This window comes from Echiichthys vipera (assembly GCF_963691815.1).
Source record: "Echiichthys vipera genome assembly, chromosome: 21".
Lineage (NCBI taxonomy): Eukaryota > Metazoa > Chordata > Actinopteri > Perciformes > Trachinidae > Echiichthys > Echiichthys vipera.
This window is the reverse complement of record NC_139846.1, coordinates 7,166,897-7,225,700: the sequence shown is the minus strand read 5'-3', so window position 1 is coordinate 7,225,700 and position 58,804 is coordinate 7,166,897. Positions and strand designations below refer to the sequence as shown.

The window sequence follows — 58,804 nt, the reverse complement described above, 5'->3', positions numbered from 1 at the left end:
GGGTAGTGTTTCCTCAAATTGCAGTATTTGAGTAGGAGTGAGCATGGTGTGGCTGGGAGGGGTTCATATGTGTGTGTCTGGGGTGGGGTACCGTAAGTATTGTTTTTTTTTGTTATTGAGGGAAGCCAACATTCTTGTGGGGGCATTGAAGTGTAATTATGTTATGTGCCTCTGTATGCAGCACCACACGCCCACTCTAATGGAAAACCTCCTCTGGTCTGCAGCCATGCGAATGACCAAACACGGGAATGCCAAGTGGCTGTTTGATTTTTGATTTTTAGTGAGTTTAGAGAGTGTGCTTCTTATATGCATGTTTGTGTACATGCGTGTTTGTGTTATGGGGTCTGTTTGGTGTCTCAGAAATGAGGTTGGTATTATCAGTGACACCAGAGTCACAGACTGCGTGTGTGTATGTGTGTGTGTGTTTAAACCTCTGCGTAAATGCTTCTGACGGAGCAGTCAGGAGAGGGTCGCTGAGGTTGTTCCAGGCCGAGTGGGTCGTGCAGGGTTGAGGTTGTGTGTTTCTACTAAAAGTGGGCACAACTTTAAGCAAGACTCACAAGCAGCTCTAACTAGACAGCAAGACCAGTCAACCTCTGAGGTCACACTCCACGCTCCGCTCATCCGTTCACAATGGGGATTTGGTTTCTAAATCTGTCTTCATGGGCTTGGGCTGCCTCTGTTTGCCCTCATAGCCACATCACATAACAGTGGTTCCTGCCAAGAGGTCAGAGAAGCAGACTTTCCTTAACCTTCTGTGAAGGGAAGTGAACCTGTGGTCACACTGCGAGTAGTGCAAACAGGGTAGCTCTATTCTGTCCTATTGTGGCATTCTGCTTGTTTTTATTGGAGTTGTGTGAGGTAAACTGGCGGTCGAGTTTAAATTAAAACCTGATGTGTATTTTGGAAAATACTCAAGATATACTTGCGATTTACGGTACGACTATATCAGACAGCCAAAAACTTGTGAGGCAATCGTAGGTGGTGACTTTCTTGTTGCAGGGAGGCACAAGGTTAAAAATGTATTCCACTAACTGTTTACTCTGTCCGACTGCTCTCCAGCTGTATCACCTGCACTTCGGTCTGTGTTTGTCCCATTTTTGATAAAGAGCGGATTGTGGGAGTGTCCCTTACTGACGTCCCTCTGATAACCAGTATCATTTTGTGGCACATGAAAGCATGATTAGCAGCTGACACTTTCAGTCTCCACACTTCATTCACTGATAGTTTGTATTATAATAATAGATAGAAAATGACTCATGTTGCAGCCTTTTCAAGGACTAGTGCAGAGCCCGAACATGCCCAACAACCTCACACTCAACAGTGCGCTTACTTGGGTCCTGAGCAATACATCTGCCTTGACAAAGTTGCGTCCCCGAGCAATGCTAGGGTATACACCTCATTTGCCAACAGCTAGCTATTTGGGGCCTGGCTATTTCCAGGCAACAAATTTCAAAGGTTACGCAGCTGATTTTTGAATGTTTGAGTTTGCAACAATGTGATAATGACAGATTTCTTCATCTTTTCTTGAATGTAATGTAGCAGGCGACGGAGAGCAAGCTGTACATAGCATGCCATTTGACAGTTTAACACTTAACAGGGTTTCCCACTCGATACACTTCACAGTACATAACGCACAACTAATATATATTTCCTGTAGAGCTCGCACTCAACACTGCACTTCCTTGGGTCTTCAGCAATACGCCTGGCAAGTGTGAAGCCTACCAGTTGTCAAGGAAATCAAAGGACAAACTAATCCATTTTATTTTGATACAATACAAAAATACACATTTTGTTCAGGCAGCATTGTTTGTTTGTTTAATTTAAGATATTACTCAGCACTGTACTATAAGCTAGAAGCATGCTCGCTGGACACTAAATGTGAGGAGTAAAAAATAGATAGAAGATACGGAAGTTTGTTTCCATTTTGCTCTTTCCATGCAAAAGTCACAAACACAAGGCCCACTGACTCACTTCTTCCTGAGCTTTTGACTGCATCTCATGGTCTTTAGCAGCAGCCTGCTCATTTGTCATGAAGATCACTTTGGCAGAGAAAGAAGGAAACATTAGTCAAGCTTTCCTTGGTGGCATGTTGTTTCTTGACCCCCGGTTTCTCACCTCTTTGATGCCATCCCCTGATGTGAAGTTTGATTGTTGATTCAGATGACAAAAATAGTATTAGTCATAGTGTGATTTATACATTTCACTTGTCAGGGTTCCTCCTCAGCTCTTCTTCTTCTTCTTCTTCTTCTCCTCCCTCAGTCTCTCAGAAATCAAGTCAGGAGGAGTTCTGTCTGACCCCAGAATGCATTGAAGCAGGTGAGGTGTCACACAGTCACTTAATGTACAGTTGCCCTCAGCAGCCACTATTGTCTGTAACTGGTTGAGCATGATTAGTTGTGATTCAACTAGTAATATTTTACAATGATGTATGAGGGCTTTTGTAGGTTTAAAAAAAGGGGAAAAAAGGAAAGATACAGAGCTGTGGGAGGGGGGTAATAGTCAGAGAAAAAACTCTCTAACTTGAATATTCTCTGAGATTATGAAGTCATACATTCATGTTAAAAGCTATCAGAAATTATTTGAGATCAAAGTCACAAATTTCTCAAAAATGTATGACTTTAGGATCTCAGGGAATATCATGATACAACTTTAATCTTGGAAATTTTGACCCCCGCCCCCCCCCCCCCCCCCCCCCCCCCCTTCTTCAAGCTGTCATTTTTTATTTCGGCCTAATGGCCCTAATTTACCTTTGTAAGGATTTGGACGCACTGGGTTGTTTTTTCATTTTTTCTGTCTCCTTCCTTCTTGTAGCGGGGTCGGTTCTGAGTAAAATGGACCGGTCCGTTAACCCCTGTGAGGACTTCTATAGTTACTCCTGTGGTGGTTGGTTAAAGGAAAACCCGATCCCTGAAGATTCCTCCTCGAATGGCATCTACCCCTGGCTGCGGCAGCATGTAGACATCCGACTCAAAGGTGTGTTTGCCCACAAATGTCCCAGAACTGAGTTCATCTACCTTAATGAAAGTATATTTGACTTGAAGAGATGTGTTTCATCCCCTCTCTCACCCCCATTTCCCATCTATCTTCAGCTGCACTAAGAAATAGATGCATAAAAAGCCACAAAGAAAATTAGAGCTCTTTTGGTATACATATGAGAAGAACTTGCAAAGAAGTAACTGTGATGCTCTAATATTTGTTATTATCACTAATACACAAGTAAAGACTGGACTTCACATCTACAGTGTCTTAACAGTTGAATTCAGGTGCAGTCGATTGTTGGAGGTGTGCGTTATGATATAGATTGTTTTCCTCTGTCAGAGTTACTTGAAACTCCTTCAGACCCTGATGAACTGGAGGCCGTGACCAAGGCTAAGATCCTCTACCACTCCTGTATGAATGAAAGTGAGTCTTACACACACATTTTTGTCGTTTTAGAGGACATTGCATTGACATACAGAACAGTCATTCCCTAAAGAACCTTGACATGTCCAACTCCAACTCTGAGCCTCAGTTATGCTTCTCACAACCCTTGTGGCTGCGTCAAGCATACATCAAGCATTATGCTTACCATGACCTTCTCCTAACTCCAAATGGGAACTGAGTCCCCATAATGTAACTTTTTTGGGGTGTGAGTGGTACAACTAAACATACACATAAACGTCTGTACAGCCCTTGTGGGGACTGTTTGTCTTCCCCAACCCAGCCTCAAGCAGCCCAACTAACTACATGCCTGACCCTTACACCCACCTCACTTCAAATCTAAACCTAGTTCTAACCTTAATCCTAAAACCAAGTCTTAATCCTCAAACAGCTCATTGAACAAGTGAGGGCTAGCCAAAATGTCTTCACAATTCAGAATGTCCCCACTCTCCATGTCTCCAAACAGGTCCTGACAAAGATACTGTAAGTCAACAGCACATAAATGGACAGTCATCATATGAATCAGACAAAAGATGAGCTTTTATTGATCCCCATGGCAGATTTAGCTCATTGCAGAAGCAAAAGCAATAAGGAGAAAAAGGGGACATAGCATCTGACACAAAAAAAAACGTGAAAACAATCAAATAAATTGGTCAGTTCTCAATGTATCTGTGTGTGCTTACATAGCCATACTGGAGCAGGTAGACACCAAACCCATGCTGAAAACGCTCAGACAGCCTGAGTTCCGGTGGCCTGTGGTGGGGGACGGGCTCGGCGGGGAGTACCAGTGGTCTGCGAGCGAGTGGAACCTCCTGAAGACCCTGGCCAAGATGAGGAACCATCACAGTAAAAGCGTCCTGATTCGCCTTTATGTCTCCCCTGATGACAAAAACTCTTTACACTACATCATCAAGGTCAGACATCTATGTTGTGACATACACATGACTCTCTCTGCATGCATTTGGAAAACTTGCGTATTTGTCCAACAAATTACCCTCCAGTTAACTACAAAGTTTTACACTTTGATTTCTGAACAAATAGACGGGTTAGAGGTGTTCTCGTTGGCACGTTTGCACACGTCTTTTCTATTTAGAGCCTGTTTTCAGTGCAATGACAACATTGGTCTGTGTTGCATGTTTTGCAAATACAGTACAGTATTAAGTTTATTAAAGTGCCTATTGTTACAGGTGACCCCTCTTCCCCTCTTCCCCCCGTGTCCTGTGTTCTTATTGGTTCTTATACTCTCCAAGTGAGCCTTTCAGCTGTCTGTGTTCAGGTCACAACTTACTCTTTCCACTTAAAAAGCGAAGCGAACACATTTCCCCAAATTTAGAACAAAAGGACTGGTGGTTTTGTGGATTTTCACCAATTAAGTGCATATTGTGAATACTTTGTTGACCACTTTAATTTCCTAAGGGCTAAATTCGGACATTGAAAACAGAAATAAAGGAGCTTATTGTTTCGGGTGTGCACACCGTTTTTTGACTTTGGTTACATGCACCACAGCTCTTGTTTGTTTTTGTTTTTTCTTCTTCTACTACTACTCAGATGTAATCCAGCTGTGTGTATTCTTATATATGAGTTGATGAGTGTTTTTTTTTAACACACAAGGGAAAACAGTAAGTGACAAGCATGGTATAAAATAAAAAATAATAATCTACAAAATACACGTAGGTAAAAGATGCTAAACAACTAGTGTGTATACACAGCAAGACCTGTGCGTTGCTTTTTCAGTGTTAATAACTGTGAGTTGATAGGTGTTGATTTTGGTGTTGTTTTAACACTTATAGTGATAAAGAAGCTCTGTGAGCGTCAATTAAGCAACTTATTTGTTTACACCCGTGACTGAGTTGATGGTGAATGGTAGCGGAACAGTGTAACCTCGCCCTGTGTTTTAATGCGGGGGGGGGGGGGGGGGCTAGTCAAAGGGCCCCTGGGGATGCCAAGGGCCCCGGTGGGTTGCACCTGAAGCACTGTCCTTCTCTATATTAAAATTAACACTGATAGTGAAAAGAAATAATACAATATTAGGTTTAAACATACACTTTAATGTGTCATAAAATAACACTGTGTATGTTAAAAATTAACACAATTTCGAGTTAAAAGTGCACTTATTTGGTGTCATAAAACAACCTCAAGGGTGTCAAATTTTAACACTATTAAAGGGTTAAAATATTAACACTTTTCAAAGTGTAATTGAACACTCCGCGTCCCATCTCTCAGATTTGTATTGCTGTGGCAAAAGTTCCAAGATAAAAAAGAACAAGCCGTGATAGCAGCAGAAGCTAACCTGTGCTCTTTGTCTTTATGCAGCTTGACCAGGCGTCCCTGTCTCTGTCCTCCAGGGAAGACTACATCACCAACACCTCCTCTGCTCAGGCGGTGAGTCTCTGCTTCATTTCTCACCTAAAACCTCCTCTTCCTGCAGGGGCTATTTCCTCCCTGCTTGAAGGATAAATTGTAGCAGAAAATAATTTCAGCTGCTTGAAGTGTCAAGTTAATGATGTTTAAAAAAAAAAATCAAATTAAAAAATCGGAACAAGAGCTTCTTTCCAGACTCAACCTTTTACAAGAAATGAATTGCGGAGGCAGCTGATACTGATTACCCCACCAATAGCTGCCTGCACATGCAGCCACTCATTTTTCTCAACTGAAGAAACTCTCCCAGTCGAGCTATTAGTACACTGTCACTATCAGTGGTTGGTATTCTGTATATTATTATTATTATATGCCCAATGTGTTGTTTTCATTGTTGATAAAAATGCTAATCAGCCCTACCAAGTTTAGCATACTTCCTCTAGCACTATATATATATATATTATAATTTTTCTTTTCTTTTTTCTAATTCTTTGTTTGTATATTTTAAAAAATGTATTTTCATATTAGATTAACCTTTATGTGTATTTGCTTATATAAATAAGTAAATTTGGACACAAGCATTTGAGCTCAAGCGATACATTGTAATGATATTATTCACCGGATCTTTTTTGCTGCCGCCTGTTTGTCCCTTAAAACGGGTAGTAAAAATAAAAACATAACTCATATATAGTAGCAGCTTCATTAATGACAGTAGCTTACAGCAATGAAAGGATACACATATTGTTTTATATGTATGATTTGTCTTGTGTTTTTTAAAACAAATTACTTTGTAACATTCAAGAGATGTTTAAACATAAATGGTCAGTTTACATACGGGACAAGCCAAAATTAAGAAGAAATTGTTTAATAAAAGAGTGTTTACTCAGTTTAGAAGCCTATGTTAACTATAGTCTAAGTAAAGGTCAAAGATCGCTGTGTGCACAGTAACGCTCTGTAGACAGGCAGCTTCAAGGGTCCCCCAGAGGAGGGCAGGCTCTGTTTGATGTATGACCTGGGTGAGATCGAGAATGAGATCCATTTGATGTTTTATTGTCCAGTTTATGATGATTTGAGGAATGCATTTTATACTAAAATGTCTTCCAGTAATGCTCATTTCTTTAGGTTAGATGAATATGAAAAACTGGAGTTGTGCTTTAAAAAGGGAACCCTTTTTGTAGCAAAGTTTCTTGGTAAAGCCTGGGGAAGAAGAAGGAATATTTTGTTTAAAGATCGAGCTGTATAACAATCTGTATTTTGAATGTAATGTATTTAATGTAATGGTGTCTTATAAACCCATGAGGGCTGGGCACTTTAGTGTGCAGGATACACAATAAAAACTAAATGAAATTAAATGAAAACTACATTACATTTGTCTTTTTGTCTTTTTCTGCCCCTCTCTCTCTCTCTCTCTCTCTCTCTCTCTCTCTCTCTCTCTCTCTCTCTCTCTCTCTCTCTCTCTCTCTCTCTCTCTCTCTCTCTCTCTCTCTCTCTCTCTCTCTCTCTCTCTCTCTCTCTCCCTTTCTCTTTCTCTCCCCCTCCAGTATCGTGCAGCCTTGCTGAGTTTGATGGTAGATACAGCCGTCATGCTGGGCGCTCCAGAGAAGGCAGCGCTGACCCAGATGGAAGAGGCTCTTGCCTTTGAGACCAAACTGGCTCATGTAAAGACATCATGTCACATAAATATAATCCCACTTAAATCTACTGAGATGATTTGATGGGCCTCAATGGCTCTGGGGCTAATTAAAATACCAGCATTATAATATATTATATACTGAGATATATGAAATTGAATCATCATCTTAAAGGGAAATTATTTCATGTTTGAACTGAGTACCAGTCATGTGGATAAACCATTGCTCATTGTGTCTGCAGATCCTGATTCCCTATGAAAACCGCACCAGTGAGAACATGTACAACAAATTCTCACTCTCTCGCCTGCAGCGCACCATCCCAGAGGTACTTAAACATACATCTTCATCTATTTAAATAACACTAATATCTCCCCATGCGTCTCATAACCATACCATAAGACAAGCAGCCAGAAGTCTTTATACTGAATGACTACACAAAGTCTATATAGACATCGTAACATCTGTACGGAGGATGAAAGCTGCTAAAATAAAAAATAAATAAATGTCTCCATAAATAAATTGATCAACCATTGAATGTATTAACTTTTATGGAATATTATTTAAAAATGTAACTTTATTTTTTTTCCTTGAAAGGTAATTATTTATTTTAAATACATTTTATAATGTATTTATTAATTAAAAATTAGCATTTATTCATTCATTTTATGTGTACTTATCTTCTTTATTATGCAAATTAAGTAGAAAGGCATAAAAATGGAAAATACTACAGAAATTAACAGGTTTGTAGAAATAAATGGGGGGCAATGGAAAAAAAAATCAATCAAAATCAATTACTCTATCAATAAATAAATAAATAAATAAAAGCAAAAATGATTAATAGGGAAGTAATTAAATGGGATTAATACAAATGTTAATACAGTAAATAAAGAAGCATATTGTCACAGCAATATCAATTTATGTCACATTTCATCAGTTAATTTATGCCAACATTTTTCTTTTGTGCACATTTAATAGCTTATAAATGTATTCATTCATTATTTTGACATCTTCTGTCCTCCATACATTCAAGTGTGGATCAGTAATATACCACATATGTATTTATGTATGTATGTATTTGTATCATCAGTTCTGAAATAAAATACACGCAATTTGAGGAATTTACAACATTCTTCAACATTGTTTCTGTAAGAAAAAATGGTGACACAATTGCTTTTATATAGACGTTTTGAACCTATATGTTGTATAAGTGATCTCTACATGTCCCCCCTGTCTGCAGTTTGATTGGCTGGGTTTTGTAAAAGCTGTGGTGGAGTCTAACGTCGACCCGGTTCGCTCCATCTCCTCCTCTGAGCCCGTCATCGTCCGAGCGCCGCAGTACTTCAAGGACCTTTTCAAGCTCATAAACACCACAGATCCCAGGTACATGCGCACCAACACACACAAACAGCCGGACACACACAGTGGGGCTTGAGGGCTCCTGCTTCTCATTATAAGTATAGTATAGTGTATAATGAGATTACATGCAGGCATTAACTGTAATTAATGTCCCTCTTCTCTCTTTCCAGGACTGTAGCCAACTATGTACAATGGAGGACAGTTTTTTCCAGGATCACCACTCTGAGCCGTCGTTTTCTTTACAGATACTTGGACTTTGCTCGGGTTGGTACAGAAAGAGTCTTCCAAAATCTTAGTCCATTTTGGCGATACACTTAAAAAAATAGTTTGGGCCTATTTTGCCTCCAAAACTAGGCAAATCAAACATCACAAAATTCACATTGAAGTATTTATTTTACTACACTTTGTCTGTAGATTTTACCAAAAGTTAGCATTAATGAATGCCTAATTTGCATATTCAAACCAACAATTTCAGTAATTAATTTAAATACTTGTCTGGGGAAGTATCATGGTGATATCTATTAGTACAGTCGTTCTCAAACTTTGTACATGACGTACCACCTCAGTAAATATCAGGCTTTCTCAAGTACTACCACTAAGACCAATGTTCAAACACAGCCAAAACTATTCAGCTACAGAGAGGAAGGTTTATTCCTCATCTGAAGAGGATTTATTGTTGACTGTCTTCAGCCACAGTCATGTTGTATGAAAGGATAGCATCAGAACTGACACGTCAGTGTTTTCAAACCAATCATTTTAACTCTGCTTACTCTCTTGCCATCACAGTTTAGCTCCTAACTCATTAACGTGGCTACGTAACAGGCTGATACTGACACAAAAATATGACAGGAAGTGCTAAACTCATTTGAAATTTACATTTACACTTGTACTTTCAAGGATCTTAAAAGTTTTAATAAGTAGTTAATGTTTCCTTTTTTTATTTTGGAGAATCCTTCAAGTACCACCAGAGAGAGTATAAGTACCACCAGCGGTACAAGTACCACAGTTTGAGAACCAGTGTATTAGTATATACTGTATGTTTTACCCTATTCACCTGCAGTGTCTTCCCTTTACTGAACACGGGTTGCTGGGCAAAAAAGTTCCCTCTAGATCCCATTAAATTATGTGAAAAACCGCTTTTCTCTCATTCCATTAAAAGCTGACATTTTGTAAAAATATGGTTAGTAGATATTCACCTTTATACAGCATGTATGTAAAAGTGTTTGGCTGTGAAACACTTAATTTGGTTTAAATGATACTGCATTGCCCTGCTGTATACAGAAGGCTTTTTTATTTCACAAACTTTAGATCTGTTCTTATATGAAGGAAGCCAATAAGTACCATCTCATTTAAAATAGTAAATGGTTGATTATTTTTAAATGTTTTGTGGCTGTGACAAGCTCCTTCATTTCCTTTTTGTACTGACGTAAGTTAGTCAGTGCTTCACAATTACAAAATAGACAATACATAGCGTTTGAAAAAACATATTCAGAATAAGTCAGAGCATCCAAAATCCTTTTTTGTAAATACGCCTTGAGATTACATTTTAAACACTCTAACTCTCATTGCAAGGTCATTTACTGTGCAATTAGTGTGCATATTTTTATAATTTTTCAAGTTAGAAACTAATGCTCACCCAAAACCTGCTTGAAATTAGTACTTGGTATGGAATAAGGACACAGCTTCAGCCTCATGCATATAAAAAACGAGGAAAGCCTAAAATCTTTAAAAAATCAATCAGTCAAACTCACCCTTAACTTTCTCACACTGTTTTTTACGTCCCCAAATGTTCATGACAGTAATTAGAGAGCTGGGAAATTTACGTGATTTTAAATGCTACAGTTTTCTATTTCTAAGACTTTAGAGGGAACTCCAGATGAATGTTATAGCATGCCATAAACACGGATTATGACAGAGGTGAAATAATCTCCCACCCCAAGTAATGCTTTAGAGGCTGTGTAAATTAGGGTTGTGTGGAGGAAGACACAATGTCACCTTACGTATCTCTCACCCCCAACCAGGTAACCACGGGAACCACCTCTCTGACTCCGCGCTGGGATAAGTGTGTGAACTACGTGGAGAACTCACTTGTTTATGCCACCGGGCGCCTCTTTGTCAACACACACTTCCAGGAGGACAAGAAACACATGGTGCGTGTGCTCTGTATATGACATCATGTCCCAAATTGTGTTTAAATTTTGTGTATGTGTAACAGATGTGTGTGTTGAGTGTATTTTGTCTGAGTGTCACCTGGAGATGATCTCGGACATGTAATGTCATGTCATCTGCGTCAGTGAGGGTGTGTGTGTTTATGTGGCAATTGAGAATGAGGGCTGTGTTTTTTGTAAACCTTCTCTGAATAATTTGAGTGTGTTTTTGTGTGTGTGTGTGTGTGTGTGTGTGTGTATGTGTGTGTGTGTGTGTGTGTGTGTGTGTGTGTGTGTGTGTGTTTCTCAGATGGAGGAGCTGATCGAGGGCGTTCGCTGGGCATTTATTGACATGCTGGAGAAGGAGAACGACTGGATGGATCAACCAACGAAGAAGAGAGCCGTAGAGAAGGCAAGAACAGCTGACACCATTCTTCTCCCTAGTTCCTCTGTCTTATCTTAGTCTGGACAGTAACTCCACAGCCACTTAAATATCTCTTTGTTTTTTGGCTTTAAAGTTTCTTGTCCACTTGGGGGCAGCACCGTTTTGGATTCCACCAAATCCAATACAAATATACTGTGTCCGTCTCTTTGACTGCTAGATGTTTGAATCTCTTCACAAGTTAGTCCCTAATTTTATTTATTGACTATTTGGTTCTGAGCAATTAGCCTTCAATGGATTTATCAGAGTTTTTTTTTTTTTTTTTTTGCTGGAAACAACCACTTGTTGCAGCTGAAATTGGCTTGATGAGAGCAGTAAGCGTGACCAAAAACACTAAAGTTGTTGTTTGTAAAAACAAAGCATTGAGCTGAAAGCAAGCAGCCAACTCCAGCGGTGAAAAATGAAGCCAACGCTTAAGTCGCAGTTCCTCAAATGTCCACTTGAGGCTGGATCCGAAAGTGTGTCAATCCCCAAGGGTTAAACAATTGCTATAATGCCACATTATAGCAGAAATTAACATGTTTACAGTCTGGTACAAAAAAACCCAGCTCATGACACATCTACGAGGGGATTTTTTTTTACAATGCTGTATAAATTATATGAAGACCTTGAATTATGCATAATTCACAGAGACTAGGTCCATATTTTATATAATCTCTGACTCAATGGAGCTGAAATACATCGTAGAGGTTAAGGGTAATCATTTTCTCTGGGTTCATCACTATGAGCAACGCTTTTCACATACAAAACATTGTGTGATCCATTGTTTATAAAGATGTTGGTTTTAGCCACTTTTAAAGAAACCAGCTGATTTCCTCTCGATTGCAAATTCGGGTCTAAAGTATCTGCTCTTAAAGCTGCACTTTTGACCACTTGCGGTTTAAATCTGTTTGAGTGCCCACCAACATCTGAGAAAAATATGTAATAATTAGAAGGGCACTCAGAGTCCACATACCTCTGCAGTCTCTCACAATTTGAATGCATTGTGAATTTCTTAAAATGGTTTCTTTTATGGAGAACTTTTCTGCTTTGAACCAAACTCCTCATTCACCAACTTTGTTGACTGAAAAAATACTGAAATACTCCATCACATTCACTCTGTTGTCTCACTCTCTCAAGGCTCACGCAGTCCTCGCTAAAGTTGGCTACCCGGAGTTTATTCTGAACGACACCTACCTCAATGAAGATTTAAAGCAGGTTTGTATAGCTCAGCATAGCAGGGGTGCAACATAGGAACAAATATATTTTTTTATTTTATTTTATTCAGGTTTTTCTTTGATTTCATTGACTCTCCTATAAATGGGACTTCAAGTGATTCATGGCTTGAAAGATTCTCAGAAGTTTATCAAAATATTTAATCACCAGGATATATATTTCAAAGCTAAACAGTTAAGAAGAACAAAGATGGCAGTAACTGTACTTGGCCCCAAAGGCCTCCGAAACTCAATAGCTAAAGACATTGTTACTCTGGATGATGTTGTGTTGTCCTCCAGCACCACAGTAAGGAATCTGGGTGTTATTTTTGATCAGGATATGTCCTTCGATTCTCACATAAAACTAACGACAAGGACTGCATATTTTCACCTGCGTAATATTGCAAAAATTAGGAACATTGTGTCTCAGAAAGATGCAGAGAAACTTGTTCATGCATTTGTTACTTCTAGGCTGGACTATTGCAATTCCTTATTATCAGGCTGCTCCAATAAGTCTGTTAAGAGTCTCCAGTTAGTCCAAAATGCTGCAGCTCGTGTACTAACTAAAACAAATAGAAGAGAACATATTTCTCCTGTATTAGCTTCTCTGCACTGGCTACCTGTAAAATCTAGAATAGAATTTAAAATCCTTCTCCTTACGTACAAAGCTCTTATTGGTCAGGCTCCGTCGTATCTTAAAGAGCTCATAGTACCGTATCACCCAACTAGATCTCTGCGCTCTGAGAATGCAGGGCTACTTGTCGTTCCTAAAGTCTCCAAAAGTAGAATGGGAGGCAGAGCCTTCAGCTACCAAGCTCCTCTCCTGTGGAACCAACTCCCAAATGTTATTCGGGAGGCAGACACTGTCCCCTTATTTAAGAGTAAACTTAAAACTTTCCTTTTTGATAAAGCTTACAGCTAGGGCTTACGATGAGACTTTATTCTGCTTAATGATGCTGCTATAGGCCTAGTCTGCCGGGGGATAATACTTTTCCTGATACTCTGAGCTTCTCTCCTCTCTGTCTGAATCATTCATGTCCCATCAATGCATGTTACTGATTCAGCTTCTTCCCCGGAGCTGTTTGTGCTTTGTCGTCTCGCAGGTCTCTGCTGATCGTGGTGGTGCTTGCTGCCGTGGTCCTACATGACGCTTCCTGCTGCTATTGTCACTATACTATCACTAGTTTAATAAACTATAAAATTTGTAGCTGTATTGTAGCTGCTATTGCCACTACTCATCATTGATCATGTTTGCCACCATAATTATTATCATTTTCATATTCTGTCACCTTAGCTGTGCTTGTTTCTACTATTCTGTTGTATTAACTGTCTTAACATATACGTCATATTCACATTACTATAAATATTATAGTTACTGTTAGGCTTTGCTTGCATCTCTGGAAGTGTGTCTGTCTGTCTCTCCCTGTCCATCTGTGTGTCTTTTCTCTCTTTCTCTCTCCTTTTCTTCCTCCCCAACCGGTCAAGACAGATGGCCGTCCTCCACAGAGCTGGGTCTGTCTGACGTTCCTGCCTGTTATAGGGAAGGTTTTCGTTGCCACTGTACTCTACAGAGGAATTGTTGGGTCTATGTAAATCATAAATAAGTCATTGAGTGTGGTCTTTACCTACTCTGTAAAGTGTCCTGAGATAACTTTTGTTATGATTTGACACTATAAATAAAATTGAATTGAATTGAATTGAATTAACTCAGAGATGCAACTGAAACCATGAGCGCGTTCACACCAGTTAAACCCTGGAGCGTGTAGCCCTTTGGTGCGGTCTGTTGAGGTAGCTTTAAACGGCATACTCAAACTCTCTGGTCCGCCCAAAGGGTGATCTGGGACTGCTGTAAACATTGGAGCGTTTCATTTTTTTTTAAATCATCCTTTTCTTGTTTTGGTGACTGGAGAGCTAGTAGTCTATTTGTGCCTTTCCTACCAAAATCAAAAGACCAGAGACTCCGAGCAAAGTGAAGATTTGGGCTGAAGAAAATATTTATCACTTATTCAGGAAGTGAATAATACCCAGTGAATGAGACGTTCATATACGCGGTCCTCTAAAGTCGCCATCAGCACCAACATGAACACAATCTGACGGTGCTTTTTTACCTGCCAACTGTATGACCAATAATTGAACAACCACATGACTTTTGTTTACAAGTTCTTGACTGGGCCGGTTGGAAAATTGAAACAATGTATCACCCCTGCATTGGTTTGATTAAGAAACTGGACCAATACATGTGTACCTGCCCTAAATTTCTGAGACTTCTTGAAAAAGTGCAGCACTTAACGATGTTTACTGTATTTTAATTTGTTTATGTTTCAGCTAGAGTTCAGTAAGAAGGACTACTACGGGAATGTGATGCAGACGTTGAAATTCATCGCCCACTCGGACATCTCCTGGCTCCGAAAGACTGTCCCGCGTACAGAGTGAGTGGCAGCACTAATCTGCAGTCAACTTGCTGTGTGACTTTTTGTGTTTTATTTCCTCGCCATAATGTGTGTTTGTATTGCAGGTGGTTTACAAACCCTACGACTGTGAACGCCTTCTATAGTTCCTCCACAAATCAAATCAGTAAGATTTATATGGTTGATTACTGAGATGCCGATATTCAATTGAATTATTCATAGCTTCTTGACTTATGAAGCTCTTTCCAGACAGGATGAATGCTACACTACACCTCAGTGATTTCAGTCTGCCTGGGATACATTTTTGTGGATTATTGTTCCATTTAAAATGTCTGAGTAGGCATTTCATTGTCAGAAATAATTGGTAATTTGCATAAATAAAAAAACAAAACTGTCAGAAAGGACGTGCTTTCTGGAACAGGTCAAATGTGATAAGTTTCACAATAGTTACTCCTTTGAGAAATCACACATAAATGTGCCTCACAGGCTGAAATTGAAAAAGAATTACCCTACCCTCTGCAGTAAATGAATCCTGTCTGGACGGGGATAAAGACACACAAACAAAAATACTTTTAACTTCTCATTTAGGATTTCCAGCTGGAGAGCTTCAAAAACCTTTCTTTTGGGGAAGAGAGTATCCAAGGTGAGAGCAAAGCAATGTGACACGCAGACTAACGGGAAAATGCCACCTTACACTTTAGATTGGACACTGACATGAACCTCATTATAGAAAGCCATGGAGAATAACTGTAGTGGTGAGGCCACAATTAAATACCTCATCCTCGGCAGATCATGGAATTACAACTCATAAATCATATATTTCATAATATGTTACATTTTTAAATCAGTTCATTCAGTCCTATTCATGTGTGTTTATTCCTAAATTTATTTCACAACAATAAATTATATAATTCTCAATACAATGAAAGCTATATTTGGAGAATTAATTATTTAGTCATCAGTCATGCAGTCTTTCTTTCATGCCTTCAACAACCTTCTTGAAAAAGGTTGGCATTGTTATGTTTGCACATATCCAAATCATTGTCACACACTGCAGTAAAAAAAACCAATTGGTATGCATATTCTGAATGTGCTGTCCAAAGAATGCTCCTTATGTCAGAATATAAAGGCATATCCCACGTCTTAATGGGAAAAATGGAATTTCGGTGAGAAATGGCTGCTAGTAGCAACCGTTAATGTTACACAAAAATTAGCACTGAAGCGTCCCCTCACATTAGTAACGTTAGCGTAAAAACCAGCCAAACCGTAACTGATAGCAAACTGCTTCAATACAGGATTTATTTCAGCCCTTAGCCGCTCATTAGCTGGCAAGCTAGTGGCTAACACCTTAGCCAGCCAGGCAAGATGCTCATCATACTAGCGTCTCTTTTTTTTTTTCTGTGTACTTTGCTGTTTACTCTCCCCTGGTGTTTTGTTCTTAGTATTGTAGATTGTTCCATTCAATAAAGAGTTATTGAATGGTAAAAAAAAACAAAAAAAGGTTCTCCAAGCCAGCAAGCTCGCTAACTGTCAGAATGTTAATTTACCAAGCTAACAGAAGTTCACAGTTATTTCAAAAGATGTATTTCGACCATCGAGTCCTCCATCTTTGCAAACCTTTCAATTCATCGTGCAGACTCATTTTACTTAGAAAACTTCAGCCCTTTGTTGTGTTTGCAGATCTTTGAGTTACGGTGCCATCGGGGTGATAGTAGGGCATGAGTTAACGCACGGCTTCGACAATAACGGTAAAAACTGATCACCAGCATGACTTCAAAAAACAACCACAATAGCAACAGGGATTTCTAACACGATGGTGATGCTTTTCTTGGAACAGGTCGCAAGTATGACAAAAATGGCAACCTCGATCAGTGGTGGAGCAATTCGTCTGTAACAGCCTTCAATGAGAAGACCCAGTGTATGATCGAGCAGTATAATGGCTACCATTGGGACGAAGCAGGCCTGAACGTAAGAGCTTCAATCTACAGAATTAACGACTACAGTACAATGAACTTAACATAATTCCCTGAAAACATTTAAACACATTCAAATAACAATCAAATCAAGATTATTCTCCCATAATGCCAATTTACACTTTACAGGCTTCTTCAAAGATGCATTCTGTTTTTAACTAGGGTGCACATTTTATGTGTTTCAGTAGTAAGGAGTGCATAATTCACAGCTAAGATGCCCTTATCCAGAATGCACTTTTTTGTCTGTAAAGTCTGTAAATACTTGGTGAAGGAATAACGTGATAATCTGTGCTTTGTGGATGTTTTGTTCTGTAGGTGCGGGGCAAGAGGACTCTGGCAGAAAACATAGCTGACAACGGAGGATTACGAGAGTCTTTTAGGGTATGATCTGTTTTCTTAAATTACACTTTCACTGTAGAAAAGCTCCTCTTGATCTTGCAGAAATTACATAATAGTCTTAGGGCAAACGTTTTGACCTTTCTTGTGAACAATTACAGGTGTAACTAATAGCGTAAATGATGATTTTATCGCATCCAGGTTTGCCAGTAAGCCATGCCAATAAACCAGCATGAATACCAGTACCTGCAGCGGTAAGCTGTGGCCTCAAGGTCTTAGGTGACTCAAGGAGCGGTAACCCTTGGTTCGGGCATCTAGTAAGGATTCCACCTGGGCGCCTCTCTAGGGAGGTGTTCCAGGCACGTCCAGCTGGGAGGAGGCCTCGGGGAAGACCCAGGAACAGGTGGAGAGATTATATCTCCACACTGGCCTGGGAACGCCTCGGGATCCCCCTAGTTAGAGCTGGTTAATGTGGCCTGGGAAAGGGAAGTTTGGGGTCCCCTGCTAGATCTGCTGCCCCCGCGACCCGACCCCGGATAAGAGGCTGAAGATGAGATGAGATGAAAATGAGTACCATTACCTTGATGCTGACATTTGTATCAGCTCAAAAAGAAAACGTTGTGGCAGCATTTTATATTATTTGAGAAAAAAAATATTTACGTCGAACCCTGCCCGTATTTGTAACTTGTTTCACATTTATTTATTTATTTATTTATTTATTAGTTACATGTATTTCACAACTCAAAATTTTCTTTTGGGTTTATAAAACTTGTCAAGTTGAGAAGCCAAGGTGACAAAACGTTCTCTTTATATTTGTGTGCAGGCGTACAGGCGGTGGGTGGATGAGAGCAGAGGTGGTGTGGAGGAGCTTCAGCTGCCTGGAGTCGGACTCAACAACAACCAACTGTTCTTCTTGAGCTATGCACATGTAAGGGCATATAGACACAAACGATTTTTGCCACTCTGCCAATGTGTTGCTTTTCTGTGCTCTTCTGTTGTCATGTCTGAATATACTGGCATTTCCCCACCCCCTGAGTAGCTACTCAGTAAAAATACACATACTTGGTACACAGAGACAATGAAATCATCAATACAATGTACTCTGTAGGTGAGATGTAACTCATACAGACCAGAAGCAGCCAGGGACCAGATCCAGAGTGGAGCTCACAGTCCACCGAAATACAGGTGAGGACGCACACACACACACACACACACACACACACACACACACACACACACACACAAACGCACACGCACACGCACACATACAAACTCTCTCTTTAAAACTTGACCTTTACAATTACTGTTACCCTGCAGAGTTATCGGCGCGATGAGCAACTATGAAGAATTTCGTAAAACATTCAGCTGCTCCGAGTCGTCGGTTATGAACCGAGCTGCAAGGTCCTGCCGGGTGTGGTGACCTTTGACCTCAGCTTGACCCAGAAACCGAACAGCGCTGTCAGCAAAGGACATCTGGTGAAAAGGCTGATAAAATGCTACACTTAGCCAACATAGTTTACATGATGTGAGAACAATGCAGAAGTGAGTTCTTCTCACAGAAAATTAAACTTGGAAAATGTTACAGACTGAAGCCATTTTACTGCAACAAATCTGTAACTTTTTCCACAGGTGCATGTACTGCATATGTTGCAGTTACTGAAGGAATTTGTTAAGAACCATACTTTAAAGGATGTCCCTTTTTACTACAACAGCCCTATATGTAAGTGTTACTTGATGAAGCTAGAACCTTTGTTATGGGAACAAATAATGTATATTTTAAAGTAAAAGTACATTTTTTTTCAGGAACCTATATTTCAAATGTTACGGTAACTGTGGTATGCAGAAATCTATCAGGTCAATATCTGCATAACCATTAGCATCCATGAGTTCCCCAAGATTAGCTTTTGTTTGAGCATAAATATGAGCAAAAAATTCAAAATAGAAAATCCCATCAAGTCCTAAATCCTTTACGTTTTTCTGTATTTTCTTTCTAAATAATTGTGTAAGTGTGTATTGTATCAACTGGCTGGCAAATTCTTAGGACTTAATCTACCTGAGATTTGGCATGTTTTGTATTTGTGTGTGTGTGTGTGTGTGTGTGTGTGTGTGTGTGTGTGTGTGTGTGTGTGTGTGTGTGTGTGTGTGTGTGGGCTCTCCTTTGATGTGTTTCAATCTCCGTCTTGTGTCAGACATTTTTATTCATTCTGCTGCAGTTCAGCCCGAGGCAAATGAACTTACGGACTTATGAGCACTCAAACTACAAGACAACTCCATTTGTCTTGAACTGCACTCCTGAGGTGCACTCACACATCAGCTTGTTTGTAGTATTTGATGTTGTTCTGGAATAAAGGGGAGTATTTTTCACAGATTTCACATGTCAGAAAATTAAAAGGATATATCTACCGAAATGTTGTTTATGAATTTAAAGACATTACTTTTGTTTAAAACCAAATATCCAGGTTTTCTTTTATAGATAATATATTTGATTCCAGGAAATGTAATGAAATCTTTCTCACCCTGCTTTTGGAAGCTTACTCCTAATTCCCACAGACAGGGCACTTGGAGGGCCCGGACTTCCGCCAAGTCTTGCCCATCCTTCCCATCATGCCCTGTGATTCGGATCTCCTCTGAAATTGAATGTGTTCTCCCTTGGTCCATGCTGCACCCTTCCACCAAGTTTCATGAAAATCTGTCCGATAGTGATTCTGTAATCCTGCTGACAGATTTTCTAAGTGGAGGTACAATTAGCAGGGATGCAACTAATGGTTATTTTAATCATCAGTTAATGTGCCAATTTTTTTCCTACAATCAATCTTTTAGCCTAAAAAATGTCATAAAATACTGAAAATCTCATCTCATCTCATCTCATCTTCATCCGCTTATCCGGGGTCGGATCGCGGGGGCAGCAGCTTTAGCTAGGGGACCCCAAACTTCCCTTTCCCGGGCCACATTAACCAGCTCCAACTGGGAGATCCCAAGGCGTTCCCAGGCCAGAGTGGAGATATAATCTCTCCACCTGGTCCTGGGTCTTCCCCGAGGCCTCCTCCCAGCTGGACGTGCCTGGAACACCTCCCTAGGGAGGCGCCTAGGGAGCATCCTTACTAGATGCCCGAACCACCTCAACTGGCTCCTTTCAACGCAAAGGAGCAGCGACTCTACTCCGAGTTCCTCACGGATGGCTGATTTCCCAGAGCCCAATGTTATGTTCTCAATTGTCATCTTTTATGAAACCAACGTCCAAATATATTCAGTTTGGATGATAAAAAACAGTGAAACACTTCAAAGTCTCACATTTTGAGAAGCTGAAAATGGCTCATTTTAATTCATGATTAATTGAGATTGTTGGCAATTTCTTCTTATGAACTGACGAATCAACTTATCGTTTCATCACTGTAATCACCCAGTACTGTTTATTTTGAAATGCTGAATATTAAATATCCAAACTTTCACAGTGGAAATAACTAAATTGATACCACTGTGGATTTTTGGGTTCTTAATATATGTTTTTCTTCTTTTAAAATATTATTGTAACTTGTGAATCTTTGCTTTTCCAACGTTATAGTAAATGTGATGATGGTTCACTGGTAATGCTGTTTTTGGTTGTTGTTTGGTTGTTACTTTCTGTTCAGGTTCTAATAAAACTGAGACATTACGCTGTTCCTTCACCTCGTAACTTGGCTGTGATTGATGAGGTGAGTTTGGAAATGTGTGAGTTCAGAGAGAATCGGAGCAAAGCGGCAGACAGTGGATGGATGGAGGGAGCTGATAAATGGAGGTCAAAAAGACATGAGAAAATTGGGATTACATCTGAAGGCTTGTACATGTATTGATTCTTTTGGACCTGATATTACACACAAACCATATCTCATCTATTTATTTCAATAGTTTTCCATGGCAACCTGAACCTGTCGCTGTGTTTGTGTTTGCATGTGTGTCTTGTCTTGTATTGCCAGGCAGGGTGTGACATTAATGACTTGTATCCGTGGCAACACCAGCGGCAGTCTCATCAATCCACACCAATTAGAAAAACAGTCCAGTGCCTCAGTCTATTATGACGTCATGTGTGCTGAATGTGTGTGTGTAGTGTGGGCGTTGGGGTGATTAAGAGACAAAGAAGAATGGATGCCATTGAGCAAAGATTTTTTTTTTTATTTACAAGACCGTGCATCAGGCCCTTGCCCCCGCAGGCTTGCTTCCACACTCTGACATTCATTATCAATGGCAGATTCGACCGCTGATGTACACAACAAATAGATAAAACAGCTGTTGTTCACTTTTTTTCATCACCATTTAAATTAAACATTTTAGTCTGAATTGTTTTTTGACAATGTACTATTAGGCCAATGCAATTTTATATTCTATATTGTTGTACTATATAGATATATATTATGTTATTACTATATTTTATTTTATATTTTATATCCCATATATACTGTACTATATTATGTAACTATGTGAAACTGTATATAGACAAAAAAGTATTATCATTTCACAGCCATATTCCTACATCAATGTGATGTATGCTACTTTACCTTACTGATGTTGGTGCTATTAATCACACGCTGTCAGCCTTGCCTTGTAATTTTGAGTTTGATTGCTCTTTCCTAGTTTCTTTTTTTTTCTTATTTACAGTACTACAATAATTATACCTACTTGTACTTTTAATAGCCTGGCTGCATGTTTAAGGCCTGGTCCCGACAGCCTTTATAATAGCGACATTTTGTGTTTAGTTCCAATGGAATCCCTGCAAAATTCAAGCTTATTATTAATTTCTTTTTATTAATCAACTTCAGCATTCCAATATCCACATATAGGCACTTAATCTGTATAAAGTGTCCAAGAATAATCCAAGCAGCAGTATCTAATAGATACTTTTAATTATTTAAGGGGGCTATAAATACTTTGCCATCATAATTTCAGTACATTGGGTAACACTGCATAATACGACCCGTGACTTAAAGCGTACCTAGCCTACCGCTCACTTTCCACGTAGGTTGACCCTATTGCACACAAGTACTGAGTAACTCCTGTCGCTCATTTCCCCCGTTTCCCCCCTGCATTTACAGTGTAACTAGGCTGCGTCTTATCACGTAACGCCAGTTAACTTCCTGCTTTAGCTTTACACTAACTTCCACAGAAGTAACTCTCGCTCACTTCCCCCACTAATTTGCCACGTTTTACAGTATAACTAGGCTGTATCTTAGAGCGTAACTCCTGTACAATTACGTGCTACCCAGCCTGGAGTTGGTGCTAAGCCTACGGGGAAAGTGAGTGGTAGGTACGCTCTAAGTCGCGGGCGCATTATGTAGTGTAACCATACATTGTACTCGACATGAAAACATTAGACAAACCGTAAATATCTGTATATATATTTTGGCGTCAAGTTCAACTTGGCAACCAATATCAAGACGTCTTGAGCTGACCTGCTGACCTTTCCAGCTATAAACCTGCTGTCATACTAATCAGAGACCAACATGAGAATCAGTGCCAGCAACTACCTCTATGACCTGTGTTGGTAGAGCTGTTAATAATGAGCTACAGCCTTTGTGCATTTACTTCATCGAATTGTGATAAATCTACTTTAGTGGCCAGTGTAAAAATGACACAGCTACAGTGATTAAACTGCTGATTTGTCCACTGGATCCAGTCCCCATTAGTCAAAACCACACCAATCTGCAAACCTCAGTAAAGCAAGTCACAGAGGGGTAAGGATCACTAAACAAAAAGTGGTTTGTGGTAAAACAGGACAATTAATTCAGAAGATGTTCTTCTTTGAGCATTAGATTTGTATCTGCCCTCCTTCTAAAGTCAGAAATTGTAAGTTAAAAATGTATATGTTATCAAAGACAGTTCAGAGAGGAGAAACTTAATCCTTTTTGTCAGACATTTGTCTTCTGCCTGGAAGCTTGGCTTTATTATTATACACTTGCATTGGACCTACGTATGTAGGGCCATCTTTTTTAGACCATGTTTGAACCTTTTTTAAATTAGAATTTGCCGAACACAATTTAACCCTGCAGGAGACAATTATTACAATAATTTCTTTATAATAATATTAAGTACATTTATATATGTGTTTATTTATTACCTTTTTTAAACAAGGCTAAATGTTTATGTAGACCTGCTGCTATCAATCGTTTTTCACATTATGCCACCATCTGCACTTATTATTATTATTATTATTATTATTATTATTACTATTGTATCATTTTGTTGGTACTATAGCAGTTAGATCATTTATTTTGTGTCACTTACCATTGTGTCTTGCACTTTACTAATTGTGTCTTGTCTTTGTCTTGTCTCGTCTACGCATGGGAGAGGGAGAAACGGAATTTTGATTCCTTGTTTGTCTTGTTCATGTTCAAAAGCTGACTTTTGGTTAGGAAAAAACTGGATCAGTGCATCGCTACAACTTAGCTTCACTATATTGCTTACTTTAAGCATCTTTTGTTTTATTTGGCCATTGTGAACAATATTGCAAATCAATGAGCAGCACTGGTAATAATTCATTTCAAGGACTATTATCAGTGTTGTTAACTAACTTGATTTATTGAATATTATTCACTGAATTTACCAAAACAGATTTTCAAATCTGTTTTTCTTATCTATAAACTGTTTGTCAATTGAGGTTGAAGAAAATGTATATCACTATCACTACCTTGATATATAAATACATACCTTTCCTTAACTCCCAGCCCCATTATTTAAACCATGCAGCTAATGGCTAGCGAGTGGATGTCAGTTTTCAACAACATCAACTCCAAAGGCTTGTATACTCAAACGTGTTCTCATGGCCTGATGAAAAAATCCAACACCGTGTCTTATCTCTGTAAATGGAGGTCATGGCAAAGGTGAATGAACTATGACACCAACTACTGTCAGTGTCCAGAAACACATCCGATCACTGTCTCATTAAGACTCACTGTCAAAGAAACTCACCCAAAACACACAGGATTACAGTCCAGTCATGCAGTTATCTTTTTGTCCAATAGAGGGCAGGGAAAACATGCCTTCGGGCCTTTTTGAGGTGGTGCACAGACTACAGATGGGTCCAGTAATCACACAGATTAAATTAAGCTTTCTGAGAGGTGAAAATGGCTTTTCTCAGATATCACACCCTGACCTTTTAGCAAATCAGCTTTTCCTCAGGCTGAAGTCATAGGGCCTCTCCTAGTTTTCTTTTTCAATTCTGTGGCGCTCAGCTGCCTCAAACTCCTTCACTATCTCTTTCTGGCGCATTCTCCTGTGACTGTGTATGTGGAAGAAGCAGAGTGAGCCATGTGATCCGCTTTTTATCTGCATCCATCTGCATCTATCTCCTCTGTCTCTGGTCTGTAACCGTAATCAAATCTTTGAGTCTCCGAGAGGCCATGAAGATGACTTTACTGTATTTCTCATCTCTCGCCCCTCCCTATGACCTGACTCTTCCATCACACCCCACTTACAGCATACTTCCTGGGCCTCGTGAGCTAATGTCTAAATGACGATTAGAAATTATGAATGCTGCTGACCACCAAGAGGATGAAAGAGAATACACAGACAGATATAGCAGAGGAAAATAGGATAAATGTATAGATAGAAGTTGATGCAGAGGCTGGAAAACAATGCAATTGAGGACATTAGTTTCTTGATAGTTTTATTAATCCTGAAAAACACAATCCAAAATTTCTAATTGCTTAACTTTAAAGCTGCTGTAATAAATATATATTTTGTAAATATTATAACAATTGAAAGAAGTGGTCACAGGGAAGGTATACGACAAAATTACTGCAGCAACTAGCTGATGAACATCTGGAGCATTTATAAACTAATTAGCCAGATATTATCCTCAGGAATTGATGATCAAAACCAGCTCCCGTCTTCTCATTTCTCAGTTTGTACATACTTGATTCCTTTCCTCGCCTTGCATCTTAGTCCCATCCCTTAGTCAGGCATTTTACAAAATGAGACACAAAAGAGCTTCAGAGCTGTCATTTCAACACAGCACAGCTGCCATGTTCCTATATTCCAGCTGTGTGTCATGCCTTTTTTATTCATCACAGACGCCGAAAAGACTTCCCCAAAGGATACACCTACATGTATGCATCCTCTCTCCTAGCTCCTCCTCCTCTATTTGAGGAATGGAGACATCCTTCAAGATGGTATGCAGAGATCGATTCCCGGGTCACGTGCAAGAGAATGGCAGAGACGAGGAGGCACAAAATAGCGAAATTAGAAAAGCGGTCTGTCGAAGTCAGGCTAACTAACTCCAGCCATCACAACATGACTAGAGTGGGCAGGTTTTCAGCTTTTGGAGTGACTCAGCCGCTGTGACACCATACGCTTGCAAATTCACTAATTTAATTTAGAGGAGCTGTCAATCAGGGCCTGTGCTGCTTACTGATATTTTGGCAGATTAAGTGGTTGTCAGAAAGTTTACAGTATTCTGATTGAACTATTTAATAATTAGAAACTTCAGTGAATTACATGTTTCCATATCTGAAAGAGGATTTGTGGGTAAGGTTGGGGTCAAATCAAGTTTTTATCCAAGAAGAAGGTTGGATCTGCTGCATCCCAATCTGGCAAACCATATCTACGAACCATAACTGTAGAGGACTAAATAAATAATACAGAAGGAGGGGAAATAGAAATGAAAGGACATACTCTTTATTAATGGATGGCCTCCACCAAAACAGATGGACTGGGGGATGGGAGGGGGTGGGAGACGAGGATGGTGGGTGGGTGGGTTCGGAGGAGTGTAGGAACCGAGAGAGGAGCCATATTCATGACCATCAAATCTGTGTCCATATAGCTGTCTTTAATAATGGAAGGGAGATGACACAGATGGACAAACATGGGAGCAAATGAAATGTGGAGGCCAAATATGGACAGATGCAAAATGACAGCCTGAGGAAAGTAAAGTCATAAGTCCTCTCCTCTTTGCTCGTGCCTATACTATTTCCTTCATCTGTCAGTCTGTGTGTGTGTGTGTGTGTGTGTGTGTATAACCCCTGGAGGATTTTCCCCCTGCACTTTGGGGTCAGTGCAGAACATAGCCTGGTAAAAATTGGCACACTTTCAAAAGGACTCCATCCATTCTCTCCACCTTCCTCTTTCCATCCCACATACATACACACACACACATACACAATTCAGATTTCTGTAAATCATTTAGCGACACTAATTAGTACTTTTGTTGTCAGAAACCGCCCCGAGCCCCATATATCTCTGCAGTCTTTCATTTTCTATTCTGCTCTTCCTTCCTCCCCGGGGAGACACTTACTCATTCATTCCTTCGCCGCTCATCTCTCTCTGGACTGGTAATGGGGATTAAAGGCTAATTGAGGCTTAATTGAATAACGGATTAGAACATGAACGCAGATGGTTTTTTTTTATCTGTTTTTTTTTTTTAGCAAACTTTTTTTGGGGGGCAATATTCATCATGGGCATATTGTTTTTTCGCTGATTATTAACCTGCAGTTTAGAGTATTCCATTGTCAAGAGTCTCCCTGTCCCTTCCCAGAAGATTGTTCCTGTCAGACACATCCCCACTGACTGGTTTGGTTTAGCCGTTGTATATATATATATATATATATATATATATATATATATATATATATATATATATAAGACATTGTCTCTCTTGTTAGACATGTTCGTTGCTATCTTTGTTTAAATCACCCTTCTTCTTCACCCTTGGACATTTGTTTTGTGCTGGTTTCGTGGAGCTGCATGATAGATGAAATATCATCAAAACGCCCACTGAATTCTGTGAAGTCTCACACTTTGGGCTCCATAGGACGTTACACAGACTTTTTACTTGGGAGCTGGATGGGCCAAATCCATTTGATGTCCGCTCCAACTGATTCAGACATTTGCGTTCTCAAATACAGCCTCTTCAGGTCATGTCAAAATAATTTTAAGTAGTAATAGACTGATGAGTCAATTGATTAATTAGGCTGATTAATGCCATTTTAAAATAACCAGCATCAATATACCAGCATGGGCCTGAAAATGAGTACAATATGGGACCTTTAAGCTTCTCATAACAAACTTTTAAAACAGAGCAAAACCAAATTCTAACAAAAACAAAACTAGAATACATATTTGTATCTGATTCACCCTGTAGCATGTGGATGTGTTATTATTATTAGTTCTCACGGGCAAAACAGATGGACAAAGATCGCAATAACCTGAAAAGTGTTACATTTACTGGAACAACATTGTATTTTAAAAACTAATCCTTTATCGTGTAATCTATAGCCCAGTCATTTTAAAATGTTTTTTATTATGAATCTGAGCATCATGCCGAGGGAATAAAGGAAGATTTTCTTCTGTTTTTAATCCAACAGCCTTTAATTTACTGCTTGATATCTGGGGAGAGGAGGGAGCCATTAGTCGGTCCCATGCAGACCGACCAAAAGGCTGTTTGGCTTTTTGATTTCATGGGTCTGGATATGACAGAGAGACCGACAGACAGACAGACAGACATAGTGTGCTCTCAAGCTGTCTGTACTCATTATTATCTTCACATCGCTGCTACTACCTGCTCTTTGTCTCTCTCTGTCTCTGTGTCTCTTTTGCTTTTAATGTCACTGTATCAGACACCTCCACATAAGCAGATTGAGAGTCAGCAGGTGTGTGTGTTTGTGTGAAGGAGAGAGTAAGAGAGAGAGAGAGAGAGAGACAGAGAGAAGAGAGAGAGAGAGAGAGAGAGAGAGAGAGAGAGAGAGAGAGAGAGAGAGAGAGGAGTGTGTGTGTGTGTGAGTGAGTGAGTGTGCACTACTGTGTAGTAGGCCTATGTGTGTAGGGGGATGGGGTGGCATCACCATTGCCATGGGAACCATGGCTTGCAAAAAAGAAAGTAATTTGTCTGGTTTCTATGGAAACGTGCTACACAATAGCAAACCTAAGAGATGCATCTGTAAAAGGACTAAGACACGTAATAGCAGACATTACTGTGTATGATGGTGTGAGCAAAATCACAGATGTCACAGAATATATAATGTGCATTTCTATCCTGTAGGAAAAATTATAAATATGTTGTCATGCTCCTGCCAACTTTATATAGGCTATTTTGAAACATAGCCTGCAACAATCCTAACAGTAAGGGGACACAAATAGTAGTCACAGAGAAAGCGATCATGTGGTATAGAGAATAATCTATGAAGCAGCCAGCAGCTGCAATTTAAATGTGATAAATTCCTAGAAATCTGTCACGCACGGTGCCACTCTGGATTGACTGTGTTTGTTTCTCTGCATCGTAGCGGCGCGGAACGGCAAGAGGCGGGGCCGAAAACGGGTCGTGAGGGCGGTGCAAAAGAGACAAAAAGGCAGGGAGGGAGCGAGAGAAACGGTCCCCGGTTTGAAAGCCGGTAATTAGTGACGTGCCTTTCCATCGAGGAGAGCAGTCGCTGCCGGGAGAGCAGCTGCAGCCTGGTGGCGGATGAACAGGGACTCCGGGGCGATGAGGAGAGGAGAGGACGGACGACAGAAAGCCTTCTGCCGCAGAGGAAACCCAGATTAGTCTTTTTTTTTCTTTTGGACAGCTCTCTTTGTGCTCCACCGGCATCCCCGGAGCGTGCACACCGCGTCACCTATCCTGCGACTCCCACCCACCTCGACCACCCGTCAGGTTGTGTGGTGTGGGGTGGAGCAGGACGCACGGACAGCCGGCAGGATAACATCTTGGTCTGATTAGATGATCTCCGTCATCACCGGTCGGCCCCCCGTCCCCCTGTTTAGGTATGTACAGCCTAGCTTCAGTTTAGTGCAACTACCGTGGCTCTTCTCTGCAACCTGTCTGAGTGCACACACAGAACTAAACCACTGGGCAGGAAGTAAGAAATTGTGGGACCACTTTGGTTCTGCGATTCATTTTTCTGTTGCGCACAGAGCCATGCAGCTTGCAGAAGCCACTGAACGCATCAGGACAGTGGCTATTAATTGTAAAGTACGCTATCAATATGCTTTCTATCCGCAGAGCAGAGAAATGCTGCTCATTTAGCAGATTTCTGTTCTTTGCGCTATTCAGCGGATGAGCGCACCCCCGGGAGAGGGGCGCTCCTGTGATCGGAGGAGGGTTGGATTCTCCCCGGCTGCTGGTGACCTCCTGCTCCGTGGGACGGATCCTCCCACCACCTGGCGTCACCTCTCCTCCAGCAGACTGAGAGCGGCGGAGAGCACCGATGCGTCCGGCAGCCCCTGATGCTCGGCAGTGCTCCGGGGCTTTCCGGTCGGTGGGAGAGGCTCGAGCCGCGGCCGCGCGCTAGAATGCTGCGCCAGGTGTTGCACGCGGGCCTGAGGACCTCCTTCCACGCGCTTGGCCGGTTCGTGGCAAGCCACCCGGTGTTCTTCGCCTCGGCGCCCGTGCTCATCTCCATCCTGCTGGGGGCCAGCTTCAGCCGGTACCGCGTGGAGGAGGACGTAGAGAGCCTGCTCGCGCCCAAGCACAGCCTGGCCAAGATAGAGGGGAACCTGGTGGACAGCCTGTTCCCCGTGAACCGCTCCAAGCACGCGCTCTACTCCGACCTGCAAACGCCGGGCCGCTACGGGCGCGTGATCGTCACCATCCGAAAGGGGAGTGTGCTGGACCCGGTTCATCTGGACACCATACTAAAGGTATGCACTCTGTGAGTCTAAGCACATGTCCACACTATTTCTAAAATGACAATGTACTTCAATGGGCCCTGGTCCTGACAAACACACCAAGAGATGAAGTAGAATAAATACACTGTGCTTTAAAGAAACATCCTGAATATAAAATACTGCATGTATATATATATATATATATATATATATATATATATATATATATATATATATATATATATATATATAATATTTGAAAGGTAAATGTTAGGCACACATATTAACTCACATCAATGATTTAAAGACTCAAAGGTTGAGAAGCCGCAGGCTAATGCCAACCAAAAGAACATTTATATGCTGGAAAATTCCAATATTTGACAATTTCGTCCCTGTGCCTTTTATATCACAGTAGACTATACATCATAAAAATGAGACTGCAATGCCTCATCTGCAGAATCCAACTTTTAAATCAAATCAATCCCTAGTCCCATTCAAAAGTACACACAGAGGTAAAGGTCAGAGTCTGTATCTGCAGGCCAGAGCACATATGTAGGCTGTCTTCCTTCTCATTCTCAGTGATTGAATGTCATTAAACGGAACAACACAGTCCCATTTCAAATAACCCCCAACAACCTTTATAGTTATGAAGCAGGGCATTCAATTACAAAGTGAGGTGAGCTGGAGTCTGAAGGCCTCTGTGTCTGCGTTGGTAGTCCTTAATGGATTCATGAATATTAGTTTGACACCCCAGGAGCATTTAGTCAAATTGTTTCATGAAGTTGTGCGGTTGTAATCAGAGCTTGAAGACTATTAGCCCTGAGACAACTAGCTCTATTGTGTAGACTATGCGTACGCACCCTCTGTCCATGCATGCTTGTGTGAGTGTCCGTCAGATGTGGTTATTGTGACCCACTTAACACATACCCAAGAGCCAGTGTCAGTCTACAGAGGACTGCCACAGTTAAGAGACTAGTTTAGCACTGTGCTTCATTTACTGCCGACAGGCTGCGAGAGAGAAAAAACAGTTTGGTGTATAAAAGAGAGAGAGAAAAAAAATCACTGTTACATAATCTGATCATCTGAGGTCCAAGACTGTACTTTTCCTTCTCAGCCTGCCTTTTCTACCAGTGCATCAGTTTGTGAGTTCCTACATTTCCCAAAATGCTGTTGGATCTGAACTTTTTGAATGAGACAGCAATAGCAGTGATAGCCAGTACTATACAGGGTCAAAACTGTAGTGAATTCTGAAGGTATCAGAAACACTTTATCTTCTATGATGCATATAATTCCAAATATGATTAAATAGTGACTGTGCGGCATTGTGAGTCAAAACACACTCTTGCTCTTAGATCTTGGCAAAGTCAAATACAACCCTAGCTTTGACGCTGTTGTTCAGAGAGCTGTTTTTCTTGTTCCAATAAAACCATTATGTCCTTTTCTGTGATGGGGAGACCTCGGTGTGATGTCACATAGTATCCAGTCATCCACAAGTGTCAGAATCTGTCAGTTCACTACTTTGGTCCAGACTGAACCCGACAACAGCCTCAGACGCTCGCAGCTGCCCAGGGTACTGTCATCAGTTGTAGCCATGTTTACTCCTACTGTGGTTTCCCCCTGGGACCCCCCTTGATAATTACGTAATGTAGTGCGCACTTATACAGTCATTTCCGCCACAGTGGATATAAGATGTGGCTTGAAAATCATGATAAGATGTTTGTGAATCTGACGCCAGAGGCCGAGCACAGCTGCTGCTGTCAGAGAAACACAACACAACCTTCTCACAGCTCTCCTTGTTCGACCACACACACCTGATCTAGCATTTAGACTCGATTGCTCTCTTTTGGCTCCCTCGATGTGAATTTTATACATTGAATTTTGCAGCTGAATTTGGCCTGTTGAATTTTTTAACCTTGAATGTTCTAACTTTGAATTCTTTAACGTTGAATTTACGAACATTGAAAAACAAATTCAAGTTTAAATTCAGGGTCAAAACATTCAGATACAGAGCTTCAATGCATAAATATTCAGTGCTAGGAATTCAATGGCTTTTAATTTCAAAATCTGATACACAGATTTACTTCCATACATGTAGCTCAAAGTATGTATGTATGGCTGTAGGCTTAAATCTTGATGAAAGATTTTTTACTTGTAGGAGCTGATTTATTTATTTTTTAACCCTGTAGACACTGGAGACTTTCAAGTCAGGAAAATCACAAATCTGAAATTGAATATTTAAAAAGAAATTGAAGTTAAAGGTGCAATCCTTGATTCATATACTGATAATAGAGCTGCTTCACCCAGTTAAAACCACAGCATTAAATCCTGACTCAAGTCTTATAAAACAGAAATTGACACTCCAGACAGTTTTGTGATGAGAATATCGGGGCTAAAATTTCAATTATCATGCGTTAACAATCACAAAATGCTTATTTCAATTATGTATATGTATACCTGGAAATAATATCCTTAAAAAAATGACTTATTGGGCCTTTGGAGTTAATTTAATCATCTCATTTACATTTTAAGGTCCTGCCAGGAAATTGCAAACAATAATAATGATGGATTGGTATTATTTAGCAGTAAAAAGCAGCAAAAAATGCAGAAATGAAAAACTGGTAAATTTTACAACAGGACGTTGTGATTGAAGGAACTTTCGAAACAAATCATCTATCAAGAGACATTCCTACACACACACACACACACACACACACACACCCTCCCTCCCTCTCTCAAGTCAATGCAGCACTCTGAGGTGGGAGACAGCTCTGCCCATGTTCGCTGTGGCACAGACTGGCATCAGGCCTGTTGCTTAGTAACAAATTCTGTGGATACTGGTACTGTTGTCCTCTCGCCATAGAAATGGAGGAGGATTCTGAAACCACTATTGTTGCTCTGTCGAGTAAGACACACACACACACACACACACACACACACACACACACACTCCCCCACATATCTCTTTCTCACAGCTGGAAAGTTAAAACACAAAGTAAGTGAACAAACTTTTTACTTACATTTATTACTTTGAAGCTAACTTCTTCCTCGTTCGTGTGTCTACATGTGTGTGTTTTTTCTGCACCACAGCTCCACAAGCAGATCTACCAGCTGCACGTGAGGGTCCCGGCCACAGGTGTCAACAGCTTCAACTACTCCTTCTCCTACCTCTGTCTTCCGGACGACAAGAACATCTGCATTATTGATGACATCATCCGTGCCATGGAGGGGATCCAGTCAGCTCGCACCTCCAACCGCTCCGTTCCAGTCCTGCGGTACCCAATCACAGAGCTGGCAGACGGGCGGCAGGCGTACATTGGCCACCAACTGGGTGGCGTGCAGGGCTGGGGTCCCAGCGGAGTGGTGCGAGGTCAGGGAACAGGAGCCAGAGGAGAAGGTGTACGTTCTGCCAGGGCGTTGCAGCTCACCTACTACCTCCAAGCCCGTGGCGGTCTCATGGATCAGGTGGCCAACCAATGGGAAAAGGCCTTCTGTGCTGAGTTGCAGCACTTTGCTGCGTTGCACCCAAAGCTGGGGCTGTACCATTCTACTTCTTCTTCTCTGAGGACAGACTTCCAGTTCTCCTCAGTGCTGGCACGTCGCCCCCTGTTGGCCAGCTTGGGGGCGTGCGGTGTGCTGGCCATCCTCTGCTGCTCTATGAGGGACTGTGTGAGGTCTAAACCCTGGTTGGGACTGCTGGCTCTGCTGTCAATCACACTGTCAGGCCTCACTTCTGCTGGGATACTCAACTTGACCGGAGCCACCTACAACTCTACGTACCTGGGCATCCCTTTCGTCATGCTCGGTAGGTTTAAATCTATTACTTTTGATGGTAAAATAACAAATACACAAGGTATATTTGACACCCTTCATCTGTGTGGAAATGGTCTTTCAGTCCAGGACATTCTTGGATGTGCACTTTTTCAAAACTTATGGTTGTTGAACACAGGGAAGTCTTAAGAAAAAAAACAAAAAACATGGTTGGATTGCTTTTAAACACCAAATTAAAGTTCAGAAAATAAAAGCAGGAGGGAGCCACAGTAAACATTGTCATTGCTGTTCTATCTCAGATTGCCCTTGTTCAATGTCTGCTTCTTCCAATACCTGTGAGGGGTGTTGCAGGTGCCAGCCTCAGGCTGAATGCCATTTCAAAGTAGACAGATCATCAAAATGACTGACAAGTGGCGGGGCAGGAACTTGACTTGGCACTAACAATTCATTTTCTGACTGGGGCCAGAAAGTTAAAGGTCCTTTATTGTAAAAAGGGAGATTTCCATTTCTTCCTTTGATGTTCAATACACAGAGAAATGCACACAGCCCGTATTCAGAAACTTTGCCTTTAAATGAGCCGTCAGGACTTCTGTACAGTTGTGATCGAAAGTGCTGCTACAGTGCAAATGTTATGAACCATTATGGCACACTTGATGTGATGACGCTGAGCACATAAGACATGTCACATATGACAAAAGTAGGGATGCACAAATCCAACCAATTAAAATAACTCAACTCAGAGTCTCTCTGCCAATATCAAGCACCAGTACTGATCAGATACCAGTGCTTTCTTTTTTCGATTTATTTTTATGTCAGGCTACATGAGGCTAGGGATTACTGTGGTTCTAAAAACAACAGCCAAGTGTGACTCAGTGAATGTAAATCAAATCAGAAACACCACATTTTTATGAAGCAATGAAGAAGCTTTATTTAATATTGATCGATCACATCATCCCCACTTAAGAGAGTCAGTGTGGTCCATGTGCGATGCAGACTTTGTTCTGAAGATGAACCATAATTGTGACCACATCACAGTACTCAATCCTGACCAAAGGCCAAGTCAGCGTAAATCTTGTGGGCGGACATTTTGAATTTATTACAGGAAATAAAATACTTTCAAAATAAGTCTTATACAGACTGCAGCAGTGTTATTAAATAGCTGATACGCTCGCATCTGTAAACAAGATAAATAATTAAGACAGCAGGTTAATAACAAACCATTTCTGCTCTTGAAGCTACAGTGATTATTTCAGCAAAAAAACTAAATGATGATGAAAATAGCCCAGTATTGTAGACTGTTATGTGATTGCATTACCACCAGCCACAGATGCAACATTGTAGCAGTGAAAACTGCAAAATTCTGACGCGTCCACACACTGACAAGTGATAACTTCAGAATCAAACTTAAAGCAGACTGACTTGATAACTTCAGAATCAAACTTAAAGCAGACTGACTTGATAACTTCAGAATCAAACTTAAAGCAGACTGACTTGATAATTTCAGAATCAAACTTAAAGCAGACTGACTTGATAACTTCAAAATCAAACTAAAGCAGACTGACTTGATAACTTCAGAATCAAACTTAAAGCAGACTGACTTGATAACTTCAGAATCAAACTTAAAGCAGACTGAGTGACAGTGTTTTGGTTTAACAGTGAGTTAAAAGGTGACTTGAGACTTTCAGCTGAGTGCCTCTGCGGTTGCAGATGATGAAAACAGGATTATGTTTTTAAGAGAGACACTCATAGACTGTACACAAAGGGGATCTGTTTTACTCCACCAGGGTGACGTGGCTGGTGGAGCACCGGGTTAATCTCTTAACTTTCATTTATTTTCCTACAACGGCAGGACTACAAATCTCTTAAAAAAGTTTTTTTTTTGAAGTGGTGAATAAAATTCTACGCAAACGTGTTTACACAGGCAGGTCTCAAAGACAAATAGATTTGTTTAGAAAATGAAGACGTAGATATTATTAGGAAGAACAACTCGCTCTCCTCCTGATTAATGTAACAACAAGCAACATATAAACGCCACTGACACATTTACTCCAACCAAACTCTAAAGACTGATCAGGTATGTGGCGTTCTGTTTAAAAGTGTCATGAAAAGGAAACAGAGGCATTCACAAGGACAGTTACGCATCTGTCATCACTATGGCATCCGCGGACGTTTTCAGCTGAAAGTGCCCAGTTAACGAGTCACTGGTTAAACCCAAACAACGATCTGGAAAGAAAACATCCGTCGGAGCAGTGATGTCTTCTAGTTTGCACAGTTTCAGGAGACCTGCAGTGGATTCAACCTGGTCCACTTGACATCGGGTCAGTGCCCTGACAGGAGTCACACATGACCAGGTCTTTCCTTTAATCCCCAAACTACGTCACAATTGCATGTTTATCAGCCCAATTTCAAATATTTCTAGGGGGAGAAACCCCCAAACCCCCTTTGGACAGGACTCTGACTTCTGGGCTACAGCCCCAGATGTTTTCACGAGCTAGTGAGGCGCCCGGTCACTGCCTCTGAATTTCTAATTATACAGCATCTTGCCTGTGAACAGGGACAGGGACAGACAACCTTTATCTTATTTATTTAATAACTGAAGTTGAAAGGAGCCAGTTGAGGTGGTTCGGGCATCTAGTAAGGATGCCCCTTGGGCGCCTCCCTAGGGAGGTGTTCCAGGCACGTCCAGCTGGGAGGAAGCCTCGGGGAAGACCCAAGACTAGGTGGAGAGGTTATATCTCCACACTGGCCTGGGAACGCCTCAGGATCCCTCAGTTAGAGCTGGTTAATGTGGCCCGGGAAAGGGGAGTTTGGGGTCCTCTGCTAGAGCTGCTGCCCCCAGGACCCGACCCCGGATAAGAGGCTGAAGATGAGATGAGATGAGTTAGTGGTTAAGTTTATTTGCTTGGACAGTGATATGAAGAAAATGGAAAGACAGTTTAGATATGCAGTAAATAAGACTTTTACAAACAAGGAGCAAAATAAAAAAACAAAAAAAACATGTGCATGGAGGCGTGTAGTTTATCCTGAGTGCATGCCTGCTAAATACTGTAGGATGTGCTGTATATAACCACTACTGCACACATAGAGCCTATACCATAATTACTCTGTAATGTGGAGGAGGAGAGGCTGCTGTTAGGCTTAAAATAGCCACAGAACATAACAGAAGAGACAGGGGAATAGAGGGGGCTTGATGAAATATCATTCCAAATGGGGGATGAGATAAGCAGAAAATTAAGTTAAACTGTAGTTAGAAGGCAGGAAGGGTTTTTTCAGAATCAAGAAGGCAACAGTAAAAGGCGTTATTGCTCAGTAGAGAAAGAAAGAAAGGTTCTTTCTTTTCAGAATCAAACAGAGGGAGCATTTTCACATACAGGCTTCTTGTCTTGCTAAAAACTGCCACAAAAAAACAACTGATTTTTGATGAGGGAAATAGCAAAAATGTGCCTGTTCCATAATTCATCTAATTTATGATGAGGGAGTGTGTTTGTGAACAAAGAGGGGTTAAATTGACGATATAGAGATATTGGGACACAATTTTAATACATCCCAGTCATTTGGGCATTCATTTAGTCACAGCTTTTTTCATTTTCAAAACTTTTAAATGGATATAGATCCAAGTTTTTGTGGTACCGACTAAAATGTGTCACGTAAAGAAAACAGGCATTAAATGTTTGGCCAGGTTTGGTTAGGACTACTTCTAGCTTATCTAATGTGATCATTTGCAGCTTTTTCTCTGTTTTATAATTTATTAGATGAATATCCATGGGTTTTGCGCTGTTGTTTGGACAAAACAAGACATCTGATGATGTCTCCTAGGGCTGCATTAATTGTGTCTGGCATTTTATCAAGCAAAAGATCATTAAAATCTGAATTTCTCTCACATTAGACTGTATTTATTGAGGTCAAGTTCCTTTACAACCTTTAAAACTACATAACTATAATTTGCAGAGGTTTAGCTTTGTACCATAGATTAGCAGTTTTTTAAAACATGCTTATATTCCTTATTGTGAGGTATTGTTGAAAAGGTACACATTTCAAGTCAAGTCAAGTCAAGTCAGTTTTATTGTCAAAAATTGCAATATGCATGACATGCAAAAAATGAAATTACAGTCCTCTCAGACCCAGTGCAATCGGCATATACATACAACATAATAAAAATAATAAAAATATACAAAGAGTAAAAATATACAAAGAGTAAAAATATACAAAGAGTAAAAAATGTAAAGTGGCAGTGGATTTTAAAGTGAATAAGATAATAATAATAATAAATAGACAGTAACAGTGCAATGACATTTGTTGAATTGAGGTAGAGCGGTATTGTTCATTAAAGTGAGGTAGTGCAGTGAAGTGCAAATAGCAGTTCGAGTCCGAGTTCAGATGTAATGTGTGTGTGTGTGTGTGTGTGTGTGGGGGGGGGGGGGGGGGGGCATGATGTCAGATGACGGAGGGGAGGGGAGGTGTAAGGGTGGCTGTGGCAGGGGGCAGAGTCAGAGGGGGGAGGGGGGGCAGAGTAGGGAGGGAGTTGAGTCTCCTGACTGCCTGGTGGCAGAAACTGTCTTTTAGCCTGCTGGTTTTGGCTCAGAGACTCCGCAGTCTCCTCCCCGACGGCAGCAGGCTGAAGAGGCTGTTGGAGGGGTGGGTGGGGTCACCTGCGATCCTGATGGCTCTGCGGGTGAGACGGGTGTTGTAAATGTCCGACAGGGGGGGGAGAGAGACACCAATAATCCTCTCAGCTGCCCTCACGATGCGCTGCAGAGTCTTGCGGCAGGACACGGTGCAGGCGCCGTACCACACGGTGATGCAGCTGGAGAGGATGCTCTCGATGGTGCCTCTGTAGAAGGTGTGCATGATGGGGGTCGGGGCTCTTGCTCTCCTGAGCTTGCGGAGGAAGTACAGGCGCTGGTTTGCTCTCTTGGCCAGTGATGCTGAGTTGTTGCTCCAGGACAGGTCTTCAGAGATGTGCACTCCCAGGAACGTGGTGCTGCTCACCTGCTCCACTGCAGCACCGTCGATGGTGAGTGGAACATGCTGGGAGTGCCGTCGTCTGAAGTCCACAACAATCTCCTTCGTCTTCTCCACATTCAGGCGGAGATTGTTGTCCTTGCACCACGTGGCCAGGTGGCTCACCTCGTCCCTGTAGGCGGTCTCCTCATCGTTGCTGATGAGACCGACCACAGTTGTGTCGTCGGCAAACTTGATGAAGAGGTTGGAGCCGGATGATGGTGTACAGTCGTGGGTCAGCAGAGTGAAGAGGAGGGGGCTCAGCACACACCCCTGGGGGGCCCCTGTGTTGAGCGTGATGGTGCTGGAGGTGTTGCTTCCAACTCGAACTGCCTGTGGTCTCCCCGTCAGGAAGTCCAGCAGCCAGTTGCACAGGGAGGTGTTGAGCCCCAGCTGACTGAGCTTGTGGGTGAGCTGCTGAGGGATGGTTGTGTTGAATGCTGAGCTGAAGTCGATGAACAGCATTCTGACGTAGGAGTCTCTGGTCTCTAGGTGGGAGAGGGCTGAGTGGAGGGCGGTGGAGATGGCATCGTCGGTCGAGCGGTTGGACCGATATGCAAACTGGAAAGGGTCCAGGGTGGGGGGGAGGGCAGACTTGATGTCTTGCATGACTAGCCGCTCGAAGCACTTCATGATGATGGGAGTGAGTGCAACCGGGCGGTAGTCATTGTGGCAGGTGGGGGACGACTTCTTCGGGACCGGGATGATGGTGGTGGCTTTGAGGCACGTGGGGACAACAGCCTGGCTCAGTGAGGTGTTGAAGATGTCCGTGAAGACATCTGTGAGCTCCTCAGCACAGTCTGTCAGGACACGACCAGGAATGTTGTCGGGACCCGGGGCTTTGCGTGCGTTGGTCCCTCTGAGGGATTTCCTCACACTCTCCGGGGATAGCGTCAGCACCTGGTCGCCGAGAGGTGGTGAGGTCTTCTTTGCCGGGGTGCTGTTGTCAGCCTCGAAGCGAGCAAAGAAGTCGTTCAGCTGGTCTGGCAGAGTTGAGGAGTTGTCACAGGTCTGTGGAGAGGGCTTGTAGTCTGTGATGGTCTGTATCCCCCGCCACAGGTTCCTGGTGTCTCTGCTGTCTCTGAAGTGGTCGGCGATCCTCCTGGAGTATTGTCTCTTGGCTATCCTGATGCCACGTGACAGGTTGGCCCGGGCTGTCCTCAGGCCCATCTCGTCGCCGGCTTTAAAGGCAACGTTGCGAGCCTTCAGGAGCCTGTGGACCTCCTCTGTTAACCATGGTTTCTGGTTGGCCCGGATGGAGATGGTTTTAGTCACCGTGACGTCTTCCATGCACTTCCTCATGTAGGACATGACGGTGTCTGTGTACTCCTGGAGGTCTGTGGTGTTGTCGTAGGTGGCTGCTTGTCTGAACATGCTCCAGTCAGTGGTGGAAAAGCAGTCCTGGAGTGCCTCTGACGACCCCTCAGGCCACACCTGAACCTGCTTCTTGACTGGTTTGATGACCTTCACCAGGGGCCTGTGAGCTGGCATTAGCATGACAGTGGAGTGGTCTGAAGCTCCGAGGTGGGGGAGGGGGAGGGCTTTGTAGGCCCCTCTGTGTGTGGTATAAACATTGTCCAGGATATTGTTTCCCCGTGTCGGAAAAGTGATGTGTCCATGGAGTTGTGGAAACACGCTTTTTGGGTTGGCGTGGTTGAAATCCCCAGCCAGGATGAGGAAGGCATCTGGGTGGGCTGTCTGCTGCTCACTGATGTGCTGGTGGAGTTCATTCAGTGCCTCACTCCTGTTGTTGCTACCAGCAATATGGCACTGAATTCCCTCGGCAGGTAGAATGGCCGGCATTTGATGACCATAAGCTCCACCAGTGATGAGCAGTGTTTACAGACCACAGCAGCGTCACGGCACCAGGCATCACTGATGTAAACACAGAGTCCCCCGCCGCGAGTCTTCCCCCCCTCGACGAGCGCTCTGTCTGCCCGGTAGCATGTTAGCCGGGCTAGCTGGATAGCACAGTCTGGTACACCGTCATTCAGCCATGTTTCCACAAACACAAGAACGCAACAGTCACTCACGCTCTTGGAAGTTGTGCGGAGAAGTCTGATGTAATCCAGTTTATTGTCCAGCGAGCGTACGTTGGCCAGCGTGATGGTAGGGATGGTCAGCCGATGAGGGCTAGCCGCTAGCCTAGCTCGGATACCTCCGCGCTTCCCCCTCTTCTGCCTCCTCATGCACCGCCTGTGGCGCCTCCGCTGTGGGCTAGATACAGGAGTGGGGGTCGGTGGATGAGCCGGCTCCTGGAGCAGTCCGCAGTCGCGTAGCTCTTCCGCGTCAGCTGGTTTGAGTTTTGTAGAAATGGTTCTGCTGATGTTGAGCAGAACCTCACGGGAGTAGATACGTCTCGGGTGTAGCGAGGACGAGGACGACCAGTGTTTGCCAGTGTTTGCATGTCTGCATGTTTTGTTTGAAACTTTTGCCATAACCAACAGTGTTTAGTATCTGAAATCCATTTCAGACATCAGTAGTAATACCAAGGGTTCTGGCGAAAAGACACAACCTTTTTTTTGGGGTATTTTCTTCTGTTTTAGTTGAATATGGGCTTCTCTGTGTGTGTTTGTTCATGAGTGCACATTAGCCTGTCTCAAGCTCTGGTAAATATCAAAAGGCTTCGAATAGTGTGCCCTCAGCCTCTCATTTCGCTCTCATCTTATCTCTGCAACATTAACCTTTGCACCTCTCTGACTGTCATTCACTAAATGAATGACACTCCAACCAAATTCCCCTCTTTCAAACACACACACACACACTCACAGATCCTCAGACTTTCTTTGTCGCACCCACGTCTGAAGTGTCAGTACGTTGCGCCTCTGCTTAGGTGTTAAGTGTTTCACCATGGTGAGGTCACTAGAGAGAGAGAGAGAGAGAGAGATTTTTTTTGAATTTTAAAAGGACCTTTATTTCAGATTCATCCAGTCAACATAAATCCTCTCCCATCACAAAACTAATTCATCTAAGGCAAACCCCCCCCCCCCAAAAAAAAACCACTGAAACAACAAAAAGAGAAGTTAAAAGTTCAGCACCAAACAATCATCTCTGACTGAACACAGCACGTCTTTGACAGCTCACATTTTCACAAACAGGTCCGTTTTTTAACCAGGCTGTAGAAACCAAAGTCCACTCTGAGCCGAGCTGCCAGCTGCCCTCTCAGCACCAGTGCCACGTCCTCAGACCTCTCCCCCTTCACACGGTTCTTCTTGGTTTTCAATATAGTGAGTTTGGCCAGACTGCTGAAGAGCGGACTCAGCCTGGAACACTCCACAAAAAGGTGCTGGATGGTTTCAGTCTGTTGACAGAAGGGACAGCTGTCCCCTGTGCCAGGATCCAGGTGCACCAGATACCTGTTCGTAGCTATGGCCCCATGTACAATCCTCCACTGGAGGTCACCCGTCCGTTTGTCAACGGGGGGTTTGTACAGGGACCGCCAACAGCCCCCCGGGGAAGATCCCCTGCCAAAAAACTCAGTCCACCTCGACACCTTCACCCCTGCCAGAGCGCGTAAGTTTAAAACCTTCACACTGATGTTGTAGGCTGCTTTTTTACTCAGAGTCTCAAAGTCTCCCAGTTGTGGTGTTTTGAGGGACAGCAGAAGGCCGTCTTCATCCTTCCACTGCCCCACAGCAGGAGAAACAGCCAGGGAAGGAAAAACATACTCATGTTCATCATCCCATTGGTCAGATAGAGTTCGGTCTACAGCATACGCTCTGAGGGCTCCTGGCAGGGAGGCACAGACCTCCTCCACCAGCCTGAGGAGCAGTTGGTTGGACCGGACGTCCAGTAAGTCAGCCAGTTCAGGGATGGAAAGTTTCATGAGGTGACCCAGCTTCACACAGCCGGCCTCTCTCATTCTGGATCTCATGCTAGTTGAGGAGGACAGGACCTGAGAGGTGATGAAAGTACTGTAGATCAGTGGCTCCTCAAAGAGCCACATCCCCGGATTCACCACAGGCTTCCTCTGAACCTTGAAGATCTGCCACGCCTGTAAAACAGTCTGATAGAAGGGAGTCAGACCAGTTAGATCCAGGGATTGCTGCTTCAGCAGGAATAGCTGCTTGTCATATCCCAGCCATCCAGCCCTCCTCATCAGCACACAGGCGGTGTCGATCCATGGCAAACCAAAGTTGTAGAGCAGTTTCTGGGCCGTCTGCAGTCTGAAGGCTTTGATTCGAGCTGTAATGTCTATCAGGCCCTGTCCCCCTTCCTGAACCGGCAGGTGTAAAACTGCTGACCTCAGCCAGTGATGTCCCGACCAGAAGAAGTCCACAACTGTCCTCTGAATGCCCTCAACCAGGCCTCTGGGTGGAGACAAGACTACCAGTCCGTGCCAAAGGGTCTAAGCAACCAAATTATTGACAATTAGGACCCTGCCCCTATAGGAAAGCTGAGGTAGAAACCATTTCCATCTAGACAGTCTGGCACACACTCTCTCCATGGCACCCTCCCAGTTCTTCTCCACGAAAGCCTCCGTTCCCAGAAAAACACCCATCACCTTCAAACCTTGCCTGCCCCAGCTGAGGTTTCCTGGCAACTTTGGCACCACCCTGTTAGCTCACTGCCCAACCAACACAGCTTCACTCTTACCCCAGTTCACCCGTGCAGATGATGCCTTCTGGAACAAAGATAAAACCTCACCCAAGTGCTCTACATCCCTCTGACTCCTGACCAACACACTGACATCGTCAGCATATGCTGACACCACCAGTGGGGGCCGCTGCGGCATACCGGGTAACATAAGCCCTGATCACCTAGACCTTAATGTATGGAGCAGAGGCTCAAGTGCTAAATAGTAAAGCTGTCCAGAGATCGGACATCCCTGTCTGATGCCCCTCTGAACCTCCACTGGACAGCTCAGGCCACCTCCCACCTTCACCGAACACAGTGCATCTTTGCACAAAAACCCCAACAGTGAAAGAAACCCGTCTCCAAAACCAAAGGCCCTTAATGTGGACAACAGAAAACCATGGTCAACACGATCAAATGCTTTTTCCTGATCCAAGGAAATGAGACCTGCGTCATTGTTACAAAGTTTACAGACGTCCCAGAGGTCTCTGATGAGGAACAGATTATCAAAAATGGATCTGTCAGGTATGCAATAGGATTGATCTCAATGAATAATCAAGTCCAGGAAGTTTTCTAGTCTGTTGGCGAGCACCTTTGAAAGTAGTTTATAATCAGTGCAAAGTAAAGCCACTGGTCTCCAGTTCTTCAGAAGAGCTAGGTCTCCTTTCTTAGGAAGGAGAGAAAGTACAGCATGTCTGCAGGATGGAGGCATCAGACCTATCTGAGAGGAATCCTGCAGCACCTCCCACAGGTCGGCTCCTAAAACCTTCCAAAAATGTTTATAAAAGTCTGCAGGCAGTCCATCCAGACCAGGAGCTTTACCAGACGCCATCTGAGTCACAGCAGCAGTGAGTTCCTCCAGGGAGATGCTGGCATCCAGGACAGCTCTGTCCTCAGAGCTGAGCTGAGGAAGTCCCTGCAGCAGCTGGTCCATGCTGTGCCTGTCACCGTCCTCCCTCCTGAACAGGCTGCCGTAGAAGTCCACGGCGTGCTGTCTCATCTCCGTCGGGTCAGTTGTCACTCGACCGTCAGGGAGCCGGAGACAGACCATCTGCTTGGTCTGAGAGACCGACTTCTCCAGGTTAAAAGAGAAGGATGTGGGAGCATCCATGTCCTGAATACTGGTGAACCGTGCCCTGACCAAAGCACCTTTAACCCTTTCCTGAAGGAATGACCTGAGTTCCCATCTCTTCTGATGAAGCCTGTGACTGTCTGTGCTGTTGTCTGTCGCTATGCTATATTCCAGTTCCTTAATCTCTTTTTCCAGATCATGGATAACATGTCTCACTCTGGTTGTGGAATGACTGGTATATTGCTGACAGAACACCCGTATGTGTGCTTTTCCAACCTCCCACCACTGACTAATGGACTCAAAGTCCCTCCTCCTCTCTCTCCAAAGAGCCCAAAAGGTCTCGAATCTCTGGCAGAAATCTGCGTCCTGGAGGAGTTGGACATTAAAGTGCCAGTATGAGCTGCATTTAGTGGTTTGTGAGGTGTGAAAGTCTAAAGTGACTAAGTGATGATCTGTGAAACCAACTGGATGAATGAAGCTGTTCAAAAGTCTATTAGTGAAACTGTGTGATATGTAAACCCTGTCTAACCTGGCTGGACTCATGTGCCCATCCACCACCCTCAACCATGTGTACTGCCTGGCCTTAGGATGTTTAACCCTCCACACATCCACCACACCTGACTCTGACACCACTTGTGATAACATGGAGGATGAGAGTAGATGAGGCTCCTGTCCTGTCCGGTCTAAAGTGAAGTCTGTGGGGCAGTTCCAATCTCCGCCCATCACTACACACTCACTCTGGTCACATTGTTTAACTGAGTCTCTGATCTGATGGAAAAAGCTGACCCTGTCAAAGGAGCGAGTTGGGGCGTAGATGTTAAAGAAACAGAATGAGATGTTGTGTATTAGTGCTCTGATCAACACAGCTCTGCCTGCAACCAGCTCTGGGGTGGAGAGGATGTCCACATGGAGCCGAGGAGAGAACAAAACAGCGACTCCAGCAGACACGTTCGGCCACCAACGCGGCGCTCGGGCCGACGAACGACACACCGGTCGGCTCGGCGGCCGGGGCAGAGCGTCCCGGAAGACGGCATCCTCACCGTGAAAACCGGCTCTACCTCCACTAACACACCTCTGATAACACAAAACAACTGTTTGCACAACAACAATACAACTACAACACAAACATTCAACAGCAAAAAAGCAAAAAGTTCTAAACACCGAAACTCACCACCGTCCACTCACTCCCGGCACACTCACTCCCAGCATGCACTCAGAGAGAGAGAGAGAGAGAGAGAGAGATTTTTTAAAACACACCTTTATTTTCCAATAAATAACAGACAATCTCAAAATGACATTATTACCTGATTAGACAGAAATAAATAAATATGTTAAAAAAATCTCATAGAAACACAGAGTTAAAACTCAGTTCCCCCTCAACAACAGAACACAGAGCTTTGCTGAAACACCATTGACACAAAAATTCATCAACATTATTCATCAGAGAGTAGAATCTAAAATCTCTCCTCAAGATGGTGCTCATCAATGGTTTCCAGTCAATGTCGTCATTTCCTGTAAGGTACCTTTGAATAACTTGTAATCTGAAGGCTGCTGCTCTGCTCTCCAGGTGCACTAACCCCTGCCCCCCTCTTCCTTTGGCAGGTAAAGTATACTTGAGGAAACCCAGTGCAAGTTATCCCAAAGAAAGTTGACCATCACAGACTGTACTTTTTTTAGGAGACCAGAAGGGGGTTCCATACATTTCAACCTATGCCAGAGAGTTGATGCTACCAAATTATTTATAATCAAGACTCTTCCTCTGTATGACATGTGAGGTAACAGCCACTTCCACTTGGCCAACCTCCCCTCCACCTTCTCCACCACTCCCTCCCAGTTTTTCTTTATGTTCTGTTCATCTCCTATATGGACCCCCAGGTATTTTAGGCCTCCCCTCCTCCAGCTTAACCCTCCTGGCAGCTGAGGGAGCCCCGCAGACCAACTCCCAACTGCTAAGGCCTCATTCTTTGCCCAATTTACTTTGGCAGCTGATATTTTACCAAAGTTTTCAACAATGTTTCCTAAAACCTTCACATCTTCCTGATTCTTTACAATGACAATAATATCATCTGCATATGCAGATAAATTAAAATGTATATTAGAATCAGATAAAAACAGACCATCAATAAAAGAACACTATTGTGCAACATGGGTTCAATAGAAAGTGCGTAGAGCATACTGGACATTGAGCAGCCCTTAAAAGGCTTATACAAACCACCATTTATTTTCAGTACACTCTCAATGTTCGTACAGAACCTTAATCTTGGCAATAAGTCCAGGGCTGAGGCCAAACCTTTGCAGCACTTTCCAAAGGTAACGGTGCTCAACCCGGTCAAATGCCTTTTCTTGGTCCAAAGAAACCAGACCAGCATCAAAACCAAAAGAGCCAGAGACTTCCAAAAAATCTCTAATCAGTGACTCATTGTCAACAATGGACCTACCGGGCACACAGTAGGTTTGGGTACGGTGGATGACTTGGTCCATCACCTTCTTCAGTCTATTAGCCAGGACTTTAGATAACAGTTTGTAATCTGTGCAGAGCAGAGAGACTGGCCGACAGTTCTTTATATCCTGCAGGTCACCTTTTTTAACACATCATAACTGATAAACGGCGGGATGTTAGATATGGTGACTCGTTTAGCAGGTGTATTGAGAGGAGACACTGATACAAAAGTGTCGTTAACAACAATGCCGGTCTCGATCACTTTGTTTACTTTTTCGACCTCATCCACAAAAACGACCACTGCGCCGTTCATCCGAGCAGCAGATTTAATGCTGCTGTGACCCACAACTTCTCCCACTGCCGAACTGCAGTCCTCCACTGAGCATGGGAAACCCGAAGATATTTTAAATCCATGTTTCCTGCTCAATTTGGTAAAATCCAATATAATATATTCAAATATTTACACTCTTACTCCTTAGAAATTAAATAAATTAGTGAAAGAATAAATAAATAAATAAATACTTGATTCACATGAGCACATCTCCAAACTGCAGTGTGTGTTTTTCCACAGAACACAAGGCCTGATTAAAACACCAAACCTGCTGGAAGGAGTCCAGATCTCCTGCTGCGTTGAAATACTTAAAATCAATGAGGAGTCTGGACTTCATCATATTACTGCACACAGTGACAGGTTCAACAATAAAACCATCCTCCACCTTTCTCCTTCGGCTAAAATACACCGCCATCTTGGCCTGCCCTAAAACAAAGTTTAAAAGCTGGCATTTGTTCTTGTGTTGGCGTGTGTATTTAAAACCTAGAATAAAAAGCTGCTTGGTAAAAACCTCCCCACATTTGGTAAAAACAGTTTGTAAAAACGGAAACAAGGATAAAAGACGAAGACACTCATAAAAACAGTGAAACACAGTCTCTCTTTGGTCGCAGTAGGCACACTAGTCCTCTACTGCAGGGTTTATAGTGGACACAAAGGAGTTCACTGCTATGACTCCATGGAGGACTCTCCAGTGAATGTCTGCGTGTCTTTTGGAGAGTGGAGGCTTGTAGAAGGACCTCCACTCTGGTCTGGCTGCAGGAGCCAGTTGCAGATATCTCCTCCATGGAGTATCAGGTCTTTTGTCCAGTTTTGTTTTATTTATTGCTTTTACCAGTATTCTGTAGAATGTATTTCCTGTTGTACCATCCAGTGGTGCGGGGTGTGTGTATTACATTAAAATCCCAGAGCAGTCTTTAAAATCCGGTGCCAGGAAAATGGCAGGAAAGGGATCGTCATCCTTCACTGTTGGATTAAAAGAGGAGTTTAAAAGCAGGCGGTCGTGTCCTGTGAGTCTCTGTTTCCAGTGTTGTAGGAGTCTTTGTGTGACCCTCACAGCCGACCTTTAACCTGCTCCAGGACATTGTCCCAGTTTTTATTTTTGTTGGTCTCACCCCCCAGGAAAACTCCAAGGTATCTGAAACCTCCTTTTTTCCATTCCCCAGCCATCAGAGCCTCGCTCTTCCCCCAGTTCACTCTAGCAGATGAAATAAAACCAAAGTCTTTTACAGTGTCAGTTAAAATGTTAATATCTTTTGGTGACTTAACTAAAACAACGAGATCATCCGCGTACACAGACAGTTTAAAAGCCACGGGACACTGGGGGAAACACACACCTGTAAGTTTAGCTAGAATATAACATCCCAGAGAGAGAGCAGCCTTGCCTTACCCCTCTCTGGATCTCAAATGGTGCGCCCAGCCCGCCGTTAATTTTCCAGAACACTCGCAATGGGACTATAGACAACCCGGACCATGGCTAAAGCCAGGGTTGAACCCAAAAGCAGCCAGAGTCTGCCACAGGTACTGGTGTTCAACCCGGTCAAAAGCCTTTTCTTGGTCTATTGAAATCAGACCAGTCTCTATACCCAATGAACTGGAGAGCTCCAAAACGTCTCGAATTAAAGTGATGTTGTCACTGATGAGCCTGCCGGGCACACAGTAGGTCTGGTCAGGGTGGATGATGGACGCCATCACCTCTCAGTCTAAGGGCCAGAGCTTTGGACAGGATCTTATAATCTGTGCACAGCAATGAGACCGGCCTCCAGTTTTTTAGTTTCTGCAGGTCTCCCTTTTTAGGCAGCAGGGTTATTGCGGCCCTCCTGCAGCTCAGAGGTAGTCTGCCGGTCTTAAGGCTTTCATTCATAACCTCTAGCAGATCTGGTCCTATGGTGGACTAGAAGGACTTGTAAAAGTCTGCAGGAAGGCCGTCCATGCCTGGAGCTCTGCCGCTCTGCAGGCTCATGGTGGCAGTGTGGAGCTCCTCCAGCGTCACCTCTGCTGCCAACTCACTGTTGTCAGCCTCGCTGACCTGAGGGAGACCGCTGAGGAAGCTGCTGCACACATTTGGATTATGTGTCCACTCACTCTTAAAAAGTTTTCTGTAACACTCGGCGGCATACTTCCTAATCTCAGATGAGTCTGAGACTTAGGAGCAGCTACCCGTTCGTAAAGAATGAATGGTCGTCCTTTGTCAATTTTTACGCTCTAGCCCAAAGAAGAAGCGAGATGGGGCATCCATCTGTGTGATGTTCATGAACCTAGACCTCTGTGGGACTCCCAAAAAAACTTAAAAGCAGTTCTAAAAGCCTGGTCATCTAAAAAGGCAGTGTTAAAATGCCAATAGGCGCTCTTAAAATGGATGTTTTTGATAAAAACATGACAGGAGACTAAAAAATGATCACTAAAACCCACAGGCTGAATAAAACACCTCTTAGAAATATTTAAATGGTGTTTAAAACAATAAAAGCGGTCCAGTCTGGCCAGGGATAAAACCCCCTCCCTGCTGTGGCTCCAGGTGTACTGTCTGTGCTGACTGTTAAAAACCCTCCACACATCACTCAGCTCATGGTTCTTCATCAGTTGTCTGAGTTTGTGAGATGAAGGAGGGTGTGGCTCAGGATGGTTCCTGTCTAGGGTTGGGTCCCCTGTGCAAACGCTACCCTGTCCACTGCTTTAGTGGGAGTGTAGACATTTAAAAACACAAGTTTTACATTTTCAAAGACAGCTTTGATTTTCAATAAAACACCTGGAACGACTTCATCAATAGTAAAAGAAAAAGGTAAAAAGCTCTGAGCAAATAAAATCCCCACTCCTCCACTCAGACTGGACCTGTGACTTTAAAAGCCCTTTTCCAGTCACTTTCGTTGTCTTCAGTGCTGTGAGTTTCTTGAACAAACATGACATCAATTCTTTTAGTCTCCATCAGTTTAAAAAGGGCGGCTCGTTTAAGATCAGACCTGGCACCGTTCAGGTTTAAGGTGCTGATGTTAAAATCACACATGGATAAAAAATAAACAACAGTAAGAAGAGCAGTCAGTAAAAGGTAAAAACATCTAACAATAGCCAATAACCATAGCTCTTCCTGGTGAGCGGCTTGGCTGAACTAATAAATAGGTGCAGGTCAGGAAAGAACTCACCTACATTATGCAGCCTGGCTCCTTTAGTTTGCTCCAGGAAGGCTTTGATTTTCTCTGAAGAGTAGTTAGATTGAGAGTCCAGCTGAGTCAGGAGAAAATCAGAGTGGACCTCTGGGAATTCGTTTTCTTTACTTTGCTGTTTATTTTTTCACTTTCAATGTTCTTTCTTTTTTGAGACATTTTGAGGAGATCTTCTCCTGACAGATCCTCCTCCATCATTTCTTGAAATATATCATTGTTATCAGTCAAACTAGTGTTTATGGCTTCATTGTTCGCAACCACGGGACCGGCGCCGCGGGAGGATTCCCCTCGACGGACGGCCCCACCGGAGCAGAAATAACCGGCCTTGCGGCAACAACGCGGGTGCCCCACACGGTAACCAGGGCAGGGGTGACATCCGCGGGCAGATCACCCGCCGGAGCCGCAGCAGCAGCAGCAACGGGCGGATCTCCCCCCGGAGCCGCAGCAGCAGCAGCAACGTGCGGATCTCCACCCGGAGCCGCAGCAGCACCGGGCGCACCGCCTGCCGGAGCCGCAGCAGCAGCACCACTCCCCTCTCCACCACCTCGCCAACCTAGCCCCGTTCATTCGTGAGGCAGACCTCACACTGTCATACCCGACCACTTCTCCCACAGCCAGCCCGGCCTCCTCCACCGAGCACTGCACTGCGGGGAAAAGCTTTATCGCATGTCTGCGAGTAAGCTTTTCAAAGTCTGCAGCTACAGCCTCTGCTGCCGGCATTGTGCTACACAGCACACTGCCCCTCCAAACAATTACACACAACGTTCACACACACACACACACACACACAAAAACAACCCTTACACCAGAAAAGGACAAACAAATAACTCATAAACACACTCACACTGACGAAAAAGGAAATGGTTTTTCACAAAATTACGAAAATTTGATACAAAAGCTCTCAGCTCCACCAGTCACTCACTGGAAAGAGAGAGAGAGAGAGAGGAGTTACATGGATGCCATGGTAACCATGGTAGAGGAAACCATTAAAAACCACCTGCTGCATGTATATAAACATGTATGTGCGTGCATGTGAGACTGGACATGCAAAGGGAGGTGGTGCATTTAAATCACGGTTGTGTGCTCAGCCCCCTGCTCTTCACGCTGCTGACCCACGACTGCGCTCCATCCTCCAGCAGCAACCACAAAGTGAAGTTTGCTTAAGACACAACTGGGGTGGGTCCTTACCTCTAACAATGATGAGACCCACTACAGGAAGGAGGTCATCTAACTGGCCCAGTGGTGGAAAAATAACAACCTCTTTCTTTACATCAGAAAGACCAAGGAGGTTGGTACAGACTTCCGGAGAGGCCACACCCTTAAACCCCCACTGACAACTAACGGTGCTGCTGTAGAGAGAATGAGCAGCACCAAATTCCTGGGGGTGCACATTAGTGAGGACCTCTCCTGGATAATCAACACTGCATCACTGGCCTCTACTTCCTATGGAAACTAAAGAGAGCAAGATCATTTTCATCTCCTGCTTTCATTGCACTAATCGTTTTTTGGGGTTTTTCTATTTCTCTTGCACTATTGAGAATTTATTTTATTTATTGTATATATTTTTTACTATTGCACCGTGCGTTGGAGGGAAACATATTGTTTCTCTGTATGTCTGGTACATATTGCTGAATTGACAATAAAGCTGGCTTTGACTTGACTTGGACTTTGACCTCAACTGGACGTTAATGTGAATAATTAAATACAGCATCAAAACTATATTCTTGACATGTTATTATTCATGTTTGAAGCTAAAATCTATTAATCAAGCAGGCTTTTGCTTTAATGCATTATTTTAATTAATTAGTATCTGTATTGACCGGTTATAACTTAATTTCCCATGTCCTGCAGCTGCAAAGGTCCAATTACTCAGCTAGGATTGTTGGAGTCACAACATTTGTATGGTGTCTTACATTTCATGACATTTCACATATTTCCAGTTCAAACAGGATTGAGGTGTGACATTATGCAGTGAGGACTGTTCAAAAGCAGCTGAGTGATTGTGCTTCCTTGTGCAATGGTGTGATTCCTCGAAATTAATACATTGAAGGAAAGAAATCAAAGCATTCCATGTAAAGGAAACCGTTTGTTGGAAACAACGTAATTTTTATGTTTAGAGACTGAGCCAAACGCTAAAATTGTTGTCTGTTATACAAAAACAATAAACTGAAAGAAGCACACGCACCACAATGCTTCAGGGAAGTGCTGACTAAATAATTCCCTGTTGGTTTCTCATTAAGAGCAACCACTAAGTGCAGCCCAAGTATAGGGCCGGGTATCGCCACTGATTTCCAGAATACAGTATATTTGATTCCGATTCACAAGGTCCAGTTTCGATTAGAGATATTTCAGTTACTAAACCAATATTGCTTGGATATGAAGGAGATTCTGGGAGAACTGATGCTGTCAATTGTACAAAGAGCCCTCTAACCTGGTGCATTATTAAAAAAAGATTAATGTTTACATTAAGATTTGACCCCACACAGGTTGCATTATATGTACTTTTTATTAACTACAACTGTTAATAACACAATAAAGTGCAGCTCTATAGACTCTACAGTCAGTGAGTATTGAGCGACATTTTCATTCAGATATCTCGAGGTCAGAGTCAAGGGACTTCTTTGAAAATGGCCGTGCCAGTTTTTTCCTCACCATAATGTAGCCCTTGTTTGGAGAGTTATTTAACCCCCCTACTGACAAGCTAGCATGAACTGGCTGGTACCAAATGATTCCTTAGATCTTATGGTTTCACGATGCCTAGGTAGATTTTTAGGTATCGGATCATTCAAAAAGACTGATTTAACCCTGCCCATTTTAAGTAGCAATACTGAGACGGCCTTTGGTGAAATAGGTAATAAAGCACTATCACCCCTTAAACGTATTCATCCCTGTTTCCATCAGGTCACGGGCTCTTTGGCTCCTTTGAGATGCTGTCGTCGTGAGGCGAACCCGGGAGGACCAGCATGTAAAAGAGCGCGTGGCGAGCGTCTTCGAGGACGTCATGCTGCGTTTCTCCGGCTCAACCATGCTCCACCTGATGACCCTGGGCCTGGCCGCCTCACCGCTCACCAACATGGAGGCCGTCCGGCTCTTCTGCCGCACCGCTACCTTGGCTGTCACCATCAGCTATGTTTACATGTTGTCCTTCTACAGTTCATGTCTGGTGTTCACTGGATACTTAGAGACCGGGTACAGACACGGCTGCTTCTGCCGGCGAGTCCCTAAACCGGACCGGCTGGACTCTAAACCGGCCTGGTACAGGTGTCTTATGTACACTCGCTACCAGGATGAGGCTCAAACAAACAACCCACAACACGTGGTCGGTCACAGTCACGCTCACGCTCACACGGCAAACTCCAACCTAACTCACACGCATGCACACACACATCCACACCCACACACGGTGAACAACCCTGCTGCGCATGGACAGGGCCTTGTGGCTAACTCCACCCACACACATCAACAACCCACACACACATTCCACAGCTAGCACAGACCCCAATCCTCAGGACTCTCACCTTTTGCTGGGGTGTGTGAGGCGTTGCTATGGAGACTGGATCACTAACACCTATGTCAAACCTTTTGTGGTTCTACTGTATCTCGTTTACATCTCCTTTGGATTGATGGGCTTCCTGCAGGTGAGGCAACAATACAACAAACATTAGTCACTGTGACACAAAAACATGGTGTATTAGGGGTGCAGGTTGAAAAGTACCAAAGTTTCTCTTTATAGTGTAATTCTGTCATAAAATCTTCCCATGTTTTTTTTTCGGCAATTACACACATCAAATAAGCCATCAAGACAGTATAAACTATTAACGGAGAAATCCGGGAGAGTCGCTAACAGTCGCTAACAGCTGGACGTGGCTATCACTAAATAGAACTGGGCAGTATCGTGAAGGCATTAAAATGGCTTTTTTAACCACTAATACTGCCTCAAAATAACACCAAACCTCTGCAGTAGCATGAGAAGAGTCCCTACACATAAAACAAAGCACCAACAATGTAGTTAGTGAATCCAAAGTTTTGAAAGACTTAACAACTGGCCCCTGTACCAGCTCCTCTCATAGTAAAGTCCATTCAAGTCGATTACCAAGTGCAATCCAAAAGGAAGGAGTCCATTGATGATTTATTTGGAATCGGTCACCTCTTCCAATTTATTCTGGGGACATGGAAAAAAAGTGTCCAGTACGGTGCAGTTGATGAGGGATGGGGAATCCTTCATAGCAGTCACACATCGTGTAGCGGTATTTAATGATTCCAGGCTATGGTGAAAAATGTCACTCTGTTGGCAGCATAAACATTCTTCTTCTGTCCCCATGGGCTCACAGTACCCACAGGCACACAAAAAAAACGCTTGCGGGGGGGGGGGGGGGGGGGGGGGGGGTTTGCTGTTTGGGACGTTTCCAGACCTTTTATATCTAATATTAACTTATATTTCACCAAACTGCCACAAACCACAAAGTTTACGTGTTTTGCTGGAATAAATCATCAATGGGCTTCTTCCTTTTGGATTGTGTTTGGTAATTAACTGAATGGAGCATCTGGTACAGGGGCCAGTAGGTAGTCTTTCAAAACACTTTTTTAATAAACTCTGTGTTCACTAACTTTGTTGTTTGTGCTTTGTTTTATGTGTAAGGACTCTTGTCATGCTTCTGCAGAGGTTTGGTGTTATTTTGGGTAATATTCAACGTACTGCCCCGAGGTAATCAGTGTTAGCCATGTTTGGCTGTTAGCGACTGTTAGCGACTCTCACTGATTTCTCCGTTAATAGTTTATACATGAAAAAAACTGTCTGCCGAAAAGAAAAGGGATGATTTTACGCCGTTACATTACATTACACCTTAGGGGGCCGTTTAATGTCATCAAAGAAACCATTTTCTGAATGAAACATGCCTGTATCAGCATGATTCTTTTAGAATAAAAGCTTCATGTCCATAAATTGTAGCATTTTAAAATACAGTTTTATTATTTGTGACACAACAATTACATTGTATGTAATTTAGACACAGACTGATGGATTGAGACATGATTACAAGTAGCTCCTACAGCTAAAAAAAAGTAGTAGTAGTTTTGGTACTATTTTTAATATACACTTGACAACTTACTCCACATACATGTAATAAAAGCATAAATGCCTTGTTTGACCTGTAACAAATGTGCTTCTGTTGTTGGCAGGTGACCCAGGGTTCAGACCCAGTGCACTGGTTGCCATGGATACAGCAACAGTATTGTACACTCGTGCCCAGCAGCGTTACTTCAGCTCGTACTCCCCTGTCATTGGATTTTACATTTATGAAAGCGCCCCCTACTGGAATGCCTCAGTGCAGCGGGACCTGCTGGAATACGCCAAAGGCTTCCAGCGAATCAGCTGGCTGGAAGCCTACCTGAACTACCTAACGGATTGCAACCAGTCCACCAGCCAGCCGCGTGAAAACTTCACCCACACGCTCCGCCACTCTTTCCTCCGCGAGCCACAGTTTGCACACTTCGCTGATGACATCATATTTGCTGAACGCGGTCAGGGGGAGGAGCCAGACGTGGCTGCGTCCCGAATCTTCTTGGTGGCCAAGACGACAGAAAACAAGCGGGAGGAGATGTCAGTGCTGCTGGACACGCTGCGACGCCTGTCGCTGACCTCACGCGTCCGCTTCTTAATCTTCAACCCCTCCTTTGTCTATCTGGACCGCTACGCTGCAGCCGTCAGCTCCCCCCTCAGACACTCACTGTTGGCGGTGCTCTTCCTGCTGGGTCTGTCCTCGCTGGCTGTTGTGGAGCCGCTGGTGTCCGTGTGGCTGGGCCTCACCCTGCTCTCCGTCCAGTTTGGGGTGCTGGGCTTCATGACCTTATGGGGTGTGGAGTTAGACTGCATGTCTGTGTTGTGTTTGATCTCAGCTTTGGGACACTCAGCAGACTGCAGCGGACCCCTCCTCTGCGGTTTCGCCTCAGGTCGAGGTGAGAGCAGGACTCGCTGGGTGAGAGTGGCGCTGGAGAGACATGGGGTTCCCTCGTTACAGACTCTCATCTGCTACAGCGCCGCCCTTGTGCCTGTTGGCTCTATACGCTCCAACCTCACACACACTCTGTTTCGCTGCCTCACCCTTACGGCCGGCTGCTCGGCTCTGCACACTCTTGCGTTTCTGCCCACCCTCCTCACCTTCCTGCCTCCCTCCAAGAGCCGGGGACACCGGCCTGAAGGAGAGGGACAGAGACAGGAGGTGGAGTGTGTTGAAATGAACGACAGCACTCGAGTGGTCGACCAGATCACCACTGTCTGAGCATGGGATAATGTTTTTTTTTTTTCCCCTTTGGTTGCCATGGTGACTGCCGGCTGGGAATTCACTGGTTCACTGTAGTCTGAGCAGCCGCTACGCATGCTGCAGACAAGAATGCTGATCCTTGTGAAGAGAGGAAGAAAATGGAGAATGTCACTGAGAGAAAGATGGGAGGAAAAATAGAGGGTCAAGAGGAAACCAGAAAGAAGAGTAGGAGGCTAGTGAGGACAAGAAGAAGAGAAAGACGAGTTTCCAATGCAGTGTATCCATGGTTACCTGCTTGTTGCTAGTGCTGTGTGGCATGTGAATGAACTCTTTCCCAAACAGCCAATAAGAAGTTGAGGATCAGCTGAGGTCAGGCCTGGCTATGACGTCATCACAGAGGAAGTGCCACATTTTTCACATGTCCAAAAGTTGCTTTAGATCTGATCTCAATGTTTGGCTACTGCTATCTGTTCGCCATATCAAGTTGCACAAATACAATGACATGAGGCAATCATCTGTATGACTCGAGTATTTCTACCTTAATGCTGGACGAATAAAGTCAAATCAAGAAAACATGCTTGTAAGTGGTTTTGATGCAGGTTATAATATATTTAGTATCGTAATGGAGAAAATATACATCGGTTTTGTGGACGCTCACATTATGATGTCCCAGTTACTCTTGGTAATACACAGAACACAGTGTCAGCAGTTTTAATTTCACTTACTACTTCCTACAGAAAAAATAGTCCCTGTGAAAACTCTCGACAGTGAGTTCTGGATCCTTTTTTACTCATTACCCGTAATGCTTTCAATCACCAGTCTTCAAACTCTTCGTTATGTCCCTGACGCTAAAAAGCCTTACTGTATGGTGCGGGGTTAACCGATCTTGGACCACCGAGGTGACTGACTACAGTTTGTGGGCCTTGGCACTTTCCCCCGAGCAAATGACCAGGTTTGATTCATTCCTGCCCTTATAAAGACAGACAAGAAGGGCTCTCAAGTCTCATGCATTGAGCATGACTGTCACTCATTTCGGTCTTTTATCACGCACTCTAGCCACACACTGTATTTCTCATGCAAAGCATCATTTTATAAGAAGCTGCAGTGCAGTAGCTGCTCTCACTATGGAACCGGCAGGAATCGAGCGCGTCTCCTCTGGAGCTCGGTCGAGCTGCCACTGACCAGCCAATCAAAAAAAAAACAGGGGCTACACAATGGCCAATCAGAAAATAGCACTATTGTAGCTGGGTAATATTTAACGCAACAGCCAATGAAAAAAATCATAGTGTTATTCATGTGATTCTTTTTTTTTCGTTTTGTAACTTTATTCTCACAAATAGACTCACACCAGTGATTACTGATCAATCTTCAAACAATATAACAATAGTAACAATAACAATATTGCTTGAGGTAGTGCATATATCATAAATAAAACAAAACATTGAAGTAGATAAATCATTACAGATCAAATTCATTACAGATGTCTTTGGTTTTCACAGCTTTACAGTTGGTGCAGTACTTTAGTGTGTCCAGGTAGGAGTTAAAGTAAGTAATGAAAACAATAAAATTAGGTTTCTGGTTTGCAAATTTGGTGGTGTGTGTGTATAGAATTTAGCTAATTATAAGGAAAAAATCACAACATACAACTTTTTAATATATATTTTCAAAAAAAAATACATAAAATCAATTTTGAGTCCCTGTCGGGGTCCCGGGGGGCTGGAGCCGATCCCAGCTGACATCGGGCGTGAGGTGGGGTACACCCTGGACAGGACACCAGTCTATCGCAGGGCACATAGAGACGAACAGAGACAGACAACCATTCACACCTACGGGCAATTTCAGAGTCAACAATTAACCTTACACATGCAGACACAGTGAGAACATGCAAACCCCACATTTGAACCAGGGACCTTCTCGCCATGAGGCAACAGTGCTAACCACTACATCATCATGTAGCCTATATAAAGCTATGGTAAAGAGGTTTGGTGGGTAGTATCTCTGATTGTCTTCAAAACTTGAGAGGCCGGGTCAAGTCACATTTTGGTCCTATCCTAAACTGTGAACCTGAAGCCAATCAAATCTCTCTCCACCCAATGCAATAGCACAATATAGACATAGTCTATTCTGGTGCTACTGTATATACAGCACGTCTTACCATCATCATGTCAATGTCTAATCTAATTCAAATGTAAGGAGTCTGTCTTTCGATTTTCTTGACAACCATTCATCCAATCGACTTCCCACTTGGCAGAAGTATTGCTGAGGATCGAAAGGAGTGCAGTGTTGAGTGCAAGCTCTTGAGATCTAGGGGACATATTTATTAGTAGTGTGTTATCTACAGTTATCTTAGTTATCATTAGCTTGACTG

The 58,804-nt window shown here is 43.0% G+C and overlaps 2 protein-coding genes across 2 annotated transcripts in view; both read left to right on the top strand.

The window, feature by feature from the left end:
- phex (phosphate regulating endopeptidase homolog, X-linked) overlaps positions 1 to 20,593 on the top strand; it is a 22,165-nt gene extending 1,572 nt beyond the window's left edge. Inside the window, exons 2-22 of the mRNA XM_083935973.1 lie at positions 2,263 to 2,319; positions 2,815 to 2,976; positions 3,322 to 3,405; positions 4,111 to 4,337; positions 5,737 to 5,805; positions 7,323 to 7,439; positions 7,654 to 7,737; positions 8,650 to 8,792; positions 8,939 to 9,032; positions 10,790 to 10,918; positions 11,226 to 11,327; positions 12,477 to 12,554; positions 14,876 to 14,979; positions 15,066 to 15,124; positions 15,547 to 15,601; positions 16,639 to 16,706; positions 16,796 to 16,926; positions 17,247 to 17,312; positions 18,091 to 18,195; positions 18,376 to 18,452; positions 18,585 to 20,593. Of these exons, the coding sequence (XP_083792099.1) occupies positions 2,263 to 2,319; positions 2,815 to 2,976; positions 3,322 to 3,405; positions 4,111 to 4,337; positions 5,737 to 5,805; positions 7,323 to 7,439; positions 7,654 to 7,737; positions 8,650 to 8,792; positions 8,939 to 9,032; positions 10,790 to 10,918; positions 11,226 to 11,327; positions 12,477 to 12,554; positions 14,876 to 14,979; positions 15,066 to 15,124; positions 15,547 to 15,601; positions 16,639 to 16,706; positions 16,796 to 16,926; positions 17,247 to 17,312; positions 18,091 to 18,195; positions 18,376 to 18,452; positions 18,585 to 18,687 (2,114 nt within the window). The 3' untranslated portion in view covers positions 18,688 to 20,593. The remainder of the gene's footprint in view (positions 1 to 2,262; positions 2,320 to 2,814; positions 2,977 to 3,321; positions 3,406 to 4,110; positions 4,338 to 5,736; positions 5,806 to 7,322; positions 7,440 to 7,653; positions 7,738 to 8,649; positions 8,793 to 8,938; positions 9,033 to 10,789; positions 10,919 to 11,225; positions 11,328 to 12,476; positions 12,555 to 14,875; positions 14,980 to 15,065; positions 15,125 to 15,546; positions 15,602 to 16,638; positions 16,707 to 16,795; positions 16,927 to 17,246; positions 17,313 to 18,090; positions 18,196 to 18,375; positions 18,453 to 18,584) is intronic.
- An 8,911-nt stretch (positions 20,594 to 29,504) lies between these two features.
- Positions 29,505 to 56,454, top strand: ptchd1 (patched domain containing 1; the record flags this gene model as incomplete). The annotated part of the gene is given in 7 exon segments (XM_083935844.1): positions 29,505 to 29,867; positions 32,922 to 33,636; positions 53,078 to 53,113; positions 53,116 to 53,591; positions 53,593 to 53,814; positions 55,355 to 55,373; positions 55,376 to 56,454. Coding segments are annotated over 7 exon segments (2,895 nt in total). The 5' UTR covers positions 29,505 to 29,519.
- Positions 56,455 to 58,804: the final 2,350 nt, after the last annotated feature.